This window comes from Rhinatrema bivittatum, chromosome 1 (assembly GCF_901001135.1).
Source record: "Rhinatrema bivittatum chromosome 1, aRhiBiv1.1, whole genome shotgun sequence".
In the NCBI taxonomy this organism is placed as follows: domain Eukaryota; kingdom Metazoa; phylum Chordata; class Amphibia; order Gymnophiona; family Rhinatrematidae; genus Rhinatrema; species Rhinatrema bivittatum.
The window spans coordinates 465319085-465391173 of NC_042615.1; positions in this window are offsets into that span (position 1 = coordinate 465319085).

Below are 72089 nucleotides of genomic sequence, written 5' to 3' on the forward strand. Positions count from 1 at the left end.
CTCCGTTCCCTCCGAGGCCGCTCCGAAATTGGAGCGGCCTCGGAGGGAACTCGCTTTCGCCATCCCCTCACCTTCCCCTCCCTTCCTCTATCTAACCCACCCCCCCGGCCCTATCTAAACCCCCCCCCCTACCTTTGTACTGGGATTTACACCTCCCGGAGGGAGAAGTAAATCCCCGCGCGCCAGCAGGCCGCTAGCGCGCTGAGACGCAACCTGGGGGCGGTTCCGGAGGGCACAGCCACGCCCCCGGACCGCCCCGGGCCGAAACCATGCCCCCGGGCCCGCCCCCGAAACGCCGCATCCCACCCCAAAACGCCGCATCGGTCGGCCCCACCCCCGACACACCCCTGACACACCCCCGACACACCCCCGACAAAAAACCCCGGGGCAGGCCTATGGAAAATAGGCGCGCCGGCGCACAAGGCCCTGCTCGCGTAAATTCGGGCGGATTTACGCGAGCAGGGCTTTTAAAATCCGCCCCTTAGTCTGACCCAGCATGGCAATTTCTTATGTTCTTATATTCTTATGAGGCAGGCGTAAGTTGCGCATGCCGGCCGACTGCTGGCATGTGATACCCCTGTGCCACAGTCCTCGGCCACGCCTCCCGGACCACCCCCGGACTACCCAGCCATACCCCAGACTGTCCAGTCATGCCCCCGGATCACCACACCATGCCCCTGGACCATATTCCCTGCCCCTATTCCGCCCACTGCCTGCCCATTCAGAAAAGCCCTGGGACATATGCACGTCCTGGGGCTTTATGCGAGCCGCCGGGCCTTTTGAAAATAGTCCTGACGCATGTAACCCCCCTACGCGTTTAAATCCTCCTCTATTTACATGCGAAGGTCTTTGAAAATCTGCCCCTCAGCATTTCATTTTACATATTTTGCTCAGACATTGTCAACACTCTTCTCTTCTTTTTAAGATTCTATTTTACTTTTATTTTCATTTAAACTTTTATTTATATATGATTTTATGTATGTATCCTTCCTTCTTAAACATTCTGTCTATTTTTTTTTTTGCTTTTTATTGTAAACCGCTTTGACCAATACTTTATTGTAAAAACGGTATATACATATTTTAAATAAATAAATAAATTCACTCTGCAGCTCCTCATATTCTATCTTCTCTTTTCTCTCTCCCTTCTCTCTTCCTCATGATCTCCATTCATCAGGCAAGCTGATCCTGTCTCTATCCTTCTCCTCCACCACCATCTTCCAACTCCATGCTTTCCACCTTGCTGCACTATGGAATAGACTTCCTACTTTGGTGCATCATGCTCCCACTCTGGCCATATTTTAGTCCATTCTAAAAACTCACTATTTGAGGCTGCTTTTAAATCCTAACCACTTCTCTACAATAAACATACTTTCCATAGACTCTTGTTTGTTATGTTTGTCTTGACTAGACTGTAAGCTCCATAGAGTAGGGACTGTATTTAATATGTGTTTGTTGTACAGCTATGCATATGTCTAGAAGCTCTAAAATGATAAGCAAGGGATGTGAATCGTTTTAGGACGATTAAAATTATCGTCCGATAATTTTAATATCGTCTTAAACCGTTATGGAACACAATACAATACAGATTCTAACGATTTATCGTTATAAATCGTTAGAATCGTGAGCCGGCACACTAAAACCCCCTAAAACCCACCCCCGACCCTTTAAATTAAATCCCCCACCCTCCCGAACCCCCCCCCAAATAACTTAAATAACCTGCGGGTCCAGCGGCGGTCCGGAACGGCAGCGGTCCGGAACGGGCTCCTGCTCCTGAATCTTGTCGTCTTCAGCCGGCGCCATTTTCCAAAATGGCGCCGAAAAATGGCGGCGGCCATAGACGAAAAGATTGGACGGCAGGAGGTCCTTCCGGACCCCCGCTGGACTTTTGGCAAGTCTCGTGGGGGTCAGGAGGCCCCCCACAAGCTGGCCAAAAGTTCCTGGAGGTCCAGCGGGGGTCAGGGAGCGATTTCCCGCCGCGAATCGTTTTCGTACGGAAAATGGCGCCGGCAGGAGATCGACTGCAGGAGGTCGTTCAGCGAGGGTTCCGGCGCCTCGCTGAACGACCTCCTGCAGTCGATCTCCTGCCGGCGCCATTTTCCGTACGAAAACGATTCGCGGCGGGAAATCGCTCCCTGACCCCCGCTGGACCTCCAGGAACTTTTGGCCAGCTTGTGGGGGGCCTCCTGACCCCCACGAGACTTGCCAAAAGTCCAGCGGGGGTCCGGAAGGACCTCCTGCCGTCCAATCTTTTTCGTCTATGGCCGCCGCCATTTTTCGGCGCCATTTTGGAAAATGGCGCCGGCTGAAGACGACAAGATTGAGGAGCAGGAGCCCGTTCCGGACCGCCGCTGGACCCGCAGGTTATTTAAGTTATTTGGGGGGGGGGGTTGGGGGGGGTGGGGGATTTGATTTAAAGGGGTGGGGGGGGGTTTTTAGGGGGTTTTAGTGTGCCGGTTTTTCGATTTTTCGATTTTTAACGATGTGTCCGGCGAGGGATGGGGTTCGGGAGGGTGGGGGGATTTAATTTAAAGGGTCGGGGGTGGGTTTTAGGGGGTTTTAATGTGCCGGTTTTTCGATTTTTCGATTTTTAACGATTTTTCACGATATTTTACCCCCCCAAACGGCAACAATACGATTCCCTCCCCCTCCCAGCCGAAATCGATCGTTAAGACGATCGAGGACACGATTCACATCCCTAAATAGTAATAGTAGTTGTAGTAGCTAAATTACTAGCTCACAAATGCATCTCCTACATATGTGCAGATCTAGTGGGAGTATCGACTGTTTCTTTTATTTTTTGCCCTTCAGTTACCTGAAATGGGTGGTGCGTTGATTAAAAGAAGCATAGATCACCCAATAAAACAAACATCTACTGGATTTTAAGAAGAAAGTGAGAAATATGCTCATCTCCACACATGAAAGCTTGCTCCAGTCTTACCTAAATATTTCCCTATAAAAGTGCAAGGGGAACCTTTTTTAAAAATATTCTATTTGCAGTTTCAGATTTGGTAAAAGCTATATTACAAATAAACAGATATTATATAATTTTTTGCCAGGCATCAAACTAATTAATTCAATTAAACTAAGCTAAATGAAATAATACAGTCCCCTGTGGTTTATAGCCCTATACAACTTTAGAAAGTTACATGAGATATTCCAGCTCAAACAGTGGGTTGAACTGGATCAGGGACATAAATGAAGTGCTTTTCCTACCAGAGTCTCTACTATCCTTAATCCCAGGTAACAATTTTCATATTTCCTACAGTGCGTTTCCTGTGTATAAACATATTTCCTGCTGCTTGCAGCTTAACAGAAATTTAGCCTGAAAAATACATCCCAGAGAAAACTAAATCACGAAAAATATAATAAATAATAATAATAATAATAATACTAAAAAGTTCAGCAAAGCCTTTTAATGCAAGAATTGTTTACATGTAAATATTTGTTGGGGAAAAGCACATGTAATCCTCAGCTGATGTGCCTCATTCAACACTTCCTCTGGGTGTGCTTTTAATTCTGCAGCCGGAGTATTAGCAATATTAAACTGAAAATGTCACAGAATGTCAAGTCTGAAAATGTCACCAGAAATAATAAAAAAAAAAAAAAAGACAGTGACCCTGTACCATCCACAGTTGAAATAAATATGCCTCACTGGTACTGTATAGCAGATTCTTAGTAGGCATAATTTTATATAGTTTGCATGCTATTAATTTTTGTGGCATCGATGGAGAAATATTAGACTGGCAAGAGAGTAGAAGACAAATTAACTCATCAATTACATGTACAGAACAGTGGAGATTGAGTTTATTTCACCATTTCCAATTGCAATAAAACTGTAATTGCTAACTTGTGGAATCTTCATAGAAATGTGCATTCATTACCACTTAATTGGAAGTCAGCGACTGTGGTCTAGTTAACTTTTCTAACAGCCATTGCTGAGTGAAAATGCAAAACCTCAATCGGAATAAAGCAGATGCCCTCTAAATCCCCACAGCTACATTTTTTCACTCAACCAAGTTAAATTTTGCCCATGACACAAGGAGGATTGGTTTAGATTTAAAAAAAAAAAAGGCAGCAAAAGACTGAAATGAATACAACATTTTCTGAAGGTCAGTATTACTTACAGAGGATGGCTGAGCCAGATTGGATTTAATTCAAATGCTATTGAATCCCAGAAGGAGGGAGGGTGAGATGTCTCAAATCAAATTTCACCTGCTCTGCCTAGGCTCAAAAAAATATCTATATAAGCAAATCTAACATAAGCAGACAAAGCCTGAGCACACCTAGTGAAGATAGTTTATTCTTTACATGTCCCCCCTAAAAAGATCTTTTCAGTCTATGCTCTGGAACATTATCATAGACCCACAGAACACGACAGCAGATAAGAACAAGAAGGTCTATCTAATCTGCTCAATTTAATTCCTCTTGTAATGCTATATACTCCAGTTGGTTTCTATTTCACTTCTTCCCAGCTAAGGATCTGTTGTATTAATCCTATGCCTTCTTGAATTCTATTGTTGTTTTGCCTCTATCACTTTTGTTACAATGACGTACCGAGCGACTCCGGTGCCCAGGGGCTAATGCATTTGTATGGCTCTCCTGTTCTTCCCCCCACCCCCCCATCCTTCTTGTACTAATGCTTAAGATCACAGAAAATCAGTGGTGTCTCTATACAGAAGAAATTGGGAGGGGGGGTGGGTGGGAGGGAGCCACAATGATATTTCCTCATCACATCCACCTAATTCTCATGGCCCCCTAATTAAAATTGTCTATTAAAAAGAGTCTTAATAAGGAAGCCCAAAGGGTCTTCTGTGTAATTTTAAAAAGCTGGCTAGTTTCACACTTCTAGTAAAACTACTATTAAAATTATTTGCTAGCCTCATTCAACTAATTCTACATGGCTAAGAGAGTGAAGTCTGGAATGTATACAGGAAAGAAAAGAATGTCAATATAAATCCTGCACCTCCAGTTCTGTAACATGCCTCACCTCATTGCTATGTCCTTTTGAGTTTTCCTCACTCTGCCTGTCTGACTGTGCACAAAAGACAACCTTTCTTTTATACCTAATTTAAAAAGTACATTAGCAATCAATCCCCTGCTCCTCACTGACTCTGGTCTGGGATTACACCCCATGTTCTGATCCAATAAATGCCATATGTCCATTCAACTCAATTTTCCTTCTCCAGAAATATCCATTTAATCCTAGCAATTGTAGCCAGGTCCACTTGGTGTCACTGCAGTTCAGAGGATAATAATACCACTGGCTTCCAGCCTTGGCATCCCCCCCCCCCCACCCCGTAGAGGAGCCAAAAGGTAATTTTACATTTGTATAGGTGAGAAGGACTTCTATAGGCTTCAAAGGAAATAGTTTTCATTGGCTCCACTGTGTCTCAACCAAGTAATTCACATGTCACCATTTGCTTTTATAGTTCTCCCCTTTGCAATTCAATAAATATTTAATAAATACTTGATAAATAACAAATTAACAAATTTCTGAACCAGAGGAAAAATGTCAGTTCAAGTGGAAAAGGGGAGGAGGAGAACTTCAGTTGGCAATGTGTCTTGGGTAGAAGTGTGAATCTGAAAGTGATCTTCAACAGAGGTCTAGATCTGAAGACCAGGGACTGAAGGAGCGTAAAAGTCTCGTGAGGGCTACTCTTATAATGGAGAGCTTGCTTAAATTCAGATGCTAGGTAGGAACAGTGAGTCCCGAGTAGAAGGGAACAAAATAAAGGTATGGTACAATGAATAGTTCAGGCAGGCAGGCATGATCCTGAGCAGGCAAGATCCTGAGCAGATGACATCAATCTGGAAATTCTAGTCTGAAAAGCCATGTTTTAAGTTGTTTTTTTTAATGACAGGGGACATGGTTCTTGTCGGAGGTCCGGAGGGAGTGTGTTCCATTGTGGGGGACCAGCTGTAGATAGGGCTCGTTTCCTTAAGGATGATTTTGCTGGAGGGGTGTACAAAGTTCTTTGATAGGCATTTCTGATAGGTCTGGTGGAAGTATGAGGATGCAGTTGGATGGTCAGATCAAGAGGGGAAAGATTGTGCAAGGCTTTGTGAATTATGATAAGGACTTTATAGAGGATTCTGAATTTAATAGGAAGCCAATGGAGGTTATGGAGGATAGGAGTGATGTGATCCCTTTTTTTGGTGTTAGAATCCTGGCGGCCGAGTTCTGTAACATCTGTAGGGGTTTAATGGTGTTGGCAGGAAGGCCGAGAAGAAGAGAGTTACAGTAGTTGATTTTTGAGAAGATGATGGATTGGAGTACCTTTCGGAAGTCATGAAAGTGTAGGAGGGGTTTAAGCTTTTTAGGACTTGAAGTTTGAAAAAGCATTCCTTGGTGGTGGTGTTTACAAATTTTTTAAGGTTCAGCTGATTGTCCAAGAGAACGCCAAGATCTCTCACATGGAGTGGTTAAAGTTAGCGAAATGAGAAGAGATTGGAGTGTTGAGGGGAAAGTTGTTGTCATCCTGGGAGTTGATGAGGATCTCTGTCTTATTGGTATTGAGGACTAGATTGAGACTGGAGAGGAGAGAGTTAATTGACTGGAGGCAGCTATTCCAGAAACTTAGGGTTTTTTTGTAGAGATTCCGTGATCGGGATGAGAATTTGTATGTCATCCGCATAGAGGTAATGTGTAATCTTTAGCTTAGTGAGAAGGTGGCAGAGAGGGAGCAGGTAAATGTTGAAAAGGGTTGGTGAGAGGGAAGATCCTTGGGGGACTCCCAGGTTGGAGCTGACTGGATGAGATAATTTGTTGTTTATTTTGACCTTGAAAGACCTGTTGCAAAGGAAGGATTTAAACCAACTGAGTGTGGATCCAGTGATGCTTAAGTCTGCAAGACGGTCTAGGAGAATTGCATGGTTGCCTGTGTTGAAAGCAGCAGATAAATCTAGGAGGGCCAATAGATAGGGTTGACTTTTTTCCATGTTCAGGATGAGAGTATCTGTGACAGAGACTAGTAGGGATTCTGTATTTAGTGCTTTGCAGAATCCAAACTGAGATGGGGCTAGAATCTTGTGTTCCTCCAAGAATTCCGAAAGTTGTTTATTGACTATTTTTTCCATAAGTTTAGCAATAAGAGGAAGGTTGGCTATGGGGCAGAAATTCACAGGGTCTGCAGTCGACAAGTTAGGTTTTTTTAATAGAGGTTTTAGAATGGCAAGCTTAAGAGTGTCTGGAACTAATCCTTGTTTTAGCGAGCAGTTGATGATTTCTGAGATGGGCTGAGCAATGGTGTTCGGGATGGAGATGAGTAGGTTAGGGGGAATGGTGTCCAAAGGGTGGGAAGAAGGTTTGAGTTTCTTTAGAATGTTTTCTATCTCAAGTGATGACGTGGGCTCAAAAGCTTCGAAGGTGGCGTTACCTTGGTAAGGAGATGAGAGGGGGGATGGGAGATTGGATGAGGATAGGGGGTTAATTAGTTTGATAATTTTATTCTCGAAGTAATTAGTGAGTTCTGTGGCTTTGCTGAGTGCTTGGTCGTCCAGAATAGTCGGTGGGTAGGTTTGGTGAGCGCCGAGACATATGAGAACAGAGCTTTGGAGTCAAAGATGAAATGATGGATTTTTTCAGCGAAAAAGTCTTTCTTTGTTCTGAGGATGGTATTCCTATAGGCGTTGAGAGAGGATTTGTACACAGCCAGAGTCGTAGAGGAGGGGTTTTTGTGCCATCCTTGTTCTTTGCTTCTAAGCTCTTGTTTGAGGGACTTCAGTTCAGGTGTGAACCACGGTTTTCTGTTGTCCGGGGAGGGATGTATTACCTTCGTGATTAGGGGGCAGGTTTGATATGCTACCTCGTTGGTGATTTTAAACCAGGAAGTGATGGCAGCGGATGAGGCTGATAGGTCAAGTTGTGTTAACTCCTTGGAGAGTTGTTTGCAAAGGTGGTCCGAAGAGCAGGGTTTTCTGAAGTGGACTGTGGATTTGGGGAGGGAAAGGGGAGGAAGGTCTGAGGTCTCGAGGACCGTGGTGATGATCCGGCGGTCCGGCCATGGGATGGGGTAGCAAGTGGGCTTAGAGGAAAGAGAGATGCCTTCGTTAATGAAGATTAAGTCTAATGTGTGGCTCGCTTTATGAGTGGGACTATTAACAATCTGTTTGAATCCCATGTAGCTGAGAGTAGATAGAAAAAAGTGTCACAATTGTGGGAGTGCGGGGATATGTCGACGTGTAGGTTGAAGTCTCCCATTATTATTGCTGGTGTGTCAGAGTTAAGATATTTAGTGATGTATTCAATGAGGGGAGAAGGGTCAGCTTCTAGTGTTCCAGGTGGAGCGTAGATGAGGCAAATTTGAAGCTGATGGGATTTGAAGAAAGCACATTCCAAGTTGGAAATTGGATTAGAATGTTGAAGGGTTAGATTTAAGCCTTTTTTTGCAGCTGGAAGAAGGGCACCTCCTCTTTTTTTAAGTCTAGGGATTGAGAAGATGTCATAGATTTGCGTGGGAAGTTGATTGGTTAGTACTGTGTCCGTGGATTTCAACCATGTTTCTGTGATAGCGCAGATACCTGGTTTGGCTTCCAATAGATAGTCATTAAGGATGTGGGGTTTTTTTGGAACGAGATTGGGCATTAAACAGCGTTAAGGAGAAGAGTGAGAGGCCAAGTAGTTGTGTGACCGGAGTGATCAGAATCGGGATTAGCTTCTTCTGATGGATGATATGAAGTGGAGAATGTTTAGTTTGGATTCTGGGGTGTTTGCTGATGATGGGAATGGCAAAGGTGTTCATCTTAGGGGGGTGTGGTGGCTAAGATGAGGTAAGATGACTGCTGTAGTGCGGAGGTTAGCTAGAGCTTGAGGCGGCAAGAGGAGTGAGCGAGAGAACCAGATTTAGCTTGGTGCTGCCCTGCAGGGCTGCACGAAGGGGTGCACAAAGGGGCAGGCCCCTTTTTTGCACCCCTTCAGCGCGTGATGCCGGCGCGTGGCGCCTGGAGGTGGAGCAGGGCCTAAATCCCCTCGTCCGTCGTGGTAAGTTCGAGTCACCAGTGCTTCCATCCCCGATTGGTGGAAGTCAGGCCGGGATGTGAGTTATTGGACAGAGGGGAGAGAAGCGGCATCCAGCCTTGTGGTTGGTGAGAGGGCCCCCGGGGGGCAAGAGCGAGTTTGAAATGGCCTTACCCCAGGGGGCTCTAGTGCCGGTCGCGCAGGCCCCAACTCCCAGCTCTCACTGATTGTTACATAGAAACATAGAAAAAGACCATACAGCCTATTTGATCTGCCCACCCTCACAAAGTGCTCAGTCTATAATCCCTTCCACTCATTTAGAGAAACCCTGTTCTTGTTCCATGCTTTTTAGAATTCATATACTTATTTCCATCACTTCTACAGGAAGGCTGTTCCAAGCATCTACCACCCTCTCTGTAAAAAAATATTTCCTTATTCCGAGTCTATCCCCTTTCAGCCTCATTCCAGAGCCTCCTTTCCATTGGATAAGGCCCACTCCTGCGCATTCAAACCTTGGAGGTGTTCAAATCTCACTATCATATTTCCTCTATCATGTATACCACTCAAGGGTATACATGTTTTATCTTTGTATCCATATGATTTACAAAGAAAACCATTCACCATTTCCATAGCTACTCCATGGGCTGATTCCATCTGGTTTATATTCTTTTGAAAGTGCAAGTTCTGGAATTGTACACAATTATCCAAATGAGATGTCACCAGGGACTTATACAGGATTAATCACCTCTTTTTTTCTTCTGACCATTCTTCTCGCTATGCACTGAAGCATCAGTCTGGCTTTTATCACTTTGTCCACCTTGAGGTTATCAAATGCAATCACTCTAAGTACTAGGGATGTGCATTCGTTTGTGATGAAATAGGAAATATAGATGATATTTCCTATTTTGTCGGGTTTTGGGAGCCCCCGAAATGATAGGAAAACCCACAAAATTTCGTGTGGTTTTCTTATCATTTTTTTTTTTGGGGGGGGGGGGGAGAAAGGGTACATAAAAAAACCCCAAAAAACCCAAACCCACCCCAACCCTTCAGGTTTAATTAATTACAATCCCCTACCCTCCCAATCCCCCAAAAACTTGCCTAAAGATATCGGCCCGCTGCAGGGAATTTTGCTTCCAGTGGTTCGGGTCGATTTTTTTCAGCTGTCCTGAACCGAAAAAAAAACCCCCACCCCAACCCTTCAGATTTAATTAATTACAATCCCCCACCCTCCCGACCCCCCCCAAAAAAGTGTCTAAAGTCCCTGGTGGTCCAGCGGGGGTCCCGGGAGCGATCTCCTGCTCTCGGACATCGGCTGCCAGTAAACAAAATGGCACCAATGGCCCTTTGCCTTTACCATGTGACAGGGGCTATCGGTGCCATTGGCCAGCCCCTGTCACATGGTAGGAGCAATGGATGGCCAGTACCATTTTTTCAGTTAGCACCGGCCATCCATTGCTCCTACCATGTGACAGAGGCCGGCCAATGGCACTGATAGCCCCTGGTACATGGTAAGGGCAAAGGGCCACCGGCGCCATTTTGTTTTACTGGCAGCCAACGGCCGAGAGCAGGAGATCGCTCCCCTGACCCCCGGTGGACCACCAGGGACTTTAGACACATTTTTTTTTGGGGGGGTCGGGAGGGTGGGCGATTGTAATTAATTAAATCTGAAGGGTTGGGGTGGGGGGGGGTTTTCGGTTCAGGACAGCCAAAAAAAAATCAACCCGAACCACAGGAAACAAAATTCCCTGCAGCGGGCCGATAACGAAGGCCAAACCAAAAGGTTCGGCTGAATCACATCTCTACTAAGTACCCGCTCATGCTTCATTCATAAAAGAATTTCACCTTCTATGCTGTACCTGCCCCTGCGGTTTTTGAAGCCCAAATATATGATCCTGCATTATTTAGCTTTAAATTTTAAATGCAAGATACTAGCCCATTCCTAAATTTTGCTAAATCCTCTCTCATGTTTTCTACACCTTTTTTGTGTCAACCTTGCTGCAGACTTTAGTATCATCTGCAAAAAGACAAATTTTTCCCGATAGTCCTTCTGCAATATCATTTACAGAAATGTTGTAAAGAATTGGTACAAAGACAAATCCTAGCAGCTCACTTCATGGAGTGCCCCCTAGTCTTTCTACTATCCGAAAGAGTAAATAACTGATTCACATCTACCCGTTCTAGACCTCTCATGATTTTAAACATCTCTTTCATATCCCCCCTCAGCCGTCTCTTCTCCAAGCTGAAAAGTCCTAACCTCTTTAGTCTTTCCTCATAGGGGAGCTGTTCCATTCCCCTTATCATTTTGGCAGCCCTTCTCTGTACCTTCTCCATCGCAATTATATCTTTTTTGAGATGTGGCGACCAGAATTGTACACAGTATTCAAGGTGCGGTCTCACCATGGAGCGATACAGAGGCATTATGACATTTTCCGTTTTATTCACCTTTCCCTTTCTAATAATTTCCAACATTCTGTCCCTTTTTAATGAGTGAACTCCATTTATCATTTATCATTTTAATGAGTGAACTCCATTTATCATTATCCTTTGTCGCCTCCCACTCAACCATTTTCTAACCCAGTCATGTTATGGCACTCAGTTTATTTATGTCATCTATGAGGAAATGTCAATGGCCTTATTGAAATTCATGTACACTACACTTAGGGGCAGATTTTAAAACCTGCACGCGGGCTCAGATTTGTTCGCGCAACCCGGTGCAAACAAATCTACACCCGATTTAATAACATACATGCACTGCCGCGCGCATGTTATAAAATCCAGGGTAGCGCGCACAAGGGGGTGCACAATTGTGAAACTTGCGCATGCCAAGCCGCGCAGGCTGCCTCCATTCCCTCCGAGGCCGCTCCGAAATTGGAGCGACCTTGGAGGGAACTTTTCTACCACTCCCCCCCCACTTTACCCTCCCTTCCCCTATCTAACCCACCCCCCAGACCTAACTAGATCCCCCCATACCTTTATTTCAGAAGTTACACCTGCCCGAGGCAGGCGTAATTTGCGCGAGCTGGTGCATCATCCCTCGGCACAGGCCACTGTGCCCAAGGACTCGGGACCAGCCCCGGACTGCCGCCATACCCCTGAACCTGCCCCTGGACCACCCCCTGACCCCCAGACCCCACCCCCTGACCTGCCCCCGGACCGCCACCACGCCCCCAGACCGCCCCTTTTTCAAAGCCCCGGGACATATACGCGTCCAGGGGCTTGCGCGCGCCACCGAGCCTATGCAAGATAGGCTCGGCACATGCAGGGGCAGCTTGGGGCAGCTTTTCAGGGGTTTCGCGCATATGTTACGCACGTAACCCTTTGAAAATCTGCCCCTTAAAGTTTTCCTGTGATACAACTGTCTGATCACCCTGTAAAAGTAATTTATCATGATCTAATTTATCTGACAAGAATTATCTCTTGTAAAACTACGCTGTTTTGGATCTTGTAATCCATTGGATTACAGAAACTGCACTATCATCCTTTTTAGCAGTGAATCCATTAATTTATTCACCAGGGAGTTCAGCATAATCAGCCTGTGGTTTCTAGCCTTCTCTTTACTTCCAGCTTTATGAAGAGGAACCACATCTACCTGTCTTGAGACCTCAGGAACAAAACAAGCATTGAAATGGTCAGCTATCAGATCTTCCAGAACTTCTCTAAATTCCCTCCATGGTGAGACCGCACCTTGAATACTGTGTACAATTCTGGTCGCCGCATCTCTTTTTTGACTGCTGCGGCAGTCAAAAAAGCAAACAGAATGTTGGAAATTATTAGAAAGGGAATGGTGAATAAAACGGAAAATGTCATAATGCCTCTGTATCGCTCCATGGTGAGACCGCACCTTGAATACTGTGTACAATTCTGGTCGCCACATCTCAAAAAAGATATAATTGCGATGGAGAAGGTACAGAGAAGGGCTACCAAAATGATAAGGGGAATGGAACAGCTCCCCTATGAGGAAAGACTAAAGAGGTTAGGACTTTTCAGCTTGGAGAAGAGACGGCTGTGGGGGGATATGAAAGAGATGTTTAAAATCATGAGAGGTCTAGAACGGGTAGATGTGAATCAGTTATTTACTCTTTCGGATAGTAGAAAGTCTAGGGGGCACTCCATGAAGTTAGCATGGGGCACATTTAAAACTAATCGTAGAAAGTTCTTTTTTACTCAACGCACAATTAAACTCTGGAATTTGTTGCCAGAGGATGTGGTTGGTGCAGTTAGTATAGCTGTGTTTAAAAAAGGATTGGATAAGTTCTTGGAGGAGAAGTCCATTACCTGCTATTAAGTTCACTTAGAGAATAGCCACTGCCATTAGCAATGGTAACATGGAATAGACTTAGTTTTTGGGTACTTGCCAGGTTCTTATGGCGTGGATTGGCCACTGTTGGAAACAGGATGTTGGGCTTGATGGACTCTTGGTCTGACCCAGTATGGCATTTTCTTATGTTCTTATGTTCTTAGATGTATCTCAGGTAGCCCCATCACTATCTTCTTATAGTTTAGCTAGCTCCTCACAAACACACATTTCTCAAAAATTGAAGTTTATCTCACATCCAATCCTATTTATGTCCATTTTTCATGCTCCTACTCCTGACCCTTCTGAAGAGAAATATTTGTTAAGCACCACTTTTTCCTCATAAGTCCCCACATATTCTTTCATTTTACAATATCACTTTTGCACTATTTCCTATCACTAAGATATCTAAAATAGTCTGTTATATTATATTTGCTATTTTTTCTGCCATTTGCATATTTGCATTCCTGACTACTTTCCCAACTTCTCTAAGCTTTTCCAGATATTGTCACCAGTCTTCCTGTTTCTTCAATCTCTTGCAGTTTATGAGGGTTAACTTTGCTTACCTTTTCAACAACTTCTTTACAGGGGCAATATCACCTCCAATTTACTGTTGACCATTCCTCTCACTATGCAGCCAAGCATCTTTCTGGCTTTTCATGTCACTTTATCCACCTGTTTGGCTACCATAAGATCATCAGATATAATCACCCCAGATCCTGTTCTTCCTTTCTGTTTAGAAGAATTTCACCTCCAATACTTTCCCTTTTTGTTGGGTTTTGCATTTTAAAAGCATTTAAATACTCTGCATTTTTTAACATTACATTTTAGCTCCCAGACCCTAGACCATTCCTTGAGCTTCAATAGATCTCTCCTCATGTGTTCCATACCTTCCTGATTGTCCATCTTGTTACAAATTTTGTTATCATCAGTAAAAAGACAAAGCTTTCCTGACAACCCTTCTGCTATGTCACTCATGAAAATGTTGAAAAGAAATCATCCAAGGACCTATCCCACTAGTAATACCCCTTCCTCAGAGAAAACTCCAGTTACCACAACTCTTTGTCTCATTCCATTCAGTCAGTTTCTAACCCAGTCAGCTACTCCAGGTTCCATACCAAGATTTTTCAATTCATTGATCTCCTATGCAGAACTGTATTAAAAGCCTTACTGAAATTAAAGTACACTACATCTAGTGCTCTTATTTGATCCAGCTTTCTGGTCACCCAATAAGAGAAATTGATCAGACTTTGTTCATCCGTCCTCGATGATCATAGTTTAAAGTAACAGAGCAATACTCTGTCTAGTTTGATTTGGCCATTTTTCTTTGCATGTCGATTAGTCTGGAAAGGGAAGAGGAGAAGAAATCAACAGAATAGAAGCCATCTACCTTTTCAAGGCTGGTACCCAAATGATACTTAAATTAAAAGAATCTCCTCTCTGGTGTGATGTGGGGAAGTCTTTTAGACCATCCCTATGGAAAATGGAGGAAGAGGATGCTGTTCCACCACACTGCTTGTGCTGAGGGCTCAAGTTTACCTGCAGCTAATGTTTTCCTTCAGTTCTAGTTGCTCGTGCAGGGGCTTTTCCACTCTGCCCTGCCTCTTTCCTGCTGTCACTGGGGAATGTTGTAGACCACCCCCATGATGGGAGCAGGTCACCTCAGGTGGGATGCACCTGAGCAAGGGTGGATTGTAGGAAAATATCAGCCCATGGATTTTTTCAAAACCAGCCTCCTATGTATTTGTGCGATTCCTTCCTGTGCTTTCTGAGCATCATGAGCTCCACAGCTACTTAAAGCCTACCAGCCGACCCTTGAGAGGTACATCATGTGACCTGGAGCACATATGCTGGAAGAACTGAGCCAAAAAAATCTCCAATACAAATTTCATAATTTCCCTAAATAACCAAGAAATAGAGTACATCTAGACCAGGGGTGAGCAAATTGTGTTTCAGTCCCCTTTCCATCCATACAAATAGTTGCCTTCCTTTCCCCAAGTCTAACTACATCTCTCATATATATCCAGGATTCCTGGCTTGAGGTTAAAATAGTGGGGGCATTTTAACCACAGCATGAATACTGGGCAACAGCTCCATGAGAAGAGGGCAGCAGTTGAGGCACCTGTGCACCAGCTTATTCAGACACCAGCTGGAATGCCACTCATCTGAATATATAAAAGTTGGGTGAGTACACACACCCCTTTACAAGCTGCCTGTGCATGCTAAGATCAGTGTGGCTCACCCCCTGGGAGTTTTAGGATTGATTACATTGGACTCAGGTGGTACAAATCCTGAATCCTTTCAAGGATGCCACAAGGAGTCTGAGTTCATAAACAACCACCGTGGGTGAGGTCACCCCGCAATCAATATCCTGGAAGATAAGTTAAAGGGTATCTAGCAAGAACAGTGACTGACACAGAAGGTGTTGCTGCTTGTGAATGCCTCACTGTAGCAAATGGAAAATTGGCTCAAATCTCTCATCCAGCTGAATTCTTACAAGTTGGCCACACTATGGGGTACATTTTCAAAGGGTTACATGCGTAGGTTTCGTGCGTAACCCCCCGAAAACCTACCCCAAACCCCCCCCTGCGCGCGCCGAGCCTATCTTGCATAGGCTGCCGGCACGCGCAAAGCCCCGGGACACGCTTAAGTCCCGGGGCTTTCCTGGGGGGGCATGTCGGGGCGAGCCGGGGGGCGTGTTGTGGCCATCGCGTTATCGGGGGTGTGTTGGGATGTGGCTGTGGCCTCCGGATCAGCACCTGGACCAGACCATGGCACACTGGCGGCCGGCCCGGCGCACAAGATGCGCCTGCCTCAGGCAGGCATAATTTGTGCAACAAAGATAGGGGGTTTTAGATAGGGCTGGGGCGGTGAGTTAGGTAGGGGAAGGGAGGGGAAGGTGTGGGGGTGGAATCGGAGCGGCCTTGGAGGGAACGGAGGCAGGCTGTGCGGCTCGTCGCATGCAGGCTACCAATTTTGGGCAGCCTTGCGCGCGCCGACCCCGGATTTTAACAGATACGCGCGACTACGCGCGTATCTATTGAAATCCAGTGTACTTTTGTTTGTGCCTGGTGCGTGAACAAAAGTACGCGCGCGCGTGTATTTTTTATAAAATCTGCCCCTATGTGACCCATGGCTTATTGGAATTATGATCTTCTAGTCGAGTATTCTCACTTCCTGGAAGGAGAAGCTGGTGGCTAGAGTACAAGAACTGAAGTGCCAGAGACAGAGGGGGATGTAAAACAGGAAATAGTTGTCTCCCTATTGTAAGGGAGGGTGGGGGGAGGGGGGGGGGCGGGGCGGAGAGCCATACCATAAACTATAATGACATTTTTGATGTTTGATTTCCTTTTTTGAGTGGTGATATACAGTTATCAGTCCTATAATATGGTATTTTTAAGGTGACACCTTCTGGTTTCAGGGATTCTATCTTTCACTGCCACAACTTTAAATTTCATCTAACTAGTTTCTTTAATTGCTTTTGAAGTTCCCTTTTTAAATTAAATATTATCATGGTTAATTTTTTTGGCATATTTCCCTCTATGAGGATGTTGAAATGGATTACATTGTTCTTCATTAGAAAACATGAACAACTACTACATGAATCAGATAATTATACTGTATTGGTAATATGCCAAAGACAAGAGGACATGATCTGAAAGTATACAAAAAGAAATTCAATTTAAGGTGAATTTTAAAAGCAGAGCACATGCCAAAACTGGCAGATATGTGGGTGTGTCAGGCTGGTGTGTGCCGAGCAGATTTTAAGAGCCACCCGAGTATGCACATACTTTCTGCTAAGAGCAGAAATGAAAAGTTCCCAAAAAAAAAAAAAAAGGTGGGGAATGGCATAATTTGGGCGGGGCATGGACATTTCTGGATTTCACATTGAAATCTGCACGTAAATACTTATGCGCTCAGGTGAGTAATAGGGTTCCCTGCCGAAAAACTTTACATCTGCTATGGATGATGTGCAAGTTATAAAATAAAGACAGACAGGCAGCTCAGCAGGATTTTAAGGGTCGAGGCTAACAGGGGAGAAGGAAGAATATTAAATAAGGTGTGTTTAAAAGTCCTATTCCTTACCTTGGCGAACTGGGAATGAACTGGTAAAACTGGTAATGGCATCAGCATGCGTGTCGTTTAAAATCCCCCCCACTTATGTGGCAGAAGCAAGATATGAGCGCATAGGCACGCATCCACTTAAAATTGGGCACACATGTGTGTGCAGTCAGGCTATTTCATAACATGCATGCATATACATGAGTATGTTATTAAATACCCGCATCCCTGGGTATGGGCCGATGAACGCATGCACATGTGCACCCACACACACCTGTTTAAAAGTTACTGCCTTTGATTTTAAGAAACAACTTAAGGATTCATATTCAGCCACTGTGCCACTCTGCTAGTTAGCCGGCTAAAAATATCCAGCTAATTCTGATGGTAACTTTCATCCCAGCACACGGGCGCAGATGTGCATGCATTCGTCGGACCATGCCCTGTGACGTGGTTATTTTATAACATATGCACAAATATGCGTGCATGTTATAAAATAGCCTGGTCATGCGCACGTGTGTCCAATTTTAAGTGAGCACGTGCTTGTGCATGCAAATCCTGTTTCTGCCACATAAGTGGGAAATTTTTAAAAGGGATGCGCATCAATGCAATTGCCAGTTTTACCAGTTTGTTCCCCATTTGCCCAGTTAACAGATAGCTCATCCAACCCCCCCCACCCCTAGTTTGATAGCCTGTTCACCCCCCCCAAAAAATAGCTAGTTATTTATTTATTTTTTTTACTTACACACCATCCATAGCAGAAATAAAGTTATGTGGCGGGGGTCTCAGTATGCGCAGGATCGCTTAAGTATTTATGCGCAAATTTCTGGGTCAAGTCCCGAAAATGCCCTTGTATTGCCCATGCCCAACCCGGAACATGCCTGTACCCCACCACTGTTTTTTTTTAAAATTCTGAAATGTGTACATATAGCAGCATTTACATGCACATCCTGGCAGTTTTCAAACTTTGCTTGGCCCGCACGAGGCTGACATATTCATGCCTCCCCTAATTGATCTCCATGTTAGGATTTTAAAATTCATCTTTTAGCCTGTATATTTAGCAGCATGGACATGCCACTAATTATACCCGACTACCCCTTAAAGTCCTTTGGCACAAACCGGCAAATGCACATACATGTGCACTCATGTGACTGTTTAAAAGTTACGTCATTATGTTTATAAAATAGCACAAAAATGTGTACATGCTATTTGCATGCATATATGCAATTTTTACACATGAAATTCCTATAAAAATTCACTCCTTCAAGAAAAATATGGTTTAGGATGTTTTGCATTTCAAGCTAAAATTAAACTGGTAACATTTTTGTTAAACTTGAATTTATCTGAATATTCAGTATCACTGTCCCAAACAATATCTAATTGAGTGGCATATTTAATGCTTTAAATAACAGGAAAAGCCAGTCTAAAACATTATGTGCTGTCAATGTTACTTTAGAATTCAGTAATCCCTAGGACTTGAGCTGATAGCGAGATAATATGATGTCAAGTTTTGTGATGCTAGCAAAAAAGATACAAGCTTTACAAGAAGGTAGATTAGTTTAAAATCAATCATGAGTACAGTCCAAAATCTTCATTAAAGATGTACATCTTTTTTTTCCCCTTGGCAGAGTGATGTGTTCTAGTCTAAAATAAAACAAATGGGATTTGTAATTGCTAGTGAACCAAAAAAAAAAAATGCTCAGAAAATAATCCAAAGCTGTCTTGCTCTTCACTCTGGAATGTTACTTACGGATAAATAAGTTTAGTGTATGTTATTTGTGTATGTATGTAAAGACATGGTATTGAAATAAATAGCTTACCAATCAGAATGAAAGTACGTATTTATTTATTTATGAGCATTTGATATTCTACCTTTTCACAAAATTGGTCTCAAGGTGGATTATAATAAATTTAAATGCTCAGAGGCAATAGAAAACTTAACAGTCAAATTGAATTTGCAATTAATGAAGCTTTGAGATCCAGTACAGGAAATCCCACTGGTGAATAGTTTCAAGATCCAGTTGTGTCCCCGTTGTGTATAACATAGTCCTGGGCTGAAGATGTGAATCTTAGGGCAGTGGGTCCCAAACCTGTCCTGGAGGACCCCCAGAACCCCCAGACAGTCATGCTTTCTGGATATCCACAACACGTATGCATGCAATAGAGGCAGTGCAACTGATATAAGTCCTGAAGCCATCATGGATGCTACAGAAGATCTGAATTCCATGAGCACCAATCTGGAAGGGGAGGGGGGGGGGGGGTGAGGCATCATCCCCATAGTGAATATACTGAAGGGGAAGAGAGGGTTTGTATGAGAAAGGGAATGAAAGGAAAGGTGCTGAAGTTTGTGGTCTTCGTTTCATTAGTTTCAAAGCAAAAAAAAAAATGTGTTTATTAGTTTGATTCGTTTTTCATTTGCCATTAAAGTCAATGGGGGCAATATTTGCAGCCTATTTTTGGCTGCAGAATTGGGGTTTTCTTATCAATCCAGATGAAACTTCTGGGGAGCAATCATCAGAAGGGGAAAAGAGCTCCAAGGTACTTAGACTATGGCAAACTGGCACCAAAGTGGCATGAATAGCCTAAGGCACCGTAAAGGGCAAAGGGGTACCAGGAGTGGCAAAAGTGCTTTAATAGAGGTGCAAAGCAGCAGCAAGAGTGTCAAAAACACCCCATAGCTTCAAAAGAGAGCACCGATAACAGTTGCATGAATCCTCAAAGACAGCATGAGAGGCAAAGTGGCACGACAAATGGCATCAACATCCTACAGCACAATGAAGGGGGAACATAGCAAGCAGAAAGGGTGTCAGAAAAAACCCCAAGACACTGATAAAGGGACAATGCAGCATAAAGACTAGCATGAACTCACTGAGGAACCATGATAGTGGCAAGAACACCACAAGGAGTAGAGTCGTCTGGTGTATGGCAGCAAGGCAGAGTGGCTGAAAGTTGATAGGGGCAAGACAGGCAGGCACAGTGGAGGTAGTCAGGTCCCTGTGGTGTTGATAGGGGCAAGACAAGAAGGCAAGACAAGATGAGGCTCAGCCCACAAATGGTGTTAGGCTGGTTGTGGCCCCTGGTGCACCAGGACCAGGTCTTCTTGGAGTCAGGTTGTTTGGGAATGCAGCCCAAAGTGGGTGGTAAATTCCATCTAAGGCTAAATACTGGCACAAGACTGATAGTCAACAAGTACTATAAGGGAAAGTTGAAAAGAACTTTGGAGAGTTCAAGAGGGCTTGAAACCATTAAGAGGTTGGTTGGACCGGGACAGCGGATCCCCCTTAGGCTGGAAATGCCTCCTGGATGGCCCCTGCCCCCACAAGCTGCCTTTTCTCCATGGTGGTACACCGTGACCTGCTATGGGTCGGCTGGGAAGGCCTCAGGGGGCAGGTGGCTCACCTCTCTGGCAGCGCATGTTATAGGCTCCCCCCAGCAGCATCTTCGCTGTTTCACCTGGGGCCAAGGGAGATGACCACCGCTGCGCTTTCTACCAGAACCCCCCTCGCAAAGGTGGCAGGGCAGGGGGGAAGAAGGACTAGTCTCCCCACTCCAGCAAGACTGTCAACCGGGGCGGACTGTCTTCAGTGCGCCCCGACTGCGTCATGCTACCAGGCGGGGATGCCCATGCCGGGCACCAGGGATCCGTGGCAATGTCGGTGACCCATCCGACCCATCTTGAAACACGGACTAAGAAGTAGAACATGCTCATTAGTCAGAGGGCCTCCCGAAACCCTGTGGTGTAATGAAGGTGAGGGCTCATGTGCACCGGTTGAGGTGGGATCCTGCTGCATCCAATGGTGGATGCACCACCGGCCTGTCTTGCCCACCCTGTCGGGGAGGTGGAGCATGAGCATATGTGATAGGACCCAAAAGATTGTGAACTATGGCTGGGCAGGGCGAAGCCAGAGAAAACTCTGGTGGAGGTCCATAGCAGACCTTACGTGTAAATCGGTTATCCGACCGGGGTATAGGGCCAAAAGACTAATCGAACCATGTAGTAGCTGGTTCCCTCTGATGTTTCCCTCAGGATAGCTGGCACTCGGGCCATTCCCCAGTTTTATCTGGTAAAGCAAATGATTAGAGGTCTTGGGGCCGAAATGATCTCAACCTATTCTCAAACCTTAAATGGGTAAGATGTCCGGCTCACTGGTGTGGAGCCGGGCATGGAATGCGAGTGCCTAGTGGGACACTTTTGGTTATCAGAACTGGAGCTGTGGGAAGAACCAAATGCTGGGTTAAGGCGCCAAGTGCTGATGCTCATCAGGCCCCAGAAAAGGTGTTGGTTAATATAGACAGCAGGATGGTGGCCATGGAAGTCGGAATCTGCTAAGGAGTGTGTTACAAATCACCTGCCGAATCAACTAGCCCAGAAAATGGATGGTACTGTCGCCGGCCACGAGAGCCACTGGAGTTAAGCCGCAATAAGTAGGAGGGACACCGTGGTGGGCCTTTGTAGTGACATAAGGGGCAAGACAGACAGGCACAGCAATGAGGTTATGCCCTTATAGTGATATAAGAGGCGAGACAGACAGGCACAACAGATGAGGTCAGGCCCTTGTAGTGACATAAGGGGCGAGACAGACAGGCACAGCAGGTAAGGTCAGGCCCTTGTAGTGACATTAGGGGCAAGACAGACAGGCACAGCGGATAAGGTCGTGGCCCTTGTAGTGACATAAGGGGTCAGACAGACAGGCACAGCAATGAAGTCAGGCCCTTGTAGTGACATAAGGGGCGAGAGTCAGGCACAGCAATGAGGTCAGGCCCTTGTAGTGACATAAGGGGTGAGACAGACAGGCACAGTGGATGAGGTCAGGCCCCTATAGTATTGATAGGGGCAAGAAAAGGAGGCAGAGTAAATGAGGTCAGGTTCATGAGCTGATATATCTGGAGCATATAAGGCAGATAAAGCTGCTATAAGGCTTTAATGTGTTTTTATTCATATTGCCAATCACAGAGAAAATCTGGAAACCCAAGCAAAGGCATGTTTATTTAAAAAAAAAACCAAAAAAAAACCTAGCTTTTCCATCAACTGTGGTGCCAGCCTTGAGTGATGAGGGCTCATGATATACCCTGTCATTGTAAAGACACGTTCACTGGGCACACTGGTTGGTGGACAGGATAGATATCGCTGAGCCACTTTGGCTAGGTGTGGCCAAACATTGGACTTGTGTGCCCAATATGCCAGCGAATCTGTCTCCATGTCCTCAGTGGGCTCTGTGAGATACCTTGTCACTGACATTTGTGCTGGTGTCTCCTTTGCTTGGATGGGCTGAGAGTCCTTCTTGCCAGCTGCTTTTGCTCTAGTCTGTGCCAGAAGAGATTATTTTTTAGGGGAAACATGGCTTTGGCATACTGAAGTGGAGGAGGAAGTACTAGCTGTCACTGACAGATTACTGCTGCTGCTTGGGCTTGCACTATTCTTTGAAATGCTCGCCGTTTCCTCTTCTGCTTCATGCCTAATCTGTCTCTGCCTACGGCGCTCCTGTTCACAGACCTTTTATAACAGCAGGATCTTCACAAATGTGAGGCAATTGGACTGTAGGGTGAGTTTCCCTTTCACACGGGGATCACAGACTGTGGCAAGCATGTATGTGCTATCTTTTGTTAAAGGTCCTAATTTCTCTTGCACCTGCTGCTGCAAAAAGTCCAGACAATGCAGCACCTCTGCTGTCATTCCCTCTTCCTGTTTAAAGCCCTCCAATTTTTCCTCTAGAATATTAACTATATGATGATGTCACCCAAGGTGGCACTTCTGGAACTCAGCTCCTCCGTTGCATCCTTGAAGGGCTTCAGGATTTTTACTAGCTGACTCATGACTACCCAATCATGATGCCCTAGGGGACTCTGCACACCTATCACCATTTCCAGGGAAAGATCATGAAGGGGTGTCTGCTTCTCCACTAACTTCTACAGCATCATATAGGTGGAATTCCACCGGGTGTCTTGAATGAGACGCTTGCGAGGCATTCCCCAATCAGTCTGCTTTTGACAGAGAACCTGCCCTGCCTTTACACTTCTGTGGAATAACCCTGCTATGTTCCTGCCTTCTGTATTAACACCTGCAGGTATTCATTGTCTTGGTGCTTGGACTCCAACCCCATAGCTGACTTCACTACCAGGTGCAGAGTGTGTGCAAAACATCTGATGTTCTGAAAGCCCCCTTTGGATATTGCCTTTGCCATGTTTGCACCGTTATCTGTGAGAAAGAATCCTGCTTGAAGATTCCTGCTTGAAGATTCCTGGCTCATGTGTACCTGCCACCCCTCCAGCATGCCTCTGATGCACGATAGAATATTGGGAGAGGTATGGGGCTCATCCGTCAGGTGAGTGTGCAGTAAAGCCCACATGCATCCTGATACTTGGTCACTGATAGAGTTGCTGCCTGCCCCTGCCTCAGCCAGGCCCCACCAGTATGCTGTCAGGGAGAGGTAAGAGTGTGCAATATTCATGATGGTCCAGATATCGCAGGTGAAATGCACACTCCCCTCTGTCTTAGCTAGCAGCGCCTGGATGCGACTGCATCACTGGTTGTACAGGCTGAGGATGACCTTTCTGCTAAATGTGGTTCTGGAGGGGACTTTGTAATTTGGAGCTAAGACCTGCAGCAAACACTTGAAACCCACATTCTCCACTACCTGCAGGGGGTGGTCATCAAGGGCAATCATTTCCCCGATGCTCCTGGTTACAATTTTTGACGCTGCCTACCTCCTTTCCTGGAATAACGCTACCAAACACCACCTCATTTCCTCCATGTGGGTTATTGCTTCTGACGCATTGCAGGGGGCTAGGGATGTGCAGAGGGACGCCATACATTGCATTCGGGATACGTATTCGTTAGGGGGCAGATACGTTGTATACGTCCGTATGGTGCCCCGATACGGTTATACGTCTAATCCTATTCATTGCCCGGCTAAAATTAAAATTTACTACAACCCCCCCCCCCCAAGACTTACCAAAACTCCCTAGTGGTCCAGCGGGGGGTACGGGACCCATCCCCTGCACTCTCACACCCTTGATAACAGTTCAAAATGGCGCCGGATAGCCTTTGACCTACTATGTCACAGGGGCTACCGGTGCCATTGGTCAGCCCCTGTCACATGGCCATCGGCGCCATCTTGTGCTCCTACCATGTGACAGGGGCTGACCAATGCCACCGGTAGCCCCTGTGACATAGTAAGGGCAAGGCTATCGGCGACATTTTGATTCCTGGCACCCGACGGCACGAGTGCAGGAGATCGCTCCCGGACCCCCGCTGGACCCCCAGGGACTTTTGGCCAGCTTGGGGGGGGGGGGCCTCATGACCCCCACAAGACTTGCCAAAAGTCCAGCGGGGGTCCGGGAGCGACCTCCTGCAATCGGGCCGTTTTGCCAGTATTCAAAATGGTGCCGGCGCTACCTTTGCCCTCATTATGTCACAGGGGCCGACGGTTGGTGACATTGTGAGGGCAAAGGCTAGCGGCTGCCAGTACTCAAAATGGCGCCGGCGCTAGCCTTTGCCCTCACTATGTCACAGGGGCCGACCGTCAGCCGACCGTCGGGGTTTTCTTATTGCTTTCCCCCTCCTGTTTTCTTCTCCCCTTTCCCCTTAGCTCTCCCTATAGAAGCAGGCCTTCTCTTTCTGCTTCTCCCCTCCCTCTCCCCCCAGAACAGGACATTCCCACATTTTCCTCTGACCAAAAGTAATTAACTGCCTGCGGCCATACTCCACTTCCAACCACCACCGCTGGCCCTTTGGACATGGAAATACAAAATGTTTCATCAGAGCCTTCTCCAACTCAAGAGAATATCCAGCCAGCCTCTATAAAAGAAAAAAACATCACGACAGCTCAAGAACAAAGTCATCAAAGCTTCATTGGAATTGAACCGCCAAACTCCTTGTCTATTCCCAACACCAGCATAAAAGAACTTGTTTAAGAACCCTAAGAGGACCCCACCTAGACTAAAAATCTCATATCCCAAGGTGTGCACAGTTACTTCTCTAGAAGGCAAGCAGCAACTACTGATGCCCATTAGAGATGGTGCTATCCAACTCCTGAAAGGGGATCAACTGCTACCATCTAAAGAGGGGTCCAAAACTTTAAACCCCAGTGCTGCACAGACTATGCCAAAACCTCAGGAATGTGTCACCCTCAACCCTGCAGGGACTTTGAAAATACTGCAAAGGGGAAAAGCGGGAAAGGGTCATCACTGTGGGAGGGAATCCTTGTGCCGAATTGGGAAGGTGCCATACTGCCCCAATAGTCCCAGTTAAGAAACCTACAAACCCTTACGCTGAACTGGAAGGGCATGTATCTACCCTAACAACCCTGGGAGGGAATATTGCAAACCCCTGCACCAGAATGGGAGTGATCCTGACTGCCCCAACAGCCCTGGGCAGAAATGCTACAAATCCTTGTGTCAAACTGGGAGGGAAAAACACCAGAATGGGAGGGCCTGCATGCACCTTGGATGTCCTGGAGAAATAGGAGCCCACCCACTCACTCATGCCATCATGGGAGGGCCTGTTGCAGCCTCTGTGACCTTGGGTGGGAACACGACAAATCCTTGTACTGTACAGGGGAGGGGGGGGGGTTATATCCACATCACTACCCAAGAAAAAGCATAGGGATGGTATCCACTGACATCATTAATAGTGCCCAGGTTCAGCAAAATATGCCTTTACTGTTTGAAATTGCTCCTTTTGGGGTCATCCCCCAGAGAAGGCATGCCACTGTAGACATTGCTTCAAAATTCATAGCGAGCAATGTTTGCACTGCCAGGACTGGAGATCCACCCCTGAAGGGAGGTCCCAGCAAAGAATGGTGAAAAAAAAGTTTCACCTTGCCATTAGCTCAGGGGAAAATACCCCACCCTGAGAAAATGTGACAAATCCAACCCCGACCACCAAACCACTCTCATAAGCAGCAGTAGTGGCCAGGAGTATTTCATACCCAAAAGGAACAACAGCTCAAGCAACACACAGAGAGGCAACCTCAAATCCCTTCAGAAAGCATGGGGTTTGATGACCAATGCTCCCAGGGGAGGAGCCCCAGGATTATGACACAGTGATGGCAAACGTTTGAGTCCCCAAAATATAAAAGATTGTGGGAAGATGTATGGCGAAGTCATACCCTTCCTTGCAAAAATAGCTGCAACACACAAGGTGCTCATGGGCTGGTTGTGGTGGTGGTAGTAGGGGTCCACCCACTGGAGTCCTTTGATGGGCTGGGAATAAGAATGATACTCTCCAATGTCCTCACCTTCTTTCCTAATGCAGTCCTGGAAACACACCTGCGTGCCCTTGGGGAACTAAGATCACCCATCTCGGTTATCCTCATGGGGCATAAGGATTGCACTCTGGCACATGGAGTCCAACCACCGCGAGGTACTTATGAAGCTGCCAAGAGGACAGAAGGAGGCTGAGGGTTGGTTCACCATCCCCCATGAAGGTTTCACATAGCGACTACACTATTCAGTGGGGGTGGCAAGGTGCTTCACATGTGGCACACCCATAAGGGGTGCTCCATGACAAAGAAGGCTACTTCCAGCAAAGCAACTTCTCCAGTGGCTGCAGTGCTAAACACCTCAGCTGCGGCGACCCTCTCGGTCCCTCCAGCAACAATTGCCTCCAAGCCACCAAACACAAGTCCTGAGCAGAGCACTGTTTCAGGACCTGTAGACAGGGTAAGAAAGGACCCCCCCCACCCCCCCCCCCACACACACGTCTACCACAATATCACCAGACTCAAAACACCAAATGAACATCTCCTTGCAGCCTGGGAAGAAAGCAGATGCCACCGGCACTATTGTTGCTGGGACTCACATCTCTAAGGCTCCTCCCCTGCACACCAACACTGAGAAGTCAGAGTATCGGGCTCAGGACCCCGACAGACAAGGATCCCAGAAAGCAACCACATGTAAAAAGAAGAGGGAGAAGCAATCAGAAATCCCTGCTGCTGAAGGAGCCCCCTTCACCTTGCCTCAATGAGCAAAGTCTCTAAAATGACTTCCTCAGACAATCAAGAAACTCCAGTCATGAGCACCATTGCATCAGCTGCAAATACCCCAACTTCCCTCCGGAACAATCGGAGGGAGGTGACCTTAGATATTTAAGGAGGGGCTACTAAGCAGACTTTGGACAAAGGACTTCAATATTGAGATTTAAAAAAAGTAAGCAGGAGAGGAGGATCAGAGTAATTTGCCTCAATATCTCCAAGATCATCTACCTTTAACCCCTCTGCTTTTTTTTCCCACTGTTACTGTTAAAGCAGAACTTGGGAAAAGATGAAAAGAATCCAAAAGTCTTCATATATATTTAATTATGAATGCACTTTATTGTGTTTTATTTTGTTTAATTAATCTATTTTTAAAGGAGCGATTCCATATTATCCGGTTATTTTTATTTGTTTTCTATAATAATATAGTAGTTGTGTATTATGTAAATTTAACTGTTCTTTTATTTGCATTTTCTGCTTGGAATTGTTGTGATGGCCAATCTGAATGACGGTATATAAGAATTTTATAAATAAAATAAAATAAAAATATAAGGAAGAAATGAAAAATACAGGAGACTCAGGTTTCGCAAATTCCCAAGGAAGGTGACACAAAAATCCCAGATTCTCCTAGCCTACAAAGGGAGTACCAATGATGTAGTGAAGTGCACCACCCTCCTCAGAGGAATCCTCCCCAAGATGGGAGGAGCAGGTTCCTAGGGTTATTAATTTAACAAATCTCCTGACACTCCCAGATCCTGAATCCCAAATTGTAGAACTAGAACCCTGGTCTTGTATTCTCCCACTCTCTCCTTCCACCACCAGTTGCAGGGCAAGCTGTTATTGCAGCGGCTAGGGAAGGGGGTGATGCTATCAGGGGCCCTACTCTAGGGTTAAGCCCTGAAGTAGTAGGCTGTGAGGGGGAGGAGAGAGAGAAGGAGGGTGGTCTGGTTGAGTTGAGAGAGGACATGGTATATGTTGGGACCAGGGATGCAGTGCTGGGCGGGGAGTGGTACCTTCCTAGTGGTGGTCATTAATCTCTAGCCCACTGTCACAGGAGGCACTGACCGAGACATTAAGCCAGCCAGACCCAGGGAGAGGAGCATCCAAAGGAAGGGACATTTTATTAGGGAGAATTGATAGTCCAGAACCCTTTCAGTTGACATCTAATGCATCTGAGGGAGCATCTCTTAACCCCTTCTCAGTCAGGGGAGCAAGGGAGGTGAATAGCATGAATCCTCTCATTCCAATCGAAGAGTTGGATCTCTTTCTGTGAGCAAGCACAGGCGGACAAAGTAAGATGGATGCAGCTCTCAGAAGATGGCCCAGAGTAGAGGTGCTCTGTAGAGATGTGCTTCATTTAAAGCTATTGGTTCAAGCTTTGAATCAGGCGCTCCGCGGAAAAGTTTGTTTTACCATGGCTCATTTTTTTTCCGGCAATTTTCAATGAAGTGCGTTAGTGCACACTAGTGGGCCTTACCGCACACTAACATCCAGTTAGTGTGCAATATCTCAGCATTAGTGCGTAGTACACCGAACGAGATAGTGCGCACTAGCTAGATGTTAAAAATGCAACTTAAAAATTAAAAAGTATCAATTCAGAGGAGTTTATTAGCTAGATAAACAGTGCACACTAATTGGTATTACTGTGCACTAAGAGATATGCAGTATGCAGTAACTCCGTTAGTGTGCTCTAACACAAAATACGAATTGTGCTGAAATTTCGGCAAAAAACGCTTTGTATAGCAGTGCTACCGAACCATGACGAATTAGACAATATCGTTGACATTGTCTAATTCATGAAAAACGAATGCACATCCCTATACTCTGCCTCTGTGCTAGAGCACGCCTGGATCATCTTAAAGAGAACAAACCTTTGAGCTCAGAGGACAAAATGAGTCCAAAGTTTCTGCAAGCAGCTGGCATTCTTTCCCTAGATGCCAGTATAGCTGCAGACAATATCCTGACAGAGGATGACTGTCTATCAGCATTCTTAAACACCAACGGCTGCAAGGAAAGTCTCCACATGAGCTGGGTACGCTCCTTCCTTTGGAGGGATGGGGTACTCCACAAGCTTCCTGCAAGAGACCCATTCCACTCCAGAGTGTGAAGTCAGCTGGCTCCTGGAGTGGCATGACAGGGTGTGTTTTAGCCACTCTGGACATGTTGGGGGAGTGGCCACCCTGTTAGCGGAATCCCTCTATGTCAGGAGTGGGCAATTCCGGTCCTCAAAGGCTGCAAACTTGTCGGGTTTTCAGGATATCCCTAATGAATATGAGAGAGAATTGTATCATGCATATTTATTAGGGATATCCTGAAAACCCGACTAGTTTGCGGCCTTCGAGGACCGGAATTGCCCACCCCTGACATAGAGGTCATTTATGGTTTGAGAATACATGGTTGCTTTTCCTTTTGAATACTCTGAATAACCTTTTCCCTAGTATCTTCTGAATATGTTTTCATTTTTACTCTTCTTTTATTTAAAACCCCAGATATCAAAGAGTGGGGTGAATTGACTCAATTTTGATCATTATTCTCATTTAATGAGCACAATTATGGATTATTATTTCTTCATTTTTAAAACGTGTTACCATTTTTGTGATTATACATATGCATCATTGTATAGTGCTCCAGCAAACTTTGAGTAAAATTGGTCCATGGATCATATCATACACAGCATGAAATTAATGTAGTCATTATAACAAACTGTCCAGTGTTCGTGACACATCAGCGTATTAAGTTTTAGCATTGCCCTTCACTGAAACGCCTCATCAGAGTTTTACATCATTGATTTGGCATATCATAATGTGAGATTAATATTCCATTTGCTTGTTAGCTCTCTGTTAATTCTCTGTTGCCAACGCAATGCATTTTTGATGCTGTGCTATTTAACTTTTTTTCTATGGTAGGCAAGAGATAGCAAAGTAACATCAGTGATTTCTTGTGAAAACAAAACATAAACTAACTAACATCTATAGATATAAAACTGACTTCAACTATCTTATGAAACCATGAGTTCCATTATCGTACTGATGTTAATATTTCTAAGATTAGATCAGTATAAAGCTAAAGTATGCTGATAATGCTGTTACACTTCATCTCCTGCTAAATCCCCAGGAGATGGTATAGCTGAACAAGGAATTTTTAAAATGCTTTCTTGTTTTCCTAATATAACAAGAAAGGAGGGTTGTGTTGTGATCATCTCTGGCTTACTGGGTCTTTTATTCTTAGCAGTTTTGGAAAGGAACAGGGAGATGTGTCTCTACTGTCTTCTTGTTTTTGAACCACCAAAAAATGCCATTTCATCTGCCATGCATTACCTCTTTTGAGCATTTGCCATTAGTAATATGATCACATTAATTTCTGAACAGGCCCAGCCTCTCACCAAAACTAGTACCAGAGGCAGATATTTTCTTGGGAAAGGGTTGTAATATCTGTCAAGTGTAAAGTTATAACTAACACACTTTTCACACAGGGCGGGGCGAAGTGAGGGCGGGGTCAGGATCCCGGCACAGTGGCCATATTTGCCGTTGTGCGGGGATTGCGTGCCAGCAGTTGGCCGGCGTGCACAACTTGCTGCCCAGAGGCAAGCGCAAAAGGTAAAATAAAAGTCAGGGGGGGGTTAGAGTAGGGCTGGGGGGGGGGGAGGTTAGGGGGAGGGGGTGGGAAGGTCAGGCTAGGGGGGAGGGGAAGGCAGCGCAGCTCGGCGCACGCAGAGTGCAAAATTGTACACCCCCTTGCAAGCGCCGACCCCGGATTTTATAACAATCAGCGAGCACATGTTATAAAATTGGGTGTGCATGTGCACGCACCAGGTAGCATGCACACATGTAAGCCGCACACGCTTCTTTTAAAATCTACCCATAAACGTTTAAGTAATTTAGCCAGATAACACTTATCCCATTTACTTACAAGGGATATAGAGCAGCACAGCTATGACTTTTTTGTCTCCCAGCCAGTTTCTAACCAAGTTTCTAACCAAGTCACTTTCTCTAGGATCCATACCAAGGGTGCACAATTTATTTATAAGCCTTCCATGTGGAACCATGTCAAAGTACACACATTTGTACAATTTTAGTTATAAAACAAACAACCCCCCCCCCCAAAAAAAAAAGACTATTTGAACTGGCAAGTGATGACAATTAATGGGTCCTTTTTGACATAAGGATTTCAGTCAAGGCCCTATGTTTGATTCCAATATTTTACACAAATGACCAGAAGCAGGTGGCACTTTATAGACTGACAAATTTATTGAGGCATGAGCTTTCGAGGACTGAGTCCACTTCGTCAGATGCATTTCCCTCAATCCCTATAAAAACACACAAACTTTCATGCATCTCATGAAATAGAATCCGTCCTCGAACACCCATGCCTGAAATCCAAGTACACTACATCTAGCACTGTCTCTTGATCCAAGTCTCTGGTCACTCAGTCAAATAAATTGATCTGATTCATCTGACAAGATTTACCCCTGGTAAAGCCATGCTGTCTCAGATCTTGCAATCCATTAGAATCCAAAAATAGCACTATTCTCTGTTTTAGCAGCAGTTCCATTAGTTTGCTCATTGCAGAAGTCAGCCTGCTCCTTCCACTTTTATGAATAGAAATTACATCTTCTCTTTTCCAGTTCTCTGAAACGACTCCATATTCTAAAGAAGCATTGAAAAGGTCACCCAGCGGAGCTGTCAGGACATTTCTAAGTTCCCTTGGTACCCTCAGATGTATCCCATCTGGTCCCATTGCTTTATCTACTTTAAGTTTAGTTAATGCCTCACAAACACACTGTTCTAAAAATCGATTGAGGTTTACCTCACTCCCAATCTTATTTGTGTTTGTTTTATGTGGTCCTGCTCCAGGATAATTGCCAGTCAGTTAGCACAGCCAAGATATTCAGCCACCACCATTTAGCTGGATAAGCCCTCACTTCCCCAGCTAAGTGGCATGAAATTGGTATTGGCATTGTTTGTATTGGCATTGTATTTTTTATACTGTGCACTCAAGTCCTCCTGCCACTTGCATGGAAATAAATGGAGACCAAGCAGAGGGAAGTTTATGTTAATGAAGATAATGAATCGAGTGGAGAAAAACATTTTTAAAAATGTCAGTACTGCACACAAAGACTTACTGTGTAAAATATGCATTTGTGTAGCAAAAATGACATGGGATGAGTGGCGTATTATAAACTAATCAATTTATAGAGGCATGAGTTTTCGAGGACAGACTTCACATCATCAGATGCATGAAAGCTTGTGTCTTTTTATTGGTATTAGGGAAAATGCATCTGATGATGTGGACTCTGTTCTCAAAAGCTCATGCCTCAATAAATTGGTTAGTTTATAATACGCCACTCATCTCTTGTCAATTGTGTAAAATATTGTGTAAAATATTGCCTGAAATTCTAATTTCAAAAAGGACTCGCTGATTGTCATCACTTGCCAGTTCAAATTGTTTTTATTTTATAACCAAACTTGTATAAAAGTGTTTTTTTATACTTTTCACAGCACTCTAAATCATAATCGAAATGATGCCAACCTTCATTCATGAAAGGTACAAGGAGGAAAACAAAACACAATTCTTCTCCAATAGGAAGGGTAATACTTAGCTTTTCAGTCATTTTTGACCCCAAACTGCTGCAATACAATGGACCGTGACATTGATGTTTCGAATGTGTTGCTTCAGGGAGACCTGCTGAAAAAGATTGATGTGAACACAATTGGGTAGATTTTCAAAAAACGCGAATAGGCGTACTTTTGCTGGCGCATCAGGCGCCAGCAAAAGTACGCTGGATTTTAGTAGATACGCGCGGAGCCGCGCGTATCCGCTAAAATCCTGGATCGGCGCGCGCAAGGCTATGAATTCTGTATAGCCGGCGCGCGCCGAGCCGCGCAGCCTACCCCCGTTCCCTCCGAGGCCGCTCCGAAATCGGAGCGGCCTCGGAGGGAACTTCCTTTTGCCCTCCCCTCACCTTCCCCTCCCTTCCCCTACCTAACCCACCCACCCGGCCCTGTCTAAGCCCCCCCCTTACCTTTGTTGGGGGATTTACGCCTCCCGGAGGGAGGCGCAAATCCCCGCGCGCCAGCGGGCCACTAGCGCGCCCGGACGCGACCTGGGGGCGGGTCCTGAGGGCGTGGCCACGCCCCCGGGCCGCCCCGGGCCATAACCACGCCCCCGGGCCCGCCCCCAAAATGCTCCCGGCACGCCCCCTAAATGCCGCGACGACCGGGCCCACCCCCGACACGCCCCCCTCGGAGAACCCCGGGACTTACGCGAGTCCCGGGGTCTGCGCGCGCCGGTGAGCCTATGTAAAATAGGCTCACCGGCGCGCAGGGCCCTGCTTGCCTAAATCCACCCAGATTTGGGCGGATTTAGGCGAGCAGGGCTCTTAAAATCCGCCCCAATGCTTTCACCATCTTTAAATACATAAAACACATGATGACATCTGGTATTCAGATGTCATTTGACCCAAACGTCTAATAAACTTGAATTCTACATTTATTTATATTTGTTTATTTATTTATTTAGGTTTTTTATATACCAGCATTCGAGACAACAGTCACATCATGCTGGTTCACATAAAACAGGGGTGCGAAATAAACTTAAACTTGAACTATGGTGCGGAAAAGGCAGTTACATGTAACAGGGAGAATAACTTGGCGAAAGAAGGAAAAGAAAGGACAAGATTAGTTAAATATGGCTAACGAATGTTGTTAGAGGTAAATAACAATGATGTTGATGGTGACTCAATGATGTTGATGATGACTTAATTTTATGATGGTGACATGAAATTAAGATTTAAGAAACAGTGCAAAACAAAATATTAATACATGGCAAAACAAAATAGTCCAATCAATCTCCATGTTAATTCCCAAAGGAATGACCCTATATATCCACCATTATTCTAACTGGATCTGAGGATGATCCAACGGACTCCCACAAATAGAGGAATGTACCATGTCCAAAATACTCAGTTTCAAACTTTGCATTAAAGACATAACTATACAAAAACTTAGTGTGCATTTGTCTCTTATGCATAGCAAGTAGTTTCTTTATTTATATTCTGCCTTTCAAGCACTTCAAAGTGGATTACAGTCAGATATTGTAGGTATTTTCTGTCCTAAGAGGGCTTAAAATCTAAGGGGGTCAATTACTATGCTGCGATATTTTACAGTGGGAGGGGATAAATACCATGGTATAATATCACAGGGTACATTCCCATGGTATTTTCACCCTCTGTGGAAAAATATTGCGGTGGCTTCCCCGTGGTATGTATTTCTCGTGAAAACTTTCCGCAAGTAAAAATATCATGAGAAAAGGGGAAACGATTGCATGATGGTAGCCCTCTTCGGCATCTTCTTAAAGGGCCACTATGGCTAAAAAAAAAGCATCCTCCAATGTTAAATAAACCCATGAGTCTTGAGAGACCCCTGTGCACCCCCTCCATCTCCTCTAGAGGTGGCTCAAAGTAAAAAAAAAAAAAGCATATGAAAAAAAAAATCACATGTGATGCTCTACCCCCTCCCCTTTCAAATTAAGTTCCTCCCCAATTCAGAATTCAGGTCTCCTACCCAACATAGTAGCACCCCTAACTTTGATCCCCCTTCCACACAACACAATCCCTAATGGTCTATTGGACTTTCCCACCCCCCTTAGACACAACATAATTCCTAGTTGTATAAAGCAGTGATTTTCAGTCCAGTCCTTAGGGCACACCTAATCAATCAGGTTTTCAGGATATCCACAATGAATTTGCATGAGATCGATTTGCATTCAGTGACTCCATTATATGCAAATCTATCTCATGCATATTCATTGTGGATATTCTGAAAACCTGACTGGGCTAAGAAGCACTGATCTAGTAGATTCCCTGCCTCCTGGACCTTTCTTACCTAAAATTGTCACCGGTGGTCCAGTGGAGGCCTGGAGCACCCTTAGGGGTAGATTTTCAAAAAACGCGAATAGGCGTACTTTTGCTGGCGCATCAGGCGCAAGCAAAAGTTCGCTGGATTTTAGTAGATACGCGTGGAGCCGCGCATATCCACTAAAATCCTGGATCGGCGCGCGCAAGGCTATGAATTCTGTATAGCCGGCGCGCGCCGAGCCGCGGAGCCTACCCCCGTTCCCTCCAAGGCCGCTCCGAAATCGGAGCGGCCTTGGAGGGAATCCTCTAACGCCCTCCCCTCCCCTTCCCCTCCCTTCCTCTACCTAACCCACCCGCCCGGCCCTGTCTACACCCCCCCCCCTTACCTTTCTCCGGGGATTTACGCCTCCCGGAGGGAGAAGTAAATCCCCGCGCGCCAGCGGGCCTGTTGCGCGCTGGGACGTGACCTGGGGGCGGGTACGGAGGGCGCGGCCACGCCCCCGGACCACCCGGGCCGTAGCCACGCCCCTGTACCCGCCCCAAAACACTGCCGACACGCCCCCTAAACGCCGCGACGACCGGGCCTGCCCCCGACATGCCCCCTCGGAGAACCCCGGGACTTACGCGAGTCCCGGGGTCTGCGCGCGCCGGTAGGCCTATGTAAAATAGGCTCACCGGCGCGCAGGGCCCTGCTCGCCTAAATCCGCCCGGTTTTGGGCGGATTTAGGCGAGCAGGGCTCTGAAAATCCGCCCCTTAGCCTATAAGCTTGGGTGGTGGCCATTGCTCCTATAGGGGCCAAGATCAGATGGCACCATTTTGAAAAATGGGCGTTGCCTGGGTCCAGAGCCTAAAGGGTACTCTGGACCACTAGGGAGGCAGTTGTCTGGACTGAGATGATTTTCAGCAGCTTCCAACCTGTGTGCACATGCACTCCATTGCAGGTGGCATCCACTCATTTGTGTGAAAGGTCACCCATAGGTTCCTGCACTGCATCGGCATTTAAGGGATGACTACTTTCTGGCTGCAGAGAGCAAAGTACTGAAGAAAGTTATTTTGATTTAAGATCTTCTAAACATTCTTTTTTATATTCTTTTTTTATGATATTTGAGGAGGGTTTTTTTATGTCATTGTTCCTGTTTTGCCCTGAAACTTGTGACTGACTACTGGTATTGTTATTTTTTTAAGCAGTATAATGTTAGCATGTTGATTACAGTTTTTGAGCAGTGTACAATGTAAAAGTTTATCTTGGCATTATTCTAATAAAAAATGTAGGTTTATAAGAAGCAAAACAGTTTGTAACAAATTTTTCCTGGTTATTGTAGGGTGCAGGTGTATGTACAAATATTTATTTAATGCAAGCCAATTCTGTAGAAGCTATAACAAGTAAAAAGGAAATATCTGTTTTCTCAACTTCAGTTCACTCACATTCAGCTCTGCAAGGTTTTGTCAAGTTTGCTTTGCTTGCTATAAAAATCTGTTTTTATATCCTGGGGGTTTGGTGATTATTTTTTCTGAGCTTTATATTGTTCTCTTTTTGTCTTTGTACATGCATGTGTGCTGTTTATATAGTAACAACTAAAATATAGTTTTGATTTGTTTTTATGGCAAGTGGGAATCATATTATGTTTTTTACTTAATATATAATGAATTCCTGTACAGCTATACCTGGCAAGTCCTAGATGGTATAAATAAATATTTTGTTTATATTTCTGCACTGTGATGGGATCCTGGATGTTTCTTTCAATAAGAACTAACTCTTGTACAGATATATTTATTAACAAGGTATAAAACTGGATACTTAAGTTAATCTCTTAATGTTAATGGATTAAGAATCCAATTGAAAAAATAGAAAATTCTCAGTTCTTTACATAAGAAAAAGCTTTCTAGAATTTCTTGTAGCATCGCTGCAAGAAATCTATTTAATATTTAAAGAATTGTTGACGTTGTGCCAGGGCTAGTTGAAAGCAGGTGCTTTTTACTCTAGCTTATGGGAAAAATAGGGTGGCAACATTACTAAAGAAATCAATAGATTTTTGCTTAGTATCACAGCAATCTGATAATGAAGGCCAGTAGGTCCAGGCTATGATTAGAATTAAGAATCATATTCTAAGGATGATAAATCCCTATAGGCCTATGGCTAATTCACCTGATTTTTTTTTCTTTCAGTTGCAGACAAAGCTGACTTGATTGGTGTCATGCCAACTATTAATGACAGAGATTTTATCCAGTCTGTGGATTTGGTTATGATCAGGAGTTCATGGATTAAAGGCAAAGCTACCAAATCTGGTCTGATTATTAAATCTATACTGAGAGAAATAGGATTGGAAGATCCCTGGAGATTGGTTAACCCCACTGAACAAGAATATACTTTCTAACTTCTTCACCAAACATACTCATGGATTGATTATATTTTTCTTTTTCAAAGTTGCTTGTTTCTCAAAGTATCTTTGGTTAACATTCATAATATTGTGACACATCATGCAACCACTGACTTGTCCCTAAACCGTGGTGCTTCTAAATTTAAGAAAGATATACTATAAAGGTGTAATTCATAGTTCCTAGATGAGGAGTTTAGAGACCTAATAGAGGCAACCATTAAGGAATATGTTGATCATAATAAGGATTTGGTAGTCCTATGGGATGCATTGAAAGTAACCTTGAAATGACACAACAGCTATTTATCAAGAAGGAATAAAATTAGGAGGCAAGGCTAGAAACAAAAATAAGTCAGTTAGAAAACCAGTTTATAAGTAGGCAAGTAAATGCTTTGTTACTGAGATTTCAGAAGTTGATGAATATAAAACAATTCTCAATTTTGAAGCCAGCAATTCAATTTTTGTACCAAAGACATGTTATTAAGAGGGTAATAAGAGTGGGAAATTGTTAACATGAACATGAACAAAGAGAATTAATTAGATTAGAGACAAGATAATTGTTATTACAGTAACTTTGTATTTTGAAGCAATTCAAATATTTCTATGCAGAGCTAAATAGCTCTGAGCTAGATTTTAATTTCAAGATAACTAAACTTTTTTTGGGGGGAGGGCAATGAATGTTAAATTTCACAGGGTTGTCTCAATAAGACTAAGATATCTTGCTCGATGAAGTTATATCTGTTATACAATTATTAAATCCCATAAAGTCTCAAAGCTTGGATGATTTTGGAGTTGAAGTTTTCCAAGCATTGAAGGGGTTATTGGCATTGCAAGTTTTTCAGTAATTTTTACAGGTTGAAAAGACTGAGGGTACTTTTCTTGAAGCCATGATTATTGTCTTAGAAAAGCATCAGAAACATCCTCAGTACCTCAGAATTATAGGTCTAGCTCCTTAGTAAATGTGAATTGCAAGATATACAGTATACAATATGGCTGCAGAGATACAAATGTGTTTGGTTTCTATCATTCACAGAGATTAAACAGGATTCATGAAAGGGCATTTTTCTACTGATAATATGATTATTATGTAAGTTGATGGACCAGGCCAAATTCTTTGCTTCATTTGATATTTTACTTTTACCTAGGAAAAGCACCAAATTGATTACAAAGAATGGTGTGAATGAGTGCATATGTTAGGGATGAGGGAGAGGACACAAGTACATAAAACTGGAAAGTGAACAATGCCAAACTGTATAGGTAACAGTGCCCAGAATACACTGATTTCATAGTTTAGGGTGGATATCTAGCAATAAGATAAACACAGCTTATAAAAGTAGAATGCTTTTTTTTATGGTTAAGAAAGAATACCTAGCAATACAATAGGTGTAAATACAGAGTTTAGGGGAAGGTTTAGCTGAATAGTCAAGTTTTTATTCTTTTATCAAAGGAAGAGTAACAAGTTTCCTTGTGCAAGTTCTGTAGGATATTGTTCCATAAAAGTTATAAAGACCATACAGAATCATGATGGACAGTCTGCTCATCTGTCCAATTAATTTAGCATTATAATTCTCATCACTTTCTTAGAGATCCCCTGTATTTATCCCATGCTTATCTGAATTCAGATACAGTTTTTGTCTCCATCACTTCCACTGGGAGGCTGTTTCATACATCCACCACACTCTCTGTAAAGAAATATTTCCTAAGATTACTCCTGGATCTGCCCCCTTTCAACCTCATCTTATGACCCCTCATTCTAGAGCCTCCTTTCCTTTGAAAAAGGCTCTCCTCCTGTGCATGGAAACCTTTGAGATATTTTAATGTCTCTATCATATCTCCCCTATCTTGCCTTTCCGCTAGGGTATACATGTTTAGATCTTTAAGTCTATCCTCATATGCTTTAGAACAAAGACCACTGATCATTTTAGTAGCCACTTTCTGGACCGACTCCATCATGTTTATATATTTTTCAAGGTGTAGTATCCAGAATTGTACACAGTATTCCAAGTGAGGTCTCACCAAGTACCTATAGAGGGGCAATATCACCTCTTTTTTTCTGCTGACCATTCTTCTCCCTGTGCAGGCAAGCATCTTTCTTGGTTTTACCATCTCTTTATCCATATGTTGGCTATCTTAAGATCATCAGATACAATTAACTCCAGATCCTGCTCTTCCTTTGTGCTTAGAAGAATTTCACATCTAATACTATACCTTTTCCTTGGGTTTTTGCATCCTAAATGCATTATTCTGTATTTTTAAATCTTAGCTGCCAGACATTAGACCATTCTTCGAGCTTTGCTAGATCCTCCCCTCATTTTCTACACCTTCATGGCTGTCTACCCTGTTACATATTTTGGTATCATTGGCAAAAAGGCAAACATTTTCTTACAATTCTTCCATTATGTTGCTCTTAAAAAAGTTTAAAATAACTGGTCCAAGAACTGATCCCTGAGGCACACGACTATTAACAACCCCACTCTCAAAGAAAACTACATTTATCACTACCCTTTGTCACCTCCCACATCCCTACCCAATCAGTAGGGATGTGCAGCCAGAAAATTTTCGTTGCATTCATGATACGTATTCGTCGGGGGGGCATTTCCGTTGCATTCGACTGTATGGCGCTCCGATACGTTAATACGTGAATTTGTTTTCCGGTTCCCATTAAAATCAATGGGGGAAGGATTTCCAGCCTATTTCTGGCTGCAGAATTGGGGTTTTATTATCAATTTTGATGAAACTTCTGGGGAGCAATCATCAGCACAGGAAAACAGCTCCAAGGTACTTAGACTGTGGCAAAGTGGCATGAATAGCCTAAGGCACTGTAAAGGAGCAAAGGGGTACCAGAAGTGGCAAGAGTGCTTTAAAAAAGGCACAAAGGAAATAGGGAAATAAGGGGGTGAGGATTATAAAGAGCAAATAACAATGAAATATATAAAAGCAAATAGATGAGGAAACACCCCAATAATCATCTATTGCCTAACATCAGAGTCTTATTAGGTGTGCGTTATCTAGAAATAAATGAAGTTGTGAAGGCTCAAAAAAGAGATAATTAGCATTCCCAAATTTAACACGACAATTTACATGGATAATGCAATAAAAAATAAGCTCCCCTTGAAATAACCTCATCATGCATTGATATAAATTTTTTTCTCTGGAGTTGAGTTGATCTTGTAACGTCTGGAAAAATCCTTATCTTCTGACTATGAAACATGGATTCACGATTGTGGAAAAACAATCAAAGAATAGCGTTTTGATCAGCAAGAAAAGCGAATAAGACCAATAGAGTTCCTCTTCTAGAAACTACTATCTCATGCGATTGGTCAAGAAATTGAGTTAAATTCACTGAGGCTTCTTCAGGAGTATCTGTTGATATCATTCAGGAATTTTCAAAACATGAGAAAGGTAAGTTTTGAATAAATCAGTAGTAGACAGAAATTTTATAACCGGGAAGTTCAAAACTTGCAAGTTGAAGTCCCGCAAAGTGTTTTCAATATTTTCCAGCCTCTTTGATGTAAATAGATCAGATTGAACCAAAGTTTGTTGAATTTGCTCCACTGCAGTAAACCGTAAGTCTACCACTTCAAACATTAGCCAAAACCTTAGAGTTAGTGTCCATAAAGATCTTCATGAGATTTGAAATAGAAAATTCTAAGGACATAATAGTTTGCCACAAAATTTCTAGTGTTATTTCTGGGGTTTTAACCAAACCCAAATTTGGAAATATAGCAGTCAAGTCTGCACCACCTCTACTCCTTATTCCGCCCTCAAGCTGATCCAGCAGGGTAAATGATTTACTTACAGTTTAGGAGATAGCCCCTTCCAAAGCCTTTCCATTAGGGCTCAATCCCCCTGCAGCGCCAAGAGTGGATTCAGGCTCCTTGGGGCAAGCCACTGCTTGGGGCAAGCAGTGGCTAACCCAGTCAAGGTTAGCCACTGCTTGCCCCAATTTTAGATCTGCTCGGTACAGCTGCTCCATAAGCAGTTGTTCAGAAAACTCACATTTGGGGGGAGAAGGCATGGTAGGTGTCCCGGGGGTCAGTGATGTTTCCTCGATCAAAAGGGGTGGTATTTGCTCAGCGTCATTCCCTCAAGCAATCGCTTTTGGAGCCATTCTTGGAGTGGGACAGAAAAACCCCTCAATCCACAGCTGTAGGTTTTCCAGTGATGGGGAGCTTACACTAGCACCCTGCAACTTGGCCTTCCACTTTGTATGCAGTATCAGAAATCCAAAAAGGTAACAAAGGAAATTACAGCGGAGGAGCTCTTCTCAGCGTTCCTCACTGGTGGCCATCTTGGCTCCTTCTCCCCTCAAGTACACAATTTTTTCAAAAACTTTCCCCAATGATATTAGATTAATAATTCGATGATAGCTTGAAGAGAGTTCAAGTGGCAAATTACCTCTCTTATAAACAGTTTTAATACCTACCTGCTTTACTGGGTCATTTATCATTTCATGTTTAATAGCGCAATGCATGTTAGTATGCAAACGTCATATTGCGTCATATTGCGTAGCCGCGCGTATCTTATAAAATCCTGGATCGGCGCGTGCAAGGCTGCCGATTTTGGGCAGCCGGCGCGCGCCGAGCCGCGCAGCCTGCCTCCGTTCCCTCCAAGGGAACTTTCTTTCGCCCTCCCCTCACCTTCCCCTCCCTTCCCCTACCTAACCCACCCCCCCGGCCCTATCTAACCCCCCCTACCTTTATCCATGGATTTACGCCTCCCAGAGGGAGACATGAATCCACGCATGCCAGCGGGCTGCTGGCGCGCCGAGACCCGACCCGGGGGCAGTTTCTGAGGGCGCGGCCATGCCCCCGGAATGCCCCGGGCCGAAACCACGCCCCCAGAACCGCCCCCGAAATGGCACATCCCGCCCCCAAAACACAGCGTCGTTCGGCCCCGCCCCAACACGCCCCGACACGCCCCCTAAAAAAACCTCGGGACTTACGCGTGTCCCGGGGCTCTGCGCGTGCCGGTGGCCTATGCAGAATAGGCGCGCGAGGGCCCTGCTCGCGTAAATCTGGGCGGATTTACGCGAGCAGGGCTTTTAAAATCCGCCCGTATATGTATGTATGTATTTATTTATTTATTTAACATTTTTATATACCGATATTCATGTAGAAAATTACATATCACTTCGGTTTACAGTATAACAATAACACGCATGTAAGAATGCTTTACATTAAACAAGGGATAAAATAACTTGGAGCGGTGGAACTGGGATCAAAGAAACACATAAATAATAGGCTCTTTCGTGGAGCCAGAGATTAGCTGGCTAAAGACCTAAGTGCATAATGAGTTAACTAAGGGTTGGGGTAAAAAGGTGCATAATTTAGATTGATTGTCTGCAGATTTGGAAAGCTAAACTGAGAGCTAGTCCGTTAGTATGTAGGGTGATGTGCTAGAAGGATCATCTGCATGAATGAAAAGCTTGGTCGAATAGCCAAGTTTTGAGTTTCTTTTTAAAGGTAATCGGGCATTGTTCTAGCCGGAGTTCTGGTGGTAGAGAGTTCCATTGTGCAGGGCCCGATGTGGACAGAGCTTGTTTTCTTAAGGAAGATTTGATGGGTGGGGCAACGAGATATTGAGCTCAAGTGGAATGAGATTGTGAATGGTTTTGTGTATGATCGTTAGTACTTGTTCATAATTCTAAACTTAATTGGGAGCCAATGCAGGTTCCTCAGGATGGGAGTAATATGATCTCTTTTGTTGGTCTTAGTCAAAATCCTGGCTGAGGCGTTTTGCAGCATCTGTAAGGGTTTAATGGTGTTCGCTGGAAGGCCGAGTAGAAGTGAATTGCAATAGTTAATTTTTGAAAAGATGATTGCTTGTAGAACTGAACAGAAGTCTTGGAAGTGGAGGAGTGGTCTCAGCCGTTTTAGAACTTGTAATTTAAAAAAGCCCTCCTTTGCCCTCCTTTGCAGTGTTATTGATAAACCTTTTTAGGTTCAATTGGTTGTCCATGAGAACTCCGAGGTTTCTTACTTGAGGGGAGAAGGATGGTTGACTAGTGGGGGGTGTGTAGGACACTGCGTAGTTGCCTTCCTGTGAGACGAGAAGTAGTTCCGTTTTATTAGTATTAAGGATTAAGTTAAGGCTTGTGAGGAGGTTGTTGATTGCTAGAAGGCAGTTGTTCCAGAAGCTTAGGGTTTTTTGTAGTGATTCTGTGACGGAATGAGTATTTGCACGTCGTCTGCGTAAATGTAATGCGTTAGTTTTAGTTTGGAGAGGAGCTGGCAAAGCGGTAAAAGATAAATGTTGAAGAGGGTGGAGGATAAGGAGGAGCCTTGAGGAACTCCCAGAGAGGAACAGATGGGGTGAGATTCTTTATTGTTGATTCTGACTTTGTAAAATCTGTTTTGGAGGAAAGACTTGAACCAGCTAAGAGTGGTGCCTTTGATACTGATGTCAGATAGCCGGTCCAAGAGTAGTGAGTGGGTCACCGTATCGAAGGCGGTTGATAAATCGAGGAGAATGAGCAGACAGGGTTGTTTGTTTTTTTTTATCAAGATTCAAAAGTATGGTGTCTGTTAATGCGATTAAGAGAGGTTCAGTGTTCCGAGCTTTACGGAAGCCGAACTGAGTGGGTGCTAAGACTTTGTTGTCGTCCAAGTAATCTGAGAGTTGCTTGTTGACTATTTTTTCTAAGATTTTGGAGATGAAGGGGAGGTTGGCTATAGGGCGGAAGTTGGCCGGGTCATCTGTAGGCAGGTTGGGTTTTTTCAGAAGTGGTTTTAGAATTGCAAGTTTCAAGGGGTCAGGAACTAAGACTTGCATTAATGAACAATTAATGATCTCTGCAATTGGTTTGGTGATGGTTTTTGGGATGGAGATGAGAAGATTAGAAGGGATCGCATCCGTGGGGTGCGAGGCAGGTTTAAGCTTCTTTAGGACTGTTTCAATCTCTAAGGAGGAAGTCAGATCGAAATTTTCCAGGCTTGTGGTCTGTTGAATATATACAGAGTAAGGTGGAGGAGGAGGATGACTATTATTGGCTTTTACCGGTGTGATCAAATTGGTGATTTTTTTCTTGAAGTATGTGGCGAGCTCTGAGGCTTTGCTAGCCGCTTGATCGTCTGGAATGGTCATGGGGGAAGATTTGGTGAGGGACGAGACGAGAGAGAATAACACTTTCGGGTCGAAAATGAAGTGGTGGATTTTCTGTGAGAAGAAATCTCTTTTTGTTCGGAGGATGGATATCCTGTAGCGGTGCATGAGAGATTTGTACGCCTCCTGGTTTGTTGCTGATGGATTTTTTTGCCATAGGTGTTCAATGCTTCTAAGTTCTTGTTTGAGGGTTCTTAGTTGTGGGGTGTACCAAGGTTTCCTGTTGTCGGTGTTAGTGTGAAGGGCTTTAGTGGTTAATGGGAAGGTTATGTCTGCTACTTCCCTGGTGATCTTGATCCAGGAAGATGAAGATGACTCTGCATCCGAGAGGTCCAGTTGGTCTAATGCTGCGGATAGGTGCGAGCTAAGGATGTCTGGGTTGCATAATTTCCTGAATTGGATCGTGGTTTTTTGTCTCGGTTGGCGGATGGGTTGGTGGTTCTTCAGAGTTGTGGAAATCAACCTGTGATCCGACCAAGGGACAGGAGAGCATGTAGTAGCTGTGGAGGGGGTGAGGCTTTCATTTAGGAAGATTAAATCCAGCTCTGTCCTGCTTTGTGTGTCGGACCTTTAATGATTTGTTTGAATCCCATATATTTAAGCGTGGTGAGAAAGGTTTCACAACTGGTGGATTGGGGAATTGTGTCCATGTGGAGGTTAAAATTTCCCATTATTATAGCAGGGGTATCTGTGTGGATGTGCTTGGCTATGAGTTCAATTAACGGAGACGGATCAGATTCCAGGCTTCCTGGAGGGGCATAGGTAAGGCAGATTTGAAGGTGTTTGGATTTGAAAACCGCGAATTCTATACTAGAGATGTGAATCGGAACCGGAATCGGTTCGGTTCCGGTTCAGATTCAAATCTTATAATTTTTATCGTCCGGCCCGATTGGTTTTTTGTTTATCGGCTGCGCCCGATCCGATAAACAAAAAACCCACCCTGACCCTTTAAAACTGACCCCTTAGCCTCCCCCACCCTCCCGACCCTCCAAAAAACATTTTTAAATTACCTGGTGGTCCAGTGGGGGCACGGTGAGCAATCTCCTGCGCCATTTTTAAAGATGGCGCCGGCCATCCAGTGCTCCTGCCATGTGACAGGGGCTGGCCAATGGCACAGATACCCTGTCACATGGTAAGGGCAAAGGGCCATCTGTGCCATTTTTATTAGCGCAGCCGACGGCCCAAGAGCGGGAGATTGCTCCCCGTGCCCCCACTGGACCACCAGGTAATTTTAAAACCTTTTTTTTGGGGGGGGGGGTCAGGATAGTGGGGGAGGCTAAGGGGTCAGTTTTAAAGGGTCAGGGTGGGTTTTTTGTTTATCGGGCCATTGGTGCCATTTTTATTAGTGGCAGCCGACGGCTCGAGAGCGGGCGATCAGTCCCGGGGCTTCCACTGGACCACCAGGTGATTTTAAAACATTTTGGGGGGTTTTGGGAAGGTGGGGGAAGGTAAGGGATTAGTTTTAAAGGGTCGGGGTGGGTTTAGGGGTTGTTTTGGTGTGCCGGTTTTCCCGCCCCCCCCCCCCCAAATAACTCCCGTTAGTGGACACAAACCTGATTAACGATTTTTCATGATAAATTGGGGGAATTTCTATTGTATCGCACTCTTTAATGATTTTTGACAATTTAAAAAATATTGGACGATATTTTAAATCGGCAAAAAACGATTCACATCCCTACTCTATACTTTTTTGCTCTCCATTTTTTTTTTTACTACTATTGAAGCAAAATTTATCCCTAATAGTCATCAAAGAATCAATTACAGAGATTGCTAGACTCTTGGCAGAATCATTATTCAGCTGATCTTTAATTAATAACCATTCAGCTTTAAACAATGATGCATCAATGGGTTTCCTGAACTTTTATACTTCTAACTAACTTTCATACTTTGAACCTTTTCAGCTATAGTTACTTGAAGCTCAGACCAGGCAACAGGTTCAATATTAGTTATCTAGCACAGATCTGCTCACAGCCATAAACATACATATATTCTGCCATGCACATTTGTTTGAAATGTATTCTCCCTGTGATCCACAGGTAAACAGGAGTCCCACCCTCCAGTCCCAGTTTCTCACATTCAAGAAGGAGATGCTGATAGATAGGATGTGTCAAAAGAAGCAGCAGAAGCAATGGTAAAGTAGGCATGTAGCACAGGAAAGAGTGTCCACTTCACTAAATAGAACAAGCAGAAGCAGCACCTGCCAACTACCACTTCCTATTCCACTTCAATATGCCAAAGCCGCATTGCCCAAAAAGAACAAATCACTCCTGTCTCAGGCCGTACCTAAAGCAACTGGCAAGAGAGACCCTCAGCCCACCCCAGTAAAGGAGATTCCAGCATAAATGACTGTGATACACTATCTCACAGACCTCAATACAGGACATAGACACAGATGCCTAGGCATATTGGGCACACAAGTTCTCAATCTGGCCAGACCTAGCCAGGGTGGCTCAGCAATATCTTTCCTGCCCATGAACCAGCATGTCCAATGCATGTGTCTTCTCAATGCCAGCTATTGTGAACCCTCATCACTCAAGGCTGGTGCGAGAGTTGATGGAAAAGCTGGTCTTTTAAAAAAATCAATCTGCCTTTGCTTGGGTTTCCATAATTTTCATGTGACTGGCAAGATAACTAAAAGCACCTTAAAGGCCTTGCTGCTGCTATGCTCTAGATGAAACACCTTAGGATTCTTGCTGCCACATGCGTATCTGTCATTCCTCATATGTACCACCTTAGGGGTCTTGCTGCTACCTCTCTGCCTGCCTGCCATGCCCTTTATGTCACTCCAGGTGTCTTGCTGCTACTGACCTATTTGCCATCCTCCTTAGATACCACCTTTGCTGTCTTGCTACCACATGCTTACCCGCCAGGTCCCTTATACCATCTTACTGATCTTGCTGCTACCCTCTACCTGTCATTTCCCTTATATTACGTCAGGGGTTTTACTGCTACTGTTCTGCCTACCTACCTTGCTCCTGATATACCACCTTAGGGGTCATGCCTACCTGCCATACCTAATATGCGTCAGCAAGGGAGTTTTGGTGCCTCCTTGTTGTTTGCTGTTTTTAGTTTGTTGGTTATACTGTGGTATTTGTTTTGTCCCCAGGATAAAAATTGTAAAAAAAAAAGAAAAGAACATTTTTCTCTTTCTACTCCATTCTTTTCTGATTCTTTTTTATTGTACCCCTTTACAATCCCTGCCCAGTTCTCTCACCCTGTTTGTTTGTTGGTTACACTGGAGTGCTTTATCCACAAAAACTCTGTCAGAAGAAAGAAATACAGGCACAAGACAAAACATATACAATATAGTTTCAGATGGAAGGTCTAATGCGACACCAAAAAAATCAAGAAAGGGAAGAGACTGTGTTGAGCCACATAATATAGGAAAAGTTTTCTTGATAAATCAAACCTTACAAATTACCAGGAAAGCCACACTGAGGAAAGACAATTGTCATGTTCTGATTGTGAGTAAAGTTTCAATCCAAAAGCTATTTTTACACGAAACTCAAAATTCCACTTCAAGTAGGGAAAGAAATAAAAGCTCATATCACAAAACTGATACTAACAACAGATCATTCTCTTGTACTAAATCTGACAAGTGGCAAATGCTTCCACAGGAAGTCAGATATCTCCAATGCCACTCTGCCTTGCTGCTATGCTCCTTACCCTTCATCTTAGGAGTCATTCTTTTACTCCGCATTATTACCATACCCAGTATTTTGCACTTTGAGGCTTTTGCTATCACACTGCCATGCTGTTATACTCCAGTTTCTACATTTTGAGGTATTCTTGCCATTCTAGGTGGCTGCTTTGCACTTCTCATGGTGCTTTGGTGTGTTGAGACCATTTTGTGCTACTTTGTCCCTTTAACAATGGCTTTGGTCCTTCCTGCCACCTTTTCTGCTTCGTTTCTCCTTCATGCTGCCTTAGGATATTTATGCCTAGGATATTTATTGGTGCTACTTTTCCTCTCACACTGCCTTCAGGAGTTTATGCCACTGTTAGTAGTTACCCTCTTTTGAATCTTTGGCGCGTTCTTCCCCCCTCTTACTGCTTCTTTGCTCTGCTGATCATGCCTTGAATAGCTCATGCCACTGCTGGTACCCCTTTGCCTCTTTGCGTTGCCTTAGTCTGTTCATGACACTTTTGGTACCCCTTTGCCACAGTCTTGGTGCTTTGGAATTCTTTCCTCCTTCTTATATAGTCTTCCCGCAAGTTTCATTAGAATTAATGTGGAAACCCCGACTCTGGAGAGCAGAATGTGCTTCAGTGCTTCCCCCATTGACTTTAATGGTAAATGAAGAAATACAATAAATAAATGAATATACATTTTTTTTGGTTTGAAACTAATGAAAGAGATTTAGGTCCTCATGAAACAAATGAACAAACTGAACCAGATATTTTTCCTCTGCACATCCCTATAAAATGGTAGTGGGTAATTGTACCAAGCATACTCACATTGCTGAGAGACTAAAATACCTTCAAGTATGTAATCAGAAGCCTGAATTGTAAATAATCAGTTGTATGATTTTGATTTTTGGATTAAATTTTGAGTGACTTGCTCCCTTCATACTGTTCTTGTATTAGGAAATCTAATCCATCTCACATTAAATGGACTTGTATTTGGCAAAAAACAAAATGAATCCATCTCTGAGAAATAGAAATATTATTCTCAAGGAAAGGAACATGACTGGCAGAGAGTAAAGGAATATATGTTTCAAAAGATCTGGTTCCTATCATTTTTCCTATATAACCTCTCCTTTAATCTGATAGAAAAATTGTCTCCACTACATACAAAATGAGTCTAAGAACTTGGACCACCTCAGCTTCTCCTTCAGCAAGCACAAATCCATAAAAGAGGAACATTCAGCTGAGAATTCCTCTTTTTATTTGAAAGGCATTAGTAAGCTCTTAAAACTTTATAACTTTCCCCAGTTGAGTCTATGTTTAATCAGTGACCTTGTACACCTTGTTCTTGATTTAAACTGATTTTGATAATCATGCAAATTTGTGAGATCATATCTATCGCTTCCAAATATAATATGGGATAGCAGTTTTCAAACAGATATAGCCAGGTAATTAAGTTGATATCAGATTAGATTTTCCTGAGTGAAAATTAACCCCTCAAAGATTCTAAACATATATGTGTGCTTTCACAAGGTGCATACTGTTGTGCTGCGATGGAAGGGAGCGCTAGGGGGCGCTCATCTAGGATGGAGTGGAGGAATATGGAAGCCCTGACCCTCCGCCAGATCTGCATGCTTCCGTGAGACCACCAATGCAATGGTGATCTCTGAATGGTCCTCCATCCTCTCCAAGCCTTTTCGGACCTGCTGCTGGGTAACAGCAAGAAGTGGCAGGCTGGAATGAGGTCAAGTTGGACAGAGACATCTGGCACGGGAGAGGCGAAGACTCTGACAAGACGAGGACTTGGAACTGAAGTCAGAAGAGACGAGGACTTGGAACTGAAGTCAGACGAGACGAGGACTTGGAACTGAAGATGAGACTAAAACTCAGCATGGCGAGGAATCCGGGCAACTCTATGCAGCAACCATCTTGGACTGAGACACTCTCTTCAGTGTCTACTGCAGGCCACTGTCTGTGGTCCTGCAGACTTCCTTCTTCCTGCTCCTTAGGTGCGAGCCGCGGGATGGAGTGGAGGAATATGGAAGCCCTGATCCTCTGCCAGATCTGCACACTTCTGTGAGACGCTTCTGTGAGACCACCAACACAATGGTGGTCTCTGAATGGTCCTCCGACTTCTCCAAGCCCTTTCGGTCCTGCCACTGGGTAACAGCAAGAAGTGGCAGGCTGGAATGAGGTCAAGGTGGATGGAGACATCTGGCACTGGAGAGGCGAAGACTCTGACAAGACGAGGACTTGGAACTGAAGTCAGATGAGATGAGGACTTGGAACTGAAGACGAGGCTAAGCATGGCGAGGAATCCGGGCAACTCTATGCAGCAACTGTCTTGGACTGAGCTTCATAGACCTGGAAGAACAGGACACGGAGGACATCAGGAATCAGAACATCAGGAACTGGAACAAGACAAGATGAGGGACATCTAGCAAAGAGACCAGGAACAATGAATGAAGAGGGATCCCATGAAGAAGGAAGCCAAGTAGGAGTAGAAGGCAGGAAGTCCACAGGAGGACTGGCTCCTAGGAAGACTAGCTCCTTGCGAAGGCAAAGATAAACTGACCGAATAGCCCTTTTGGTAGGGCTAACCAAGGACACACCCAGGGAGGAGCTTGCAGGTGGGGCCAGAGTGACCCTCCCTACTGGCCTTTTAAATCAGGAAGGGAAGCACGGCATGCACCTAAGGAGCAGGAAGAAGGAAGTCTGCATGGACAGTGGCCTGTAGCAGACACTCAAGAGAGGAGGAGGAGGAGCCGGAGCAGGCCTCGACCAGGCTCGACGTGGGAGGCGGCATCCGAGCCACAAAGAGGAAGGCTGAGAAGCGGCCCCATGCTGCAGGGAAGCCCAGGGACTGTGGCCTCTGGACCACAGAGGAGAAAGCAGAAGGCGGCTCCCTGCCACCAGAAGGACCAGTGGTGACAGCGGCCTCCTGCCATGTTGGGAACCCAAGCAAGGCTCCTGCTTGGGTTCTCCTCCGGCCATGGAGGAGAACCCCAGCACGGCTCCTGCTGCGCCAGCACAACAGCAGCCTCTGTGCCATGTTGGAAACCTCGGCACGGCTCTTGCCATGCCAGCAAGATGGTGGCTTCTGGGCCGCAGGAACCAGGGCATCTGTGGCTCCTGCTGCAAAGGTAAGAGGCTGCCGGTGGCCTTAGCCATGGGCAGAATCGCAACACATACTTTTAGCTAGATTAGAAAGAGACACTTCCAGTATATGTTTAGTTGGGATATGCATTTGTTTGAAATGAATGTTAAATCAATGATGAATATGCCCCTTTTGTTTCATTCCTAGGCACCTGAAAACAAATGGGCACATTCCACAAATGAAATATGTTATTCATTTATGTTTCCCATAGAAAATTATTGGCTGCATTGTAAGAATAAAATTTACTTTTCTGAGGCTGGTCATGTGGGAGTTTCCATTGCAATCAGTTCTAATGCCTATGACTTACGTGTGAGGTCAGAGAATAACCGGGATCTGTTGTCAAGGAATCCAGACTGAAAACTTAAAGGAATGTATCAGAGTGAAGCACTTTTCTAAATCAGTGAATCACTGATCTGTGTTTCTTGTAATTTGTGCAGACTTTTTGAAACTATATTTGATTCTTTCTTTCAAGAAAGACTTTGCTTTTGCTGTTGGGTGAGCTCTGTGTTGTTCCTTACCCCACAGGGTTCTGAATCAACATTGCTCTCTTGTTCAACAATGATTTTAAAATAAGCACTCATGTGCCCATACATGTGCGTATTGGCGTGTGCCCGAGGATACACTAGATTTTTTAATCGTGAGTTTATTTACACGCATATGTTTTAAAATGCACCGACAGTGCTTTAAGAAGTTACTCAAGCACAGTTAGCATGCATATGTCTTCAATAGGACCATGATATGGTAATCACAATTTGAGAGAGTACAGACTCCCTACTCTTCACAACACAACGTACATAGGGAACCCTATGAAATGATTTTTTGTATATAGCATTAACACTTACAATTTGCTGTAATCTTATAACAATTTAGTTGTCAATATTACTACTTATTAACAGCTATTAACATAATGCATACAAGTCATTTTTTATCATTTTATTAATTACATCCATTGATGTTTATAATAGCCATACAGTAATACAAAGACATGTGCAACTTGATGTACATAAATATCCAAACTTATTTAGCAGCAGTATATTTACATCTAAAACCATATACCCACTACATTCATTCATCCACATACACTCCCCACCCATTAAAACCCATCTATTTCCTTTTTATTAGTTCACCACACATTATTAACTTAAAGTGCTTAACATGAATTATTATTAAATCCTAAAGAAACTCTTCCACGGGAGCAGTTCACAACGTCCCAACAGGGATCTCCGTTTCGCCGCAGCTTCCTCAGGGGACAAGTCACTCCCACTTCATCCAGAGACGACGAGGCCCTCCAGCCTTCCACCCTCCAGAGTATTGCACCTTCACACAAATTAATAACAGATGTTACCTTTCATTACCATACAATCCCATACCACCCCCCTTCTTCTCAACCCATACCGCTACTATATTTCACCTAAAACACACTTCTTCCACAAGTTCAATCACTGGCACCATTGCACACCCTTTCGGCAAAATCCCCACCTATAATATAAGAAAAACAGCATAAAGCCAACCCTTGACTCAAATATCCACTCAAACGTTACTAAAAAATTTTTTACACCCACCTCAAATATGTCTTCAGCAATTCTAGCTTATTCTGGTTATTCCACTTATCAAACAATCCGCTTTATGTGTGCCTATAACAAAGCACACAATGAAACTAGTCTTTTTCAAAATAACAACGCTCAAGCTGACCAATCTACTTCCCTCCATCCTTACCTCATATTCACTTTAGCAGACGCCGAGATAATTTTTCAATAATGAAAGCGTAGCTGACCCATAACGCCATCAACCGTCTTAACAACCAGCAATTCTTTCTCGAGGTGCAGTGAACCGCATGGGCTGAAATGCCATCTATAAACCCCTCTCACTCAACCACACCCAAAACAACACACAATGTCACCAATCATATCAGACGATACTCAAAAGACCATGTGATTTCACAACAACCAATAAAATCACACATACAGCACAACCAATCACCGCAAGCCCTGCAGATGACATCCTGCAACACAAATTGTATACAATAACAATCTCGTTACAAAATAAACCTTTATGTTCAGAACCAGATGTATACATTGTGATCACAAGTGGGAGATTGCTCCAGGGACCCCCCACTGGACCACCAGGTACCTGTAAAAAGTTTTTGGGGGGTCAGGAGGGTGGGGGAAGCTAAGGTATTAGTTTTAAAGGGTTGGGGTGGGTTTAGGGGTTATTTTTTTGTGCCTTTTTCCCGCCCTCCCCCAAAATGATAAGAGAACCCTCACGTTCAATATCATGGGGTTTTCCTATCGTTTTGGGGGAGCCCCCGATTTCTGACGATTTTGAAAATATCATCCGATATTTTCAATCGGCCGAAGCCCGATTCACATCCCTATTACCTAGGTAGAGAGTCCATCAAGCTAGATTGAGAGAACATTGCACAAATCTCATCTTTGTATGAGTTTCCTCACTCCGAAGGTCATCAAATCTTCACAAAAGAGCACTGTTCTGTTCCTTCATCTCACTTTGAATGTCAAAGTGGCCCCTAACCCCTACACTAATACCTAAACCTCACCTTGAGTTACTAGGTGGGCCTCCTATAGAGATGTAAATACCTATCCAGTCTCTCTTTCTCTCTCTCTCTCTCTCTCAACGAAAACTGAAAATCACTGAGCAACTGGGTCTTAGCCTTTCACATATTTATGAGCGTTATTGAACAGTCACTGTAACTCATAAGATATCTCGACTCAATCATGAGAGGTAACGAGATAAGGTGCCTGAGCATATGAGCTTGTGCGTGCTCATTTTAAAGCTACTTTTCCTCTGTGCATAAATGAGCTTTTAAAAAGCTTATATGCACGTATATGTCAATACAAATGTACATGTACTAGCATTTGGTATCATCTGTGGAAATATGCATGCATTTCATAAAAAGGTCCCCAGCATACATGCATACTCCTAATTTTAAGCACCTGTATGAGAATCTGCTAATCACACTTTTTCCTTAGGAAATGTAGGTTTTAAATATACAAGTGAGGTAATTTTATAACATACGTATGATCAGAAAATAACCAGTTTTACAAAATGTGTCCACCAGTTTACCCAGTCAATCCCTAGGCCATCAAAACCTTTCTGCTTATTCAGCCTGCAAAGGTCAAGCTCTGGTAAGTCGTCACAAGACACCACACTGCTCACATTATCCTCGACTCCAAGTCGCTGGACAGAAACAGCGACGAAGAGCTAACCCTAGCGACATTCATGCAAAACATGCTGAAACACTTTAAAAGAAAGAGGTCAACTCACAAAGACACATCACCTGCAATAGCATAGGGACAAACAGAACAGTGCGCTACAACAAGGCAAACAGAGGAGGCCATCCAGGCCTTCACAGCATCACAACTCTGAAAAGACTGAATGAGACACGAAGATGAACTCTGTGGGGTCAGCACGCTAGCTAGGGGAGTATCCAAAAAGATGAAAAAGAGAATATGGAGAAAGGAATTCATAGATATATTCTCGCTCTTGCTCCCAGATTAAGGTGAGGGATCCAATGAAACAAAGAAAAATATATACCAAACAAAAATAAAGACAGAAAACTTAAAATTGCCAAAATGCTGAACAACTGGGTCTCAGCCTTTCACATATGATATTTATGAGCGTTATCGTAGAAAGGGAGCCTGAACAGTCACTGTAACTCATAAGATATCTCGACTAAATCATGAGAGGTAACAAGAGATAAGGTGCCTGGGCATGGCTCATCTACAACATTAAATTTCGAAAAGCCATGGCAGAAGATAGCACAATTTCTTGGAGGCAAAGGGTCATTGATCTATGGCTGGATAAAATGGCAACACAAAAGCCCATGGGCCACGAGCGGCCCTATAGCTATGTCACATCCAGAGACAAGTACTTAGGCGGGCCCCTGGGGAGGTGCGAAACATGCAGGCAATTTAACGTTGGGCACTGCAACTGGACCCACTGTAAGTTTTGTCAAGCTTGCTCCCAATGCGGAGGATCACACCCAGCCACACATTGCAGAACACAAAAAGACAAGTGCATGTCACCGCATTACAACCATAATGCTGACGGAACTGGCCTCATCCCAGTCAAAATTAAAGTGATGGCCCCTTGGCTCGAGCGTTTCCTGCACGTCAAAAAAGCAAAGGAAATAGCTGAAGGTTTCACCTCAGGATATGCATTCCCATGTTGAAATGACACCCCCTTGTTGTGCAACGCTTCCTCCATAAAACAATACGAGGAGGTAGCCTATGAAAAAATAAAACAAGAACTAATGCTAGGCCCATTCAAGGTGCCCCCATTCAACAATCTAGCAATATCCCCTCTCAGTGTGAAACCAAAAAAAGAGCCGGTAAAATACAGATTAATACACATTCTATCATACCCTGAAGGCAGCTCAATCAATGACATGATCGACCCACACCTATGTGCAGACAGATATGCCTCTATAGGTCATGCGATAAAGACCCTCCAAGGCCTGGACAGTCAGGCCTGCCTAGCAAAAGCAGACATAGAGTCCATTTTCGGACTACTCCCGGTGCACCCTAGTTCATTCCACCTACCAGGCTTCCAATTCAGAGACGAATACTATTTTGATAAATGCATCCCAATGGTATGTTCTATATCCTGCTCCTATTTTGAGAACTTCAGCTCCTTCGTACAATGGGTAATGGAGCAGACATCAGGATCAAAACGCTTACTTCACTTCCTCAATGACTTTCTCTTCATTGGCAAGGACAAGCAGGAATACAGAGCTCTGCTGGAGAGCTTCCAAAAGATCATTGGAATTTTCGGGATTCCACTGACACAAGGTAAGACAGAAGGACCAGCCCAAAAAATAGTCTTCCTAGGAATCGAGTTAGATACACAAGCCAGATTATCCAGGATCCCAGAAGAGAAAAGGTAGAAAACTTGAAAGTTACCTTACAACAATTGATCCTCGCAAAGAAAGAAACATTAGAGAAATTCCAGTCCCTAATTGGGCTATTAAATTTTGTGTGTAAGGTAATACCCATGGGCAGGACATTCATAAAAAGACTAGCACGATTGACTTCAGGAGATACCTGGAAATTCCACCACATGCTCATCATCCAGGCCATAAAAAAGGACCTAAAGGTATGGGAAGACTTTTTACAACATTTCAACAGGGTCTCAATATGGCCAGACCCCCCGACATTCAACAGTGCCCTGGAATTATTTACAGACACAACCAGAAATGTAGGTTTTGGCATCTACTTCAAGGGGGCATGGATACATGGCCACAGGAATGGCATCTTCTGGGAATAACCAGACATCACATTCCTCGAGCTCTTTCCCATAGTAGTCGCACTGGACATCTGGGGCACATGATTGTGCAACGCTAACATCATATTCAGATGAGACAATATGGCAGTAGTGGAAGCCATTAATAGGCTGTCAGCTAGATCGGAGGGGGAATAGCACTTCTGCGGAGCCTAGTCCTAATTTGCTTGCGACACAACATCACATTACGCGCAGCGCATGTGCCAGGAATACAAAACTGCATTGCTGACTCTCTCTCCCATGAAAAATGGGCTTATTTCAGATCACTAGCACCAGCTGTAGAGAAGACAGGCACCCTGGCACCGGCGGAAGTATGGAGACTTGGCCCCCGAGATTTGGAGAATGATTATGGACTTATTGTCAACCAACACAAGAAAAAATTATGTCACAGCCATATCCGACCTCTGAGAATTCCTTGAAGAGAAGACATGCAGACTAAGTTGGCCGATCAATACGAATACCCTCGCACATTACATCTAACAGCGAAAGAAAGAATGACTAGCATGTTCGACTATGGCTTCCCCCCTGGCGGGCATAGCCTTTATCTCGAAGGCCCTAGGGCACAAAAACCCAGCAGCACAATTTCCAATTCAGAAGATGATGAAAGGTTGGGCAAAAGCTACCGGCAGAGCAAGAGATAAAAGGAAACCCATCACTTTCCAATGCCTGAAGAAGAAACTGCAGGCACTACACCTCATTTTCTATGACAGCTATGAGGTGGCGCTGTTCAGCTGTGCTTTCTCCCTGGCATTCTTTGCAGCCCTTAGAATCAGTGAGTTGGTAGCCATATCAAGAAAAGAAGCAGGGGGTTTGGGTTTGTAAATAGAAAATCTGGAAGTAGAAAACAACAAGATGTCGCTCCTGATCTGGCATTCCAAGACAGACCATTCAGCAAAAGGAACCAAAGTAAAATTACACCTGCTCAAAGGAAGCACATGCCTGATAGGGAACCTAAAATGGTTCTTTGCCCTTCGATCAGGCATACAAGGACTGCTTCTAATAGAGATGTGAATCGTGTCCTCGATCGTCTTAACGATCGATTTCGGCTGGGAGGGGGAGGGAATCGTATTGTTGCCGTTTGGGGGGGTAAAATATCGTGAAAAATTGTGAAAAATCGTAAAAAATCGAAAAAACGTAAAATCGCAAAACCGGCACATTAAAACCCCCTAAAACCCACCCCCGACCCTTTAAATTAAATCCCCCCCCCTCCCGAACCCCCCCCCAAATGACTTAAATAACCTGCGGGTCCAGCGGCGGTCCGGAACGGCAGCGGTCCGGAACGGGCTCCTGCTACTGAATCTTGTTGTCTTCAGCCGGCGCCATTTTCCAAAATGGCGCCGAAAAATGGCGGCGGCCATAGACGAACACGATTGGACGGCAGGAGGTCCTTCCGGACCCCCGCTGGACTTTTGGCAAGTCTTGTGGGGGTCAGGAGGCCCCCCCCCAAGCTGGCCAAAAGTTCCTGGAGGTCCAGCGGGGGTCAGGGAGCGATTTCCCGCCGCGAATCGTTTTCGTACGGAAAATGGCGCCGGCAGGAGATCGACTGCAGGAGGTCGTTCAGCGAGGCGCCAGAACCCTCGCTGAACGACCTCCTGCAGTCGATCTCCTGCCGGCGCCATTTTCCGTACGAAAACGATTCGCGGCGGGAAATCGCTCCCTGACCCCCGCTGGACCTCCAGGAACTTTTGGCCAGCTTGGGGGGGGCCTCCTGACCCCCACAAGACTTGCCAAAAGTCCAGCGGGGGTCCGGAAGGACCTCCTGCCGTCCAATCGTGTTCGTCTATGGCCGCTGCCATTTTTCGGCGCCATTTTGGAAAATGGCGCCGGCTGAAGACAACAAGATTCAGTAGCAGGAGCCCGTTCCGGACCGCTGCCGTTCCGGACCGCCGCTGGACCCGCAGGTTATTTAAGTCATTTGGGGGGGGGGTTCGGGAGGGTGGGGGATTTAATTTAAAGGGTCGGGAGTGGGTTTTAGGGGGTTTTAGTGTGCCGGCTCACGATTCTAACGATTTATAACGATAAATCGTTAGAATCTCTATTGTATTGTGTTCCATAACGGTTTAAGACGATATTAAAATTATCGGACGATAATTTTAATCGTCCTAAAACGATTCACATCCCTAGCTTCTAATACACGAGAACAAGTGTCCGCTCTCACGCTTCCAATATACACACGTACTGCAGCAGGCCCTAAAAGCTGCAGTACGTGTGCAGAATAGGGGCAGCAACCACAGCTGCAGCTTATGGCCTCCCCACATCGGCCATAATGGGAATAGGGAGATGGAAATCCAGAAGATACAAAACATACATATGGCACTAAGAATACGTTAAAGCATAAAACAAAACCAAAATTGCTTTAATCTTCTATTATCTCATTTCAGTCACAGGACACCGACACATTTGGATCATCGGTCACTCATACATCACATGAACATTGGGACGAGCAAAACAAGACCACAGGGCATACATTTAGGAATGGAGAGCAATGGGTGGACATTAACATGGAAAGAGTGCCCAGACATGATGTGGGACCAACTGATACCTTCAATCTTACAGATGAGAAGGAATCACCCACCCCCAATGACATTGATATTGCACCTAGGGGGGAATGATCTGATATCTACATGCAGCGTCGAGCTCATACAGAAGATTCAAAAAGATTGATTAACCATTACCAAATTAATGCCCAGAACATGCATCATATGGTCCTACATCATCCCCAGGTGAATATGGTGGGATGAATGCTCACACCAAGCCATTGAAAAAACGAGGCAAAAAATAAATAAATGGATGACCCGATTCATGCCAATTATCGGAGGATTTAGCATACCGCACGATATGACAGAGGAGCAATGCCCAGGATTATTTAGGCCAGACGGGTACACTTATCTGACATAGGCCTTGACATATTTAACTCTGATTTACAGGATGCACTCAAGGTCGTTAGAGACAGGTTTGGCCACAACACAAGCTAGGGGAATCTTCCCGGCGATAGAAGCCTCATCAACGGGAGACCGTGGTGGGGTGACCAGGAGACACCCGCAGCGAAAAGTAACCCAAAATTGGGATGGGACACAGATAAAGTTGGACACTTTCTCCGCTCGCTTCAACAGCAAGGGACATATAAAAGTGGAAAACATAGATGTCGGGGTCCCGGACTTCTACGGAATGGGCCCCTCGCCAAGACAATGGGCCAGCTGGCTACTCCAGAGTAATGGCTTCTACGGCCAGGAACAGACAAAAGACTGAGAGCAAAAGATTTGGGCAATGAAGCAAAGCATGGTCACCCCCTGTTAGAGTAGGAAGTTCAAAAGGTATGTAAATGTTATTAGGTTAAACTATATGCAAATGTTGTTAGGTTGATATGGATGCATGTTTTAAATCCTTACTTGAAGTATTGTGTGGTATAAAGCTTGTGCTGTGGCCAAATGACCCACATAAAGGTCTCTTTGGAAAAAGCAGGTGTGCATTGTATTATTTTATTAAGTAAGTGATGGCGGATATGCGTGGTAGAAGGAGAATCTGTTTAAATATTTTCTTTTGTATGGATACTTTTAATACAATATAAAGAAAAAGTGATTTCTCTGGACTTTGTAGCTATTGGATTATTATTTATACCTGTAGAGTGTCTACATCGGGGTTTTTTCCCCCCTTCTGTTAATTATTTACAAATACTGCTTTACATGCATAAAATTGAATTTTATGCACTAAGTTGCACTTACACATGTAAAATACATTTTTACTTGCATAAAATTTTACATACACAAACCTCTGAAAGCAAAATTTAATGAATACACATCCCTACTCATTTTTGCCTGGCTAACTTGAAGACATTTTTCAAAGGGGAAATACCTGCATCATTTCCTTTTGAAAACAAGGTCTGCAAGTAGTACAAACGTGCCTGTGTAGTCTGCAGCAAGAGGGTATACTGACAATTTCCCTTTCAGTATCTAAGTAGGCATGGAAAACTTGACTTTTTACCTATTTCTTTCCATTCCTTTTGCAGTTTCTGCAAAGGTCTGCACAAATGAAAAATGACAAGAAGAAATAAACTTTCTTATCTATAGTTTATGTAGCAAATGCAATTTGAATGCCAGGGATCACCTGAACAGCTAGTACAAATGCTTTGTTTGATTTGTCTGATGCATGAGATCAGTTGTACAAGAGACTTTTGACTTTTTAATCTGGCCTTTTGTTTAATTATTCATTAACTGTGTCTACTTTCTATGTGAGTGCATAAGTAATATCGTTTTTTTTTTTTCCCTTTCCCTAGCATGGTCTTTGCACAGATGAAAAGTATCAAAGCTAACCCTCTCCTTTCCTCCATTGAGCAACTAGTCCTGATGTCAGTTTTCGGTTAATATTTCCTAGTTATGAACAAAATAATAATGATTAAAAATAATTTGTGTAAAATCATATTGTTTATACCTTCATCAGACGGCCTTTTCCACTAATCTGTCTATAATATCATTCAGAAAATTATTGACTAGAACTGGCACCATGAGAGATCACACAGACAATACAGTGATCACCCTTCTTTCTTCAGAGTGAAAATCATTTACAAGTATCCTCTATTGTCTAGCACTCAACCAGTTTCTAATCCAACCATTTTGGATACCGCCCCTAGGGTGCTTTGATTATTTATGAGCCTCCTAAGCAAAATAGTGTCAAAAGATTGGCTGAAACCCAATTATCCCACATTCAGTACAGATCACTGATTTAATTTTATTCTAACTTAGCTAAATAAATTGACCAGATTTTTTTGACATGGTCTCTCTCTGGTAAAAAAAAAACCAAAAACAAAAACATGCTGCCTTGTATCCTACAACCCTCAGAAATGAAGATTTTTTGCTATCTTGACCATTTCATGATATTTTACTATTCTTTCCTTAGTAATGACTAGGGATGTGAATCGTTTTAGGACGATTAAAATTATCGTCCGATAATTTTAATATCGTCTTAAACCGTTATGGAACACAATACAATACAGATTCTAATGATTTATCGTTATAAATCGTTAGAATCGTGAGCCGGCACACTAAAACCCCCTAAAACCCACCCCCGACCCTTTAAATTAAATCCCCCACCCCCAAATAACTTAAATAACCTGCGGGTCCAGCGGCGGTCCGGAACGGCAGCGGTCCGGAACGGGCTCCTGCTCCTGCATCTTGTCGTCTTCGGCCGGCGCCATTTTCCAAAATGGCGCCGAAAAATGGCGGCGGCCATAGACGAAAAAGATTGGACGGCAGGAGGTCCTTCCGGACCCCCGCTGGACTTTTGGCAAGTCTCGTGGGGGTCAGGAGGCCCCCCACAAGCTGGCCAAAAGTTCCTGGAGGTCCAGCGGGGGTCAGGGAGCGATTTCCCGCCGCGAATCGTTTTCGTACGGAAAATGGCGCCGGCCATACACGTATGGCCGGCGCCATTTTCCGTACGGAAAATGGCGCCGGCAGGAGATCGACTGCAGGAGGTCGTTCAGCGAGGCGCCGGAACCCTCGCTGAACGACCTCCTGCAGTCGATCTCCTGCCGGCGCCATTTTCCGTACGAAAACGATTCGCGGCGGGAAATCGCTCCCTGACCCCCGCTGGACCTCCAGGAACTTTTGGCCAGCTTGTGGGGGGGCCTCCTGACCCCCACGAGACTTGCCAAAAGTCCAGCGGGGGTCCGGAAGGACCTCCTGCCGTCCAATCTTTTTCGTCTATGGCCGCCGCCATTTTCGGCGCCATTTTGGAAAATGGCGCCGGCCGAAGACGACAAGATGCAGGAGCAGGAGCCCGTAACGGACCGCTGCCGTTCCGGACCGCCGCTGGACCCGCAGGTTATTTAAGTTATTTGGGGGTGGGGGATTTAATTTAAAGGGTCGGGGGTGGGTTTTAGGGGGTTTTAATGTGCCGGTTTTTCGATTTTTCGATTTTTTAACGATTTTCACGATTTTTCACGATATTTTACCCCCCCAAACGGCAACAATACGATTCCCTCCCCCTCCCAGCCGAAATCGATCATTAAGACGATCGAGGACACGATTCACATCCCTAGTAATGACTCCATTAAATTGTCAAATTATCCACCAGTGAGGAGAGACTTACCGGCCTATAGTTTCTGCCCTCCTCACTTACTTATATGATGTGATAAATTTGCATGAATTCCAGCTAGAATTTTTTTATTAGTGATGCTGAGATTGCACATTTGAGCTTAGGAATATGGCTGAGATTGCTTAAGGCAAAAGTGAACCAAAAATGATATAGCTACTGCCTGATAGGAAAGACAGTTACAGTTTAGGAGCTTAATTTTACCATTTACATTGATAAGTTGTTTACTGCTAAAAAAATTAAAAAAAATTAGATCATGTAGGCAACATATGATCTTATGCATAGGTATTAGTTATAGGAATTTAATGAATATTGATATAGAGTATTGAATTCAGACTTCTGATTTGTTAAATGTTTGTTATCAAAATATATAGATTTATAAGTGTGAATTTAAGCTGTGCCACTTATTTAGATTTAGGTTGTACATTCTTTGGTCCATTCATTTCATTTGTTTCAATGATGTGTGCATATCTCATGAATGGAAGGTAGGTCTACAAAACTGATAGTAAGTGTGCATGTAGGCATCAGTTGTGTGTGCCTACCTCCATTCATAATATACTGTATTAGTGTGAGGCAATAGCAGACGTGAGGGTTATGGGATAAGAATCAGATAGGCCCCAAATATGTGTGAAAGTGTGATCAGAGGTTAGTAAAAGTATGTCCTTAAAATGGTGTTGAGGATATGAGAAACACGCATTATTGTGTACAAGCTCAGCATGCAGATAACCGATACAGTACTGCTTAAAGAAATTACAGGTTTGTGGGATGTTAGCTCATAGTTCCTCCTTCCCTTTTGCCTATAGCCCTTCTTTCCCAGTAGCCCACAACCCATACCCCCCCCCCCACTTTGCAGCTTCCCCTTCCTTTCTCTAACTTGAAGACTGCAAGCTTCAAGGTCATAAGCAGATAGATACTGAATACAAAATGGAGATATGACTTAATTACAAGTACAAGTCTAGCACATACTGCAAGCCAGCTAGCAGATTAAGAGTTAAGCACATCAAAAGAGGTTGAAACTGAAATACCTGGTAACTGCCCAGAATTAGAATAAACTGGACATACGTTTTATAGACTTTAAGGATACATTTTTAGCTTTTAGGGCATACACATTCTTTTGACAGTATTGTTTATCTGAGACATGATACTGTACATATGCTGATTTCTGGTTATTTTAGGGTGTCTTATAGAATGTGTTAAGTTTAGAGAAAATGCAAGAACTAGTGGTCACACACGTGAGAGAATATCTGCACAAAACGGTGATTCAGAGTGGTCTAGAGAGCCACACAGTAACAGATAAATCTTAAAAGAAGTGTGCACGCATTCATGTTTGTGTGGTTCCTGTCGTGCACACATAGATGTGACAATTTAATTACATGTGTGCGCCGACACGCGCATATTATAAAATCTGATCCCCATGCACACATGTGCACCTGACTTTATGTTGGTATGCGTGCATGGGATTTTCTTAAAAAGCGCACGGCGATGCAATTGGGACATCATTAGTTCCCTCTCAGTCCACTCCAATTAAGGATTGGACTGGGAGGGAACTTTCCTATTCTCCTACCTACTCTTTATCCCTTTTTCCCTCTCCTCCCTCACCCCTAACTCCCCCTAACTATTAGAATTTTTTTTGTTTTCAACTTACTTCATCTTCTGAGGTGAAGTAAGCTACACGCGCTGGCTGGCTGCCGGTACATGAGTCACAGGGACAGCGCAAAATGGCACTGTCCCAGTTGGCCCCCACCCCGCCCCTGGCCCACCCAGACCCCCAACCCAGGCCTGTCCCTTTTTGCTGTGCTGGCGCTTCTGTATGTACTAGCAGATACATGCATGGCTGGGTCCTTTTTGAAAATGCGCTCAGTGTGGCCACACCCATATCTGCTGGGATTTCTGTGTGCCGGCATTTTAAAATCAACTTTTAAGTTTTTCATATCATAGCTTGGAAATATTTCAGGAAAGTTAGTAAGCAAAGAGATCCTTTCTGAGCATGCTCCAGCCAAGTACATAGTATACAGATGCAAGGTGGGATGGACAGGACTGCTGACCAGAACTGAACAGAGAGAGAAAAAAAAAAAGATTCAGAGTCTCTGGTATTATATATCTGTTTGTTTTGTTCCTAAGCATTCTCATAAGCATTTGATTTTGTGTATATATTATATACAAAATATAGCTTTTCATTGTTTCATATAAGACATAGTCAGTGTTGTTATTTTCTTAGTTTATCTGTGTGATCCAGGCTACAAGGCAAATACTTCATTCCAAAACCCATTACAGATACATGCACACTGCCAAAGCAAATGAAATGAATGGACCAACAAGTGCTCATCCCTATTTTCCAGCAGTTTGCATGCAATCTGACAAATGAATAAAGAGGAAGTCTAAATGTGTCTGCCTGTCACTGTTTCTTAGAGATTTTATTTTTGCATTGAGTTTGGTAGAAATATACAAAGCCAGTTTTGGGGGGCCTTCTCAGTGTATCCCAAGGTGTTTTCCCAGGGATTTTCTTCGACTGGTGCCCCAAATCCTGGAAGGGTAGTGAAATATGCTCTTTCTCCCCAGAAACTCTGGCTTTGTGATGGTGAGGAAATTTGGGACCTTTTGGATTCTTGGGTTTGTGACTGTTCGGTCATAATTTTCTGCCTCCTTCAAAAAAATGTTTTTGGGCTATGTGGTACTAGTCTTGGTTATCTAATAAACCCTTTTGCTCTGTTCTGGCTTTCCCCAAATAGCTCTCTCTGATAAATGCAGAATTAATTACTTATGCCTGTGGTCTTCCTTTGCTCTTTGTCTGCTTTCCATCTTGGCTCCAGCTTAGAGATTTTGCCCTGTGTCATTGCCAGGGGATGAGGGTTTCTTTGTTTGTGATTTGAGGTTTGAATCTCCTTCTGTGGGTTCTGTTTGGATTGGGGTTAGAGGTCCCTTTGGATTTGATTTGGTATACCTGGTATTTGGTAATTCCCACTCCCTCTATCCAAGTCTACCTTGGATAGAGGGAGTGGGGTTTGTGAGTTAAAGTTCCCTAGCTGGGAGTCCTCTTGCTTGAGGGTTAGAGTCCTCAGGCTCGTGGTATTATAGATACTTGCCATTGTGTCTCTGGATTTTTTTTCTTTGTGTTGTCTTTTCCTTGACATAGTATTTGCAATGTGGACAGAGAAAAAAAGGAAATCCGCAAAGAAAAGGAGACTGCTGTGTATGATTGATTTTGTCTGGGACATGCAAGAGTGTTAGTTGCATTAGATTTTTTTATTTTTGTCATGGGTCATGGCTGCTCGATCCCTGAGCCCTTGCCTAACTCCTCATCACATATGCCATTGTTATGATCCCACAGAATTTACTTACTTGAAAAGGTGACATTCTTGTACAAAAGTTGATGTGAATTTGCAATTCCCTATAGAAGGGACTTTTCATTGGGAGAAGATTGGGTTTTAGAGAAGGTTTTGAGGGTGAGGGAAAAAGTCAGTGCTGATGAATGGCATTCCTTCCACCATTGGTAGAAAGAAGATTCTTTTTGGAGAGACAAATCCTAAGAGCAGACTGAAATATTGTTAAGATAAATCCTTAAAAGCATTGTTAGAAATAAAATGGGAAGTTAAACTATGCACTCAAATTTTCAAGCCTGGTACTGAGGATACTAGCAGTGTAAATGGGAGTGCCCCTGCTCTGTTCAGCTCCTCCAGATTATTCCCCTACCCCTTTGTATCCAGTAAATGTCCATTCTTATCCACCCGGCTTACCAAGCTAGTATGCAGGGAAGATCCACTTCTTAGGATGCTCTGGTGTGGGGTGGGGGAGATCTTTTCTCTCAATGCCTCACTCCCCTTGTCATTGCCTCCTTAAAAACCTCTGGTGAGCTGGGTTAGGAGAGCCTCCTCAGCATTATCCTTGGAAGTGGCACAGAAGTCCCCAGTACACAGATCTCTTGATGCCTTAAAGGCTTTAATTGTGAAAAGAGAGATAGTATTACAGGAGGGGCTTGACATCTTGAGTACTTCAAATGCTCAGTGAGTGAAGGTGCCAATGAGGGAGCTACCCCTCTGCCATCCATCACCCTGATCTGTGCCATTAATCAGGAGTGCAAGGGGGACTTTTCTTGTCAGCATTTATTTATTTAATTTATTTATTTATTTTATTCTTTTATATACCAACATTCGTTTGCACATTGGTTTACAGTGAAACAGATAGATCAATGAAGATTTATGAAGAGAAAAGGAAATAGGAAAGTTACATATTATCATTTTAGGAGAAACTACAACTTTTCAGGAGGGGGAGTTAAAAGGTACAGAGTGCTAGTAGTACAACAACAATGCAATTTTTATATATATGGTGTCTTAACATTGGGAAGATATAGGAGAAAGACTTTGTAAGGGAGTAAGTAACTTATGATGTCTGGGTAAGGGTGCTTGATTGTTTGGAGAGGGTGGGAGCTATGTAAAGGCCTTTGTGAACAGAAGTTCCATCACCCACTGGCAATTAGTAACTCCTTTGCCACAAAAGCATTCACTGTAGAGCCATAACTACCACAGCTGAAGTCAGAGCAAATGACCCTGTTCCTGCTGCGAACTGTACCAGCTGCTAAAGGGGCACTCAAAAGATTTTTGTCCCTTGGCCAAGAAGTTATTTGCTGGCCATTAAACAGTCTTTGCCCCACTATCATAAAGAACCCCAAAAGTAGACTGAAGAGTTTGAAGGTTTGTTGGGTGTATAAAGCTTCAATTTCATGAATATAGATCAATTGCTGAATTTGGTGCCGCCGAGACATATCCATCTCAGCTTGTATAATAAAGGCTAATTGGCATGATCCTCTGATTCCAAATACCTTTTACTCCACCAAATAGAAGAGGAAAAGGCTTTCTGTGGTAGCCTTAGAAATTTTCCCTCCTAAGAATGATTGGCCAAAACTTTCACAGTGCAAAATGTCAGCCGCTGAGGAGCCATCTGAGTTCTTAAATAGGCTTGTTGAAATGTATGCGCAGTATTCAGGACTTGAGGACCAAGATAAGGAGAAAAATGAAGCAGCCCTTACTAGTTTCTTTTATCAGGGGCTCCTGCCCAAGTGCGTGAATGAGTGGCTGCAGCATGTATAACGTGCTTCTGAGAACCCTTCTAAAGTCTGTGTAGTTGCTCAAAAACTGTGTTTAATCTGATTTCTGCCTTCAAAGTGGCACAGGTGTAACATCTGCTTGAGCTCCAGATTGGGCATTTGGAGTCTGGGGGAGAGGGAGGGGAAGAGGGAGAGGGAGGGAGAGGATAAGGGAGATTCCATTCACTGTCCCTGTTCCCAAATAGCTCATATCAGCTCTGCCACAATTGTAATCAGATTTATCACTGGAAAAGGGAGTGTCTCCTGCTTACGGGTGCTTCCCCTTGACATGCTTGGAGTGCTCTGGCTACCCCTATCTCCCATTTATCCCCAGAGTATTCCCCCATCTGGATCATATCCCTCATATCCAACTGCTAATCTCTTCCCTGATACAGTTGCTGCTAGACCCAATGTCCCCTTCTCTCACCCAGAACTACCAGACCCCTATCCTTTTCCAGCCAGGAAGTTGCAGGGACTGACTGTTATGGTTGAGCGGTGTTTGGGTGGATCCTTGGGTACTGTGGCAGATGACTATGACCACGGGGAGGAGCCCCATGAGGAGCCACAGTACTAGGCTAGACTCAGAATGCACAAACACAGTTAGTTCTTTATTATACAGCTTGAAGAGTACCACCAGATGTGGCAGTAGTGAGGCAGTCTGGTAGTTGCAGTCTCAGGGACCTCGGCAGAGGGAACCCTTCTCACTCTGTTGGTCTTGGGAGGTTTCGAAGCAGGTTTCCCAGCAAGGAAGTACTGTGGATGAGATAGACTGAGAGTTAGAGTACTCACTAGGTGTTTGCTGTAGATATGCGATTACACCAGGTTGTAGAAGGAAGTGCAGACACCGAGACAGGGAGAGCAGGCCCTCGAGGAGCGAGTACCTGTTCCTGTAAGGCACCTGAAATAAAGCAGAGGGCCCCCGAGGAGCGGGTACCCAGGTTAGCTGTTACCCTGAATGGCAGAGGGAGAGCTTCCAGGGGCAGCTCAGAAGCGGCAGAGTAGCGTAGACAGGAATGAATTTGAGTCCTTGCTAACTCAATGAGCTAGCAAAATAGAATAGGTTATATACCCGGATGGCGTGACGTCAGCAAGGGGAAACGCCCCTGAGGTTCGCGCCAAGGTTGCAATAAAGATGTGGGTGGCGTGCGCGCATGCACCCTAGTAGGTACCTGGGAGGAGCATGGCGGGAGACTGCACCATAGCTGTTCTGGGGATGCTGGAGAGTTTGGCTTGTAGACGCGGTGGTAGCCATCTTTCCTAGGTAAGTGGGAGGAGCTGTGAATAAGGTGAGGCAAACGGGGCAAAGTCATCTAGCACCAATGGACGCAACACTGACATGGTTTAGCCAGTGCTTATGTCATGGTTCCAGTTTCCTCTGGAGCCCCACGTTACCCTGATGTTCTCTAGAAATCCTGTAAAATGTTTGATTGATACCAGAACCAATCAGAGTGACCCTTTGAGAGGAGTCTGTCCCCCATCTTCCTCTTTCTTCCCAGAATCTTCAAGTTGTGGGCATTACCAACAAACCTGAGATCCTCCCCCTGACTGACCCATATCCTGTACAACTTATGCCCTGACTTAGCCAGGCATCCCCTGGAGTTAGGAGCTGCCTCATCAGAGCCCCAGGGAGCTGAGGCATATTCTGGATCATGTTCGCGATCCAACTACCTCTTTTAAATATCTCCTGACTCATCCCCTGACCACATGGATCTTCCAGATAGTGGCCAGGTCCTCCCAGCTGGTCCATAAGAGATCTTCAGGATGGCCCTGTTGTCTTGCCTTGCTGCAAGATCAAGTTCCATAATTAATTGTCATGGAGTGCCTAGCTGGAGTCAGATATACCTCCGCAGGTGTGGTACAGGACTGAAGAGCTGGATAAGGTCTGGTCTTCTGCCTAGCCAGCCCCCTCCCCACAGGTTGAGACCTTTGGTTCTGAGGGATGGTAGAGTTTGTCTTTGGCAGCAGATCATTATGGGTGGTCACTGGTGGAAGCTGGGCTGGTCTTCTTCCTAGAAATCCCCCTCAATTTCAGGTTGAGCCCTTGGGTTCTGGGGACTGGTAAGACTAAGCTGGATGAGGCTGGACAAGGCAGGGACAGTACAAACTAGGACTGAGGTCAGGCACAGGCTGGGCATTGTGGGCAGAGACAAACTGAAAGCAGAGGTCTGGGTATTACAACAGACAGGTAGCCGAGAACTGGATACTGGAACAGGCTTGGCAAGACTGGACAGGATACTAAGCAGGGTCTAGGACAGGATACAGACACAGGCTTGGGCAGTATACTAAGCAGAGACTGGAACTGTGTACAGACTGGGGCAAGGTAAGGCAATAGCAGGTAGGGAATTGATACTAGGAACTGGACTGGGCAGGGCAGTACAAGACCAGATAAGGGCAGCGCTAGACAAAACAGACCAGGACAGAACAACACAGAACAAATGTTCGAAGGCAGCAATAAAGAAAGCCAGGAGGCCACTAAGTGAGGAGAGGCCTGAGTAAGCCACAGAGTAAGGTTTAAAGTAAGAGCAGGCCTGGAGGCTACAAGAGATCAGGCCTGAGTAGGCCACAGAACAAGGTACAAGAGACAGAAAGCTTGGAGGCCACAAAGCAAGGTAAGGCCTAGGTATGCCAAAAGACAAGGAACAAGGTAACAGAAGGCTCAGAGGCCACAAGGTATACAGCAAGGTGAAAGTAGCCAGGTCAGAGAGCATAGGGTGTCTCAATGAAGAGGCATCTAGGTTCTGGCAAGGTAGGGTTAAATGGGGCTGGAGCTTGGGTGTGGTGTGAGCAGCAAGGAGGAGCTTGGCAAGGCTGGAGTTGAGACTCACTGAGGATCCCTGCTGGAGAAGAGACTACACAACAGGCTGAACAAGGGCAAGGAGATGCTGTGGAACAAGCAAAACCGTGGCATCAAGATGCTGTCCGGTGTTCTTGGTCCGGTTTCTGCTACCTGTTGAATACTCTGGCCTGCATCTTTACCGGCATCATAACCATATTGTAAAGTTATTCCAGTCCATCAGCTCTGGTCTTAATCTTACTCAACTCAGTGCTGGCTTTGCACCAATTATTCCTGCTACTGTGACTGACTTCACCAACATGTTCACTGCTCTCCCAATGAATCTAACCCTGCCAGAATAGAGAGATTTTTGAAAATCACTAGCAGTCTGTCAAGTGAAGAATCCTATCTGCCGAAGGTCATCAAATCTTCACAAGAGAGCACTGTTCTGTCAAAGTGGCCCCTAACCCCCTACACTAATACCTAAACCTCACCTCGAGTTACTAGGTGGGCCTCCCATAGAGATATAAATACCTACCTAGTGTGAGGGCATTATGGCTAGGTTCTCTCTCTCTCTCTCTCTCTCCCTCCCTCTCCTTCTCCCCCCATTTAGGAGGGCCCTGATAGCTTAAACCTACTAAACATGGTCCCCCAGTGATTGTATGTAGGAAATACAACCATTCTGGCACTTATCACAAAGTATGAAAAAGTTATTGTAATTTGCATAGGTATTAGCACAAATTGCAATAAACTGATTATTACCATAAAACACACTCCTTTTCCTACTGCATGCAATATTTAGTGCATTTTGATAAATCTAGACCTAAGTTTGTACCTGAGACAATAGAGGGTAACTTGCCCAAGGTCACAAGGAACAACAGCAGGACTTGGACATTAGTTTTCTGGTTCATAGCCCACAGTTCTAACCACTAGGCTACTCCTCCACACCTAAATAAAGAGGAAATCTAACTGCAGCTGCCTGTCACTGTTTCTTAGATTTTATTCTTGCATAGAGTTTAGCAGAGATATACAAAGCCAGTTTGGGGGGCCTTCCCATTGAATTCCATTGTGTTTTCCTTGAAATTTTCCTCAATGAAGAGGAATGATAATGATATTTGTCCTTCTTCAGTCTTTCAGAACCACACCCATCTTCAGAAACTGACTGAGCAGAATCATCAAGTCAGCAGCCAGAACCTCTTTGAGCTCCCTTAATATCCTTGGATATATACTATCAAACTCCATTCAGTTTTACTTGTCTTATACACATTTTCTATTCTGGAAATGGAGTGACATCTGCTCTATTTCCATTTGCCAACTATCAGTGGTCCTTGTCTAATCCCTTTACTGAACACTGAAAAATGTATTTGTTTAGTGATTCTGATTTCTCCTGGTTATCCTTCACACATTCTCCTTTTTCTCCTCTCAGTCTTACAATCTCACTTCTGCTTG